Raw genomic sequence first — 62795 nt, 5'->3', positions numbered from 1 at the left:
AATTGTTATTGTTTACGAACTATCGATGAACCAAGCTTGTGCTCCACATATTAAGTTCGAATATTAAATGCATAGGGGAAAGTGGGGCAAAACCGACCGGTTAACCTTTTTTCATTTAAAACTTGACCTTCTGTTGCTAATATATCTTTAAATGTGGTTAATAGTAACAATTATATGTATAGGGTGTAGAATATTAATATAAATGCATTTTATGATAGTGAGTTCATACATTTATGATTTTTTTCAAACATTGACAAAATGACCATAGGTGGGGCAAAACAAACACCCATTACATTTGCATTCACAAAACTTTTATTGTACAATTTTGAAAGATTTTTTTTACAAACACACTTTATATACGTGTGTGATATTTCTCAACATGTAATAGTAAATTAACAATATGTGAGGTTGGATATGAACTTACGTACAGAAATCACAATTTTAATTATCATCTTCTTCTTCACGATTTGAACACGCGTGAGCTCACCCTTTGCAGTTCAAACATTGTATCCAACTCACTTAATTCTTGGAACTGGAATACAACTCATTGCAAAATTTGCAAGCCTCCTTGTCTCATTCGTCACATTCATTCCTATCTTTAAGTGTATCCAACCTCTGTCGGTCCTGCTCCACTCTCCAGAGACGGTTTTGCCCTTCGACACACAGCATCAGAAATATGGCAATACACGCGTGTCCATGATCAACTACTCGGCTACACGGACTTAAAACACAACTAAAAACACCAAATCATCATATTAACTTACCGTTAGAAAATTAAATCGGCATAACAGCTGCCAGATCCAAAACAAACCTAATAAAAATCCTTAAGAAAACTGTCTAATACCTGAAAATTTCACAGAAACTAAACGGCGGCCACTACGCAAACAAAAACCAGCTCAAATCTGCTGTGGCGACCACTTCAACTAGTTTATGATGTTGCAGCTTTGAAGCAACAACTACCGGTGATTTTAAAGGGGTCAGTTTGACCCGCCCAGTCCGTTTTGCCCCACTCTCCCCTACACTATTCGCTTCACTAGTTACATATTCATCACGTATGCTGCGATAGTTTAGTTAAAATAAAGCAGATTTCATTTTATTTTTAGCTATTATTATTCCATTTTTCAATACGTGATTAGGTTGCTTCAACCTCAGAAAAAACAGTTTAACATCTCATTTTACGGGGTGTAATACCGAATAGCCCGAATCGGGAGACGGTGTAATAATAACGGAATTGCACCCCTACCGGGTGCGATTCGACGTTCATAATACAGAATTGCACCGGCACCAGAACAATTTTGAGAATTGCCCCTTCCGGTGTTATAAAAATAAGGATTACACCCGTTCACAATAACGCATTGCACCAGGGGTGTAATACGCAATATTATTACACCTACTGGTGCAATATCGGCGAATAGCACGGTGTAATTCCATCCAGAATAGCTGCCTTGGATTCCTTGCCACTCTTGAAGTACCTTGAAGTTCATAATTATTAATGCGGTTGAAAATTTATTGTTCGTTCGACTGCGCCATGTAGTATTTCTTATTTAATTGGAAACAAATTAATAGACTTCTTTCATTAAAAATGTAGGCCAACCAACAACGTAGTTTATTAATAAACATCGTAGCAACATTCATATTCATAACAACATATCGATGGCTAAGTTCTAACAACACGTACATGTATCTCAAAAATAGCTACTTTTCACGAGAGCAAAAAAACTATTATTTTTTTACTTGTACACTGAAATTAAAAACCAAAAGTTCATAAAACTGAAAATGAAGCATTCATTTACAAACAAAGAGTTGTTTTTTGCTTGTATTTTATTTTTTTAATTTTATTACACTTTGTTTAAGTCTCAAACCAGTCTCAAACCGGCCTAATTTGATATACGTGTTGTTAGACCTTAACCAACGATGTACATGATGTGCGATTTTGCAGGCCTCATGTGTGTTAGATCTTAAGATGGATTTATCTTAAATAATAAAAATATCTTAAGATCTAATACACATGAGGCCTGAAAGTGTTAGGTCTTCAAGACTTAATTAAGCGAGAGGTCTTTAAGACCTCATTCATGCGACCTCATGAAGCTTCATGAAGTGTGAGGCCTTTAAGACCTCTTCATGTCTGTTAATGTTTAAGACCTCTGTCTTCATGGAGTCTCAAAGGAGTCATACCTAAAGGAGTTCATATAAGACCTCACTACGAATCAAGCATTGACAGGGCTGGTTTCCGAAGAACCGACACTTAGCGTGACTGACACCATGTGCATTCCAAGTTCGATTCTTTTTTACAAACTAAATAACGAACTACCATTGTATTTCACAAAATAAAAAAATATTTTTTACATTATCAGGGCACGTGCACGTAGTCTGGAAGTATATCCAGTTAAGATAAAAGGGTTACTAAGGGAAATTAATTGCCATACTTAATAATCAACACGTCATCATAAAAAAGCACAGAAAGTGAAGTTATATTTTATTCCACATTCAAATAAAGATGAAATAAACAAAATATATGCGAAAGAATTTTGGGCAGTATTGACTTAAATAAAAATATACAAAAAAACAAAAAATTGTTATCATCTTGACAAAAAAACTGCTCAATCCAATGATGATCCCATATTTCTCATCCCATAAGTAGATCCCATCTGTTGATTCTATATACTGGTAGCCTATTAACTGTAGCCCTTGATGCATACATTCAATGACCTAATCATTATATTGACCTAATAATTATTATAATCTCGCTGATCAGCAAGTAGAAAGGTCTCTTGTATGTGCATATATCGGAAACTCTCAATGCTTGAGTGGACAAAATAGGTGGATACATAATAAGTATTATGAATGAAAAACTCAACATTCTATCCTCCACCTCCTCTCCCTATTAACTGAATCTGGAATGTAACTACCAGACCATCCAAATACAAAGCGTCTATCAGAATCCTTTTTATTATAGTCAGCATACAAGTAATTATCATGACTGCGACTCCTAATCAAAAAATTTTCACCTTCCGGTTCAAGAATCCAATCAGTGTCAGTAAAATCCCGGTTAGTTCCAGTCCTTAGATAACGCCTTTCTGAATTGAATTTCTCCTCAGGGGAAAATAAAAATCTATTATAGTGTGTATTTTTAATTTCAAAATATTTACCTTCCATTTGCATATTTAATTGCCAAACAGAACTTGTAACTTCAACACCCTCGACCCAAGTATATGCTGCATAGTTAAAGTAATCATTCGCATTATACAGATACTCCCTATAGTAAACATTAAATATTGTACATATATTTCTATTGCTCCAAATTAACTCTTTTACGGAATTAGGCAGATTAATTTTCAGAGTATTGAACATATCTTTATGACCCTTCCATAGGTTAGAATAATTAGGCATCTCCATATACTCCTTAACTCTAGAAGCAAGCATCAGTGTCTGATAGCTGTCCACATGCCCATTGGATCGCATCTTATCAAATAATGAGGAGTAACCAATAGCGGCATCCGCAATGTAAGTCAGATGACTTACAAACATTATTATATTTTCTACATTGCTTATCTCATTCGCATAAGCTTTTTCAATAAGGTCAGGCAAGTTAGCCCTGAATGCATTCCCATGATTCCTAGCAAAGTCTATGATATGTGCGTTATCATTGTTAATACGTACTTTATGAGCCCATGCCTCAATGACATCTCTGACATAAGGTTTCATGAAAGTCTCTCCCATACAAATCATTGCTGCGGTATGAACAATCAACACATTGGGGCTACTTAAGTGATTATTTTTATGCATCTCATCAAATAAAATTGGATATGCTATTCTATCTGGAGCACAACAAGAGAGTTTTAAAATAAATTTTACTATATTATCAATTTGACTCAAATTTCCATATTCACTATAAACAGACCTAATAATTTTAGATAGTACAGAGATATCATTTAATGAGTTAAAATCTCGTACGGCACTTTCAATTTTTCCACTACTTACTTCTGAAATGCAAGATTTAATTTTTTGTTCCTTTAGTGAAGAAATCCAGACATTCAACAAGTTTTTCTGTTCTTGCAGCTCTGTTTCCAGTTTGGTTTTCATCATATTATATTCCTGTGAATGAGATCTCTTTATACTATCAAGTAAAATCATATATTTTTCGCTAAATTCTGTAAACTTATTTTTCATGTTAATGGCCTCACTCATATTTTTTCTAACAGCTAGAATAAACCCATTTCTGAGGTGAGTATAACCACATAGCACCAATTTTATTAATTCTTCACACCTATCAGAGTCAAAATTAAGCTGACACGTATTGCTACCCCCCTTCATTAGACGACTCCAAAGTAGCTTGTAGCTCATCTCTCAAATTAATTAGTGTATCTTGTTCTATTTCACACAAAACTGATTCATGTACAGGTAAAGACCTAACAGTACGTGATAAAGTAGTCAGATAAGATATTTCTTCTGGAGGCCTGTTGGTAACCTTGTTTGTAATTAAAAAGTTTACAAGTTCTTGTAGGTAATTGATAATGGTATCTGATTGATGCAATATTTTTTGCATTAGTTCTTCACTTATGCTCGCATACTGATTGATTTCGGAAAGATAAGAAATGTTCTTTGGCACCATATTGAACGATGCTTCATTTGTGGCAAGTATAGGAGTAATGGAAAAACTGTTAGTCGCATTTCCTTCTGGCACAAGATCTACATGTGTGGTGTTATGAAATGGTTGTACAGCAGCCACTTGAGTAATTAATACAAACATCATTAGTTTATCTGAATTTTCCCACACAAATTTTCCAAAATTAAGCTCACTGTTGATGGAAAATTTTTGTTTACCTTCCCTACCTGACAATTCTTGTGCTGTAGTTGATCTATCGATATGCTTGCTCACATATGTAGAGCGAAATAGAAATTTTTTATCATTAGATTGTCCCATCCAGGTCTTATATGTAGCGTATGATTTATGCTTCACCAATGGCTTCTTGTTGCTCAATAATTTGTTTACTGGAACTGGTGTCAATGATCTTCCAGTTGATTGTTTACATATGTATAGTAGGTCACCCTTTAAACATTTTCTTACAATCCCTTGTTCTGCTTTTATCTTTGATGGAAATAAGGCTCTTACTGGTTCAACATGACTGGTATTTTGTATGGCATCATTTTGTACATCCGACCCATCTTCACAGTCCTGTGGAGAAATAAGTGGGGGAGGCAGTAAGAATAATGGTGGACGACTCCTCAATGGCCAATCCAATAACTGCCTCATTAAATACATATAATCAGCCCTAAACTTCATTTTGCATGACAAGATACTGAAGCACTTGCAATGATTAATTTTAAATAGCCTTAAGGATCAGTAATACAAATTTTCTCCACTTTTAGCATTTGAATACTTCTCAAATTCAGATGACTAAAATTGAGTGAAACAGTTGCTCTCAAGAAATAGAGTTACCATTTAAAAATAGCTGTGATTTACCCAAAAATATGGACATTAAAAGTCCTTCTCCAAGTTCAGAGCTATTTTTATTATCACGCAGAGTAAACTTTAGTCTTACGTCCCAATTACATGCTGTGAAAACTTCATTCTTTACCCTCACCTCTCCTTTGACTCCTTTCAAAATCCCAATATTCCCACCAGGGATCCTTTGCTTTTGCTGAAAACAGATCCTCAATTATATTAACATGACACTGACATGGTGCGCATGTCTTTTCCATGCAAGATCAAATAATAATTATCATGTTAAAATAATGTGAGACAAAATTAGAATCAGAGTTGTACCCCACAATTTAGCCTACTAACAGTGCAGAAAAAATGTGCAGCCATGTTCGGTTATAATTAACAAAGTAAAAGAAAACTGTGTGACAAAAAACCAATCACATCGATATTTTTCTTGATTGTCTTGACGTTTTACTTCCAAACTGCTGTAGTGAATTTTATAAGGAATAACCCCAAGGATTCAGAGCGACTCGGTCTTCGAAATTTTTGCAGGAATGCAACAACTGAGATTAAGATGCGTATAGTTAGACTTCACCGCATTTTTCTCTTTATGTGATTCAGGATTATTTCATGCAAACCAAGCGCTATTTCATTTGCTGGCAAAAACATTACGCTGCCCTCAGTATAAATGTTAAATTATTTATAATAAATATGTTCATAAAATGTTTTGAAAAGCGATCTTACTGCAACACTAGGATGATGACGATATCATCGCCACCAAGAAAAAGATTCAACACCATCCCACTTCTTAAATGCTAGACTTTATATACCAATGACCAAAGTCATAGCTTGGCTAAAAATCCGGATAAAAATTATTATTGCGGCAATCCGTAGACGAAGTATTTGCGCAACTGAACTAGCTCCGGCAGTTAGTCCGGAAAAATAAAAAAATAAATAGGTTCCACTATCTTACTTCTGTTTTTTTATTCTCAACCATTAGTTAAAAGTAACTCTCAACAAAGTAAGTCTACAAAACCCTGGCTACCAAAGAACAGCGTAATTTTTCCGGTGATAAAAAACGGCATTGTCCGCAAAGATACGAAATTACGAATTTCATAGAAATCTTAACAAATCCAGTAACTGTTGGTATGAAACCTGAGTTAAAAGTAAAAAATGCATTAATGAAATTTAAAATTCAAATAAAGTTATGCAAAATTAAATAAGAAAGATATTGTTGTGATTTGTTTTTCGTGCACGCCATTTTGTCACTTCGTTTTCGTTGCCAAACTTGATTGCACACAATTTCTGCAATGGCAGTAGAACTACCCATAGAAAGTTTCAAAGGTAGTTAGTAATCTGAGGAAGTATTATAGGTTCATACTTCTGTACAATGGCTGAGTTAATACATGAGTTGAATACGATAACTTACAAAATATCTGAGAATTGAAAAATATTATCCAACTAACCTCTTCATGAAGGGATCCATAAAGGTGATCATAGCCTTCAGGAGATTCCACAGACATTCCTTTCAAAAATGCAGCATAACATATGGAAGCAAAATATCTGACCAACTGGAGCAGATGCATCTTCTGAGTAAGCTCGTCGTGGAACTCAATTTGTATGGTTTGAAACTTCAGTTCGGTCAAAAATTCAGCCAGCCACCTATTTACCTGAGGAATTTAACAAAATATATCATCTATATACATCAATTTATCTTTTCAATCTTAGTATTTAATTAGTTAATTTCACTGGCTTAATATGGATGTATTTCTTAGCGTAAAAGCTCATTCCATCTTAGTATGAGTAACCCACATGTAGTCCAGGGATTAACTTTGGTTCCTTTAAACCACCAACGAAGTTCACAACGTTACACGCCACAGAAGTTAAACTGCGTTCCCAAGAGAATTTATATGTAAATCATCATTTTCAACCATTCAAAATAATTTAAAACTACTAAATTAAATTTTAAAAATAAAAGGGTATAGAAAATACATTTTATGCCATTCATTCCCAGATCAACATATTCAGCAGTTTTTATAGATGAGGATGAAGAATTGGGCATAAAAGTTATGCAATCAATTTACATTTACTTGATGACTGACTCTTGAATATTGGAATAAATTGGTAAACGCCCTGGCGATCCCCGCCCCCAATACTGAGAAAAGATTGTCCCTTTTCTCAAAGAGGCAAGAATTAACAGCCTAACAGTAATATCTAAATTATCTCGCATCTCAACCCCCATAGCCCTCATTTCTACATCCTACCAAAAATCCAAAAAGTTAATCGATTAAGTCCTTGGCCTCATAAAAAAATCTTTTCTCTCCTCATACCCAATCCTACCCACCCTCTGGGTTTGATACATTGATGACATTCTTTCTGTGGGCCCACAGAAAGATCGCGCATTGCTTTTCATTCGTTTGTACGCTTACAAGTTCTGTTAAGCCTGAATCACACGATCATTTTTTTTCGTCGCGAAAGTGATCACTATCGCGAGCTCTGCGCAAAATGATCGTCGGCGGCAATTGTTTTTCGCGATCGCGATCGCGATGTGGATTCCCATCGCTATTTTTCATCACTCGTACGGTCGCTTTTTCCGTCGCTAAAACCGTCACTAAGGGTGCGATTCATAGACGACACTGAAATTGCTCACTTTACAAAGTCTCTCTTTACGGTAAAGTGAGACTTTAGCTAAAGTTCGATGCAGAGTCGTTTCAAGGATCTTACTTTATAAAGTGGCACTTTAGCTCCTAAAGTCTCGATCATGCATTGAAATTTTGAGTGTTGGCAATGAACGCTGCGAAAAAGTGAAGAAAAAGATGACACACGATATTAAATGCGTACTTGTTTACATGTTTCTGGCGACTGGGTTTTCGTGTGGTATTTTGCTAAGATTTTATTAAGTTGCATTTTCTCGTTTTCTCATATTATGTGCGAATGTATAAATGAATACTGCATCATTGAAAGCTTTTCCCCACTACCTTTTTTGTACGTTAATGACTGAGTTGGCTGAATAAAAGCTCACTTTTAATTAGCTTCGTGCAATGCCCTTCGATGTTTCCAGCGAAGTAAATATTCAAATGATGATATTTTCACGACATTTTATATGATTAACTGCAAACGGTTGTTTGGACTACATGTTAGTCGAAGTTTGATGGTGTACTTTCATTGAAGGTGGGTGAAATAGTGAAATTCTCTCGCGTTAACTTGAAACTGTATCAATTATTTGAAGATTTACCGATCAGTGGTTGTCTCAGTTGGACGCATATTTTGAATGAGGTATGGGTGTTCGCTGAATTCTTTTGTGCTTACCAATATTTTAATTCTTAGAAATTTGACCTAAGGGGTTATATACTATACTAGAGAAATGGACATTCAAGAAACACTATATCATCAAAACCAATGAATGAATGGCCACACAATGAAACATTTTGAATGTTTGATTTATATCAATAAATATCTCTTTGTCTACTTCAAATGATGCCTCGACATATGTGAATACCTAATCCGAGTATCCATTCACGAATTTTGTAGTAAAAACGTCAGTCTGTGATGCTGTGTAAATGACATTTTATAACAATCCTACATCCTCGAGAAAACATTGCTTTGCTGCAGATAATATGATTATGAAGGAAAGTATTTTTTAATTTTTTTGCTGCCTTTCATGACGAGATCTTATATCATCATTATAAACATTCAAATGCATAGTCGAAAAACGAAACAAACTCGACTCTGTATAGTTTCAAAATCACAGAAACATGTTAAACGCGATATGGAGGCATACGGCAAGAGTACATTAAGCAAATATTGAATGAAAACGCTTAAAATGCAATGCAAGGTAAATAAGCTAGCATTTTGCTGACCAAACGACATGAAAATCAAGTCTTTGCGTACGAAGGCTATTGAGGCCAATGTAAACAGAATTTTGCTATCATATTCAAGTATCTTAAGGAAAATTATGAAACATAAACGCATAAATAACCTAAGTACTTAACAATTAGCATGTGTACAAATGCAACATAAATTATGCTAATCTGTCCAACCACTTACTGTGTTGTAATTATCACACGACCGATAGAGTTAAACTTCAAAACATAAGTAATGGGTCATCTCCATCAATACCGACTCGATATACTTTCAGGGAAAAGACATATATTACGTGTCTGGTTATTTCTTGAAACACGCCACTCTGCTGCTGTGTTCTCACCAAAAAATTAGTTCCTATTCATTTCCGTAACCCAAATATCTTCGTATTTCAACTTCAATAACAGCCGGTGCCGCCATATTTATTTATCCGTAAAGGACACTTTAGCCCTAAAGTGAGCTCCGGTTGGGCACTTTACGGTAAAGTGACGATTCGGCCATTTTTCTTCTAAAGTGGCGTTTATGAAACGGAAAAAGCAGACTTTAGCCCGGCTAAAGTATACTTTAGCCTAAAGTGCCGTCTATGAATCGCACCCTAAAACCCCATATCAGCCAATCGGAACGCATGACCGTATGGTCAGAGTCCTCTATATTGCCATATAATAACTACGAAGTTGAGTCGTCGCAGTCTGCCATCTTCACTCTCATCATTAATGGCGGTCTGTGTTGTAGCATAGGCGTAACGTCGAGTTGGTGCAGTTTTTTACATTTTTGTAATTGATAAATAAGAGAGATGGGCGGTTCTTCTGCACCAAACTGTACCATTAGTTGTAGGGATGTGTTCCGCGCTTTTGTTTTTCCTTGTAATCCTCAGGTAAGGGCTAAATGGCTACAAATGTGGGGGATGGATGAGTGGCAATCATAGCCGTCTTCCACTATTTGTGAGGTGAGTTAGAAGTTGATGTAATTCAATGTATTGGGTAAGTATTCATATGAAGATCAAGTTCTTACTTAGTTTCGGCATAATTTGATGAAAGGCTGTGATTTACTTCAAAGATTAATACCTTTGCCAATCAGTTTTACGTTGTATACGTAATGTAAACAGAAAAGAGTGCATAATAATTCCTGCTATTGTTGAGAGTTTTTCATGTATAGGTTTAGGGCCATATTCCAGAACGTCACTCGAGTGTTGATTTCCCTCACTCGTCACTCCAACTGCACTCGGTCGCTACTTTGGTATTCCAAGATGTCACTCGAGTGACGTTGCTCCCTCGGACTGCCCTCGGAAACGAGTGACCTGTGTTGGACACTCCGAGTGATCACTCAAATGGAGTGAGCAAAATTCAAGATGTCTGCCGTTAGCACCTCGCATATTTAAAGCGGAATATTGGGAGTAAAACGATATCCACCAACAAAATTTAATTCCAGTGATTTAAATAAAGCATGATTAAACAAATATAATTTAGTTTAGAGGCGTCAGCCGTTTTAATTAAGTTCAACTAACGTTCCTTCCGATACCCCATGGTGTCCACGGGTCCGTGATTTGGCATAATTTATAATCAGAGAATAATTACTGATTTTATGAATGGAAATCTATATGATGTAGGATATATCAAAATCAAGATATATTTATTTTCATTTGTGCATCGTTTTACTTATATTATCGGCTATTATTCAAAATAATACTAAAACATTACGGGGACCTTACTGACTGGCTTTGACTCGGCTTGGGTTGCGATTTTTAAATCAACTTACAATGACCATATAGACCAATGTTAATAAATTATGATGAAATTAAAGTAATATAAAAGTGTTTTGACCCCCTACATGACATGTAATGCATCATTAATATTCCCCGAAGAAATATGTTTTCAATTAACTTCTCGCGTCGAGGTTCAAATTTACCGCTCTTCACTGCCGCGAGTCTTCTATTAAAGTTTTGCTATTGTTTTCGTCAAGTAAACAGATATCGCCGAACAGCCCAAGAAGAATCACATTTATCTTAAAATAGGTTTACATCGGGTAAAGTATTCTCAAAGGCTTTCAATTTTAAGGAATGTATTAAAATGTTACAGGTAATCATGAACTAAACTTTGCCAGTGTAAAATGAGCAGGTAATATGCATTCGTTCCAAATTGGCGTTTCTGCCTTAGGAAGTTATCTTGTCGACGAATTTTGAGTTCTCAATTCACTATTTTAAGTTATATAAGTGCATAGAGAAGGACTGTTTGCAGTTTAATCAACAGTGTTTGTGGTAATGTGATCGTGTGTTACTGAATATATTTTTGTGCAATGAAGCAATAGTTACAAAGTTATTGTGTACTTGTGGCTAAGATTTTCAAGTATTGGACTAGTTTTAGGTTTCACGTTACTTTCTTTCATGTCATCAAGGTTTCAAAATGTAGTGATTATGATTACTGCTGTTGTAACATACTGTGTGTAGCATTTGTCAGTGGACCTTCGAATATGTATTCCTATTCTGATAGGATTATCGTTTTATAATACTCATGAATTTGTTTATAAACTTAAATAAATCATCGATGTGATGAGAAGATATTTGATGATCCAGGATAGTGTTTCTTTTACTTGTTCCTTGCTCCTATTGGATCATAAAGGTATACAATTTGTGTACGGTAGCATACAACGAAGAAACCTTATTACTTTTCAATGTCCATTAGGTACATGTGAACCAAAGTTGGATGGGTAAAAAGTTGGTTGGATCTCCACGATTTCGACGATTATTTGCAAGTTAATGGTAACGAAGCTCTTCCTCTTGAAAGTAGGCGAATAAGGGATCTTAATAACGCTATGCAAATGTTCCACGACAGAGAAGTCTGCGCAAGATTTAGATTTCCTAAAAAAATTGTCAGAGATTTCATCATCCCCATAGCTTCGACCCCACACTTTAGCATTCTTTAACTGCCAGTGCCAGTAGCAATTCAGGCATTAGTGTTTCTAAGATTTGTTGCCATTTGTTGTTTTTAAGTTGGTAAAGTTATTGATTGCTGGATACCACATAATGTTTGGTGGTGAATATGGCGTTAAAAATCTGGAAGAATTTTTATTTCACTTCACATGTCTTGTCCAAGGTTGTTTGTGGTGATTTATTCAGAATTATTCTATCAAAAATATCAAAGTTTGTTAAGGTTAGCTTTTTAATGGGTACCTATTTAACTGCACAGGATATTTTCACTTATTAAGTAAACTTGAATCTATTGTGATATAATATAACCAGGTTATAGCATGCAGCTCACCCACCCTCTCATCCACTGGGTAGGTATGCCAGTTTTTTATGAGAGAGAGCAATTGACATTTACACAAATTTCACATTTTCCTAAGTATGTACTTAATGTTCAGGAAAGCATTTAGTGTACCATTTTCTCTTTCACACCTTTTTTTGTTTATTTGAAACCTACATCGCCATCTATGACGCTCCCTATAGTTCATATGAATTTGAAAATAATGTGCTCCAATTTATGTGTGTGTTACACTCACCAGTCTAAAATAATTTGTAAAACTTCCTGCTAGTAAGTATTGAGCGTAGTAATACACCTATGATATTGCCTACCTTTACTTTCAGATGATCTGCTGAATAGAAATGTTTAATTTTTAAGTGTTCAGGGATTTTAACAGAGAAAAACATAGGAACGCCAGAAATGAGTCAGAATTGGAATATAAAACCACTCCTTTTATCAAGTTATATTACTGACAGGAAATATATGACCTATTTTTGAACTAACTTCTTAATATGGATATTCCACTTTGTTCTATTGCAGGAAAACACAAGAGTCCATTAGGAAATAAACTTTTAATTCTGGGCTATGCACGATACAACGCATGGCGTAGTCCCGCCAACAACTGCCGGGCGTGCCCCGTCCTCACATGTCTTATCCTTGGGACAGGGCTACCACCCTGGATACAACAACTCCCCTCCACTAAAATAACCCTTTACAAACATGAAAATTAAATACATGAAAACATAAGATACATTACATAAGAAAATCATTCAAATATTTTGGTGGCTGCCTTTTTCGTGATGGGCGACTCAAGGGAGTAGAACAAGGCTTAGCCAATACAGGGCTTCTAGGCAAGGGTTCATGAGTATTCTCATGGGTAGCAGATCCTGGACTGTCTGACTCGGAAATATCATTTTGGGGAAGTGGGATTTTAGCAACCTCCTCGGTATTGACATTAGCAGGTGGGGTAAACTCATTTCTCTTATCTTCACAGGACACAATTCTTGGACGAAGGAATTGAAGGGAGACATTTTTTTTTAGTTTCCCATCACACAAGACATCAAAGGACTTGGCACTCACTTGCTTTACTATTGTCGCAGGTTTCCATTGTTTTACATTGTGTTTAACACCCTGTGTCCACACCGTATCACCCTCTTTCAATTCCGGTAATTTAGTGCTATGTTTGGAGGCCACCTTCTCATTACAGGAAGTCACCCGGTCTTCCACAATGCTCATTGGATTTAATAGGGACAACTTTGTTCTAAGCTTCCTCCCCAGGAATAACTCTGCAGGTTCTATCTTAGTTACAGTGTGTGGCGTCGTACGATAAGCCATTAGGAATTTGTTAATCCTACGCTGCAAGGACAATACTTCACATGATTTATCAAGCACCGATTTCTTTAGAGCCTGTTTTACATGCTGCACAGTTTTCTCTGCCTGACCATTTGCTCTTGGTAAGTATGGGGGAGAAAACAGATGTTTGGCACCCATACTAGTAAGAAACTCACTAATTTCTTGGGACTGAAAAGGTGGGCCATTATCGGAGACAAACACTTTAAACAACCCATATGCAGCTGTCATGGACTCAAGTTTTTCAATTACTGCAGAAGAACTTGTTTCCTTCATAATAACAACAATCGGCCACTTAGAATAAGCATCTACCACAATAAGCAATGTCTTATTTTCTACATAACAAAAGTCGGCATGAACTCTCTCCCACTTAGATTTTGGCCATGCCCAAGGAGAAAATGGTATTTGAGGAAGTGAGTTTTGGACCTGTTGACATGGCTCACAAGAAGCTACCATAATTTCAATGTCCTGGTCAAGAGTGGGCCAATAGACATAACCACGAGCAAGTGCTTTCATTTTACTCATTCCTGGGTGTTGATCATGCAACAAATTTAAGACATCACGTTGTAGAGCTTTTGGGATACAAACTTTCGAACCATAGGTGACACACTGGTTATTAATAGAGAGTTCTAACTGTCTCTTAAAGTAAGGTTGTAACCGCAGATCATCACATTTAGAGGGCCAGCCATGCTGGATGTACATCCGTACTTTTAATAAATCAGGATCTTTTTCTGTGGCTAGCACAATCGACTGGGCATTCAAAGGTACACCTAATGTCTTAACTAAACATATTACATTTTCAGGAGACTCCACTGGTGTATCATCTGCCAATGGAAGTCTGCTTAAAACATCAGCATGAGGGATATTTATCCCTTTTTTATACACAATCTTAAATCTGTAGCCATGCAGTAATACTGCCCAACGCTGAAGACGTGCAGCAGCGAGGGGCTTGACACCAGTCTTTGACCCAAAAATTATTGTGAGAGAACTGTGGTCAGTAACCAGTTCAAATTCTCTCCCCCAAAGAAATTTGTTAAAATGGGTGACACCAAAAATTACTGCTGCAGCCTCTCTCTCCACTTGAGCATAATTGCGTTCGGTGGAGGTAAAAGTTTTTGAGGCAAAGCCCACTGGGCGCTCTTCCCCTGAAGGGAGAATGTGAGATAGAACTGCCCCAGCCCCAACTTGAGAGGCATCACAAGTTAGTCTAATAGGTAACTTAAGGGAATAAGGAATAAGTACCTGGCTACTACTAAGGGCTGTCTTACATTTTGCAAAGGCTTCCTTTTGTTCTTTACCCCAAGACCAAGGGAAATCTTTCTTCAATAGTTTATTTAAGGGTTCCATAAAAGTAGATGCATCTGGGAGGAATTTATAATAGAATTTGACAGCTCCTAGGAAACTACTCAACTCAGACACATTTGAAGGCGCACCCATATTCACAATAGCCTTAACCTTAGATTCTTCAACATGTAACCCATGAGAATCTAGCACATGACCTAAAAATATGACTCTGTTAACAAAAAATTCACACTTAGGTACGTTAATGACAATGTTATGTTGGGCCAATCGCCCTAATACCTGTTTTAAAACAGAGGAACAGTCACACCAATTTTCAGCATAAATAAGAATATCATCAAGATACACAAATAAGTTAGGAATACCCTGTAAGATTTTTTCAACGGTTTGCTGGAAAATAGCGGGCGCAGAAGCTATCCCATACAGCATTCTCTTTACTTTAAAACAACCTACATGGGTGCTCAAAGTTAATATAGATTGTGATTCTTTACCAACGGCTAACTGTAGATATGCCTGAGAAAGATCAATTTTACAGAAACACTCACCTTTTAGTAAAGACAAATCGTCTATCAGTGGTAGTGGGTAATGATCCATACTCAGACAACGGTTTACTGAACAACTGTAATCCCCACAGATTCTCACCTCGCCATTGGATTTCGGGACCACTACAATTGGAGTACCCCACTGTGTGTTGGTCGTGGGCTCCAAAATCCCTTGTTCAACCATTTTTTTCAACTCTTTTCTTACCTTGTCTCGCAATGGAATAGGCACTTGTCTATGAGATACAAAAACTGGTACAGAATCTGGTTTCAATACAATCTGGGCGACATAACCCTTGATTAGCCCAGGCTTTCCAGAGAATACAGAAGGGAACTCTTTCTTAAGATCCTCTAACACAGTTTTACCATTGGCAACCACATTTACAGCTTTCTTTGGGAAAAGACTGTACCAATTTATAGGAAGCACTTCTAGCCACGGAAGACCCATCAAGCAATGAAACTTCCCTTTGGGCACAACCAGAGGTAACACATATTCAATTCCTTCAAACATAACATTAACCTGACATTCGCCGAGTAATGATAAGGGGGCACTGGAACAATTGTATAACATAGAGGTGGGCGTCAACTTCAAGTGGCTTAAATGTTTCTTATAAATATCTTCTCCTACACAGGATGCATCTGCGGCCGAATCTATTTGCATAGTTACAGGTGCACCATTAATCTGAACAGTCAACGTGCGCCGATTTCGTTGGGTTCCCTGCACTTGATGCAACTGCAACAACCCCACATGCCTGTGGCAGTCTTCGTCACTAGATTCCTCTGGTGTCTGTTCTAGCACGGATTTTACCATCTTTTTCATTTTGAACTTATCTTTACTCTTTTGACGGCAGAATTTCACTGAATGCCCGTCCTTGCCACAATGGGTACACTTCAAAGGCTTGTCACATGAGTTAGCATAGTGAGGCCCTCCACAATTAAAACATTTCACAATGTTCTTTGGTGACAATGGCTTACAGTGAGGTTGAGATCTCTTATTAATTACCGAAACTGAGGCAGGACTATCCCCAGTGCTTTTGGCGTATTCCGCAGATCCTTCCATATAGCACGCTTTGGCCACGAATCTCTTAAAAGGAACATTTTCGCCAGCCAATTTAGTGGTTATTTCTTCACTATTAAGACCATACAGAAATTGGTCAATTAATCTATCTTCCATACTGTTCCCAAAATCACAGGTGGCAGCCAACTTCTTTAACGCCAGGGCATACTCCGAAAAACTTTCATTGGGTTCACGAACACGACGTTGAAAGATCAGCCTCTCAGCACGAAAGAAGCGCACCGGTGTAAATATGGTCTTAAGCTCCTCCACTAATTGTTCGTAAGTCAGCTGGTCCGGTGTGAGAGGGTGAAGATTCACAGCTAGCTTCTCCAATGCTGCCCCTCCTATGTGACCAATTAAGAAATCCTTCTTGCCGAGATCCTCAACAGGAGGACGTAATGTCCTCATATAGCTGTTTAGGCGCAGAAGGTAGGTCGAGATGCTCTCAACACTTTGATCAAAAACTCCTATACTCATATTTAGGCAATAGGTCCGTGAAGATACAGAATGGCACGTACCACAGGCGCGGTCGACCGATCAGTTTTTTTTTTCCGAAACTCACGTAAAGCCTCAACCACACGACACATAACCCACGACAGTATCGGACTCCAAATATCCCGTCCTCGTCGCCAAATTGTTCTATTGCAGGAAAACACAAGAGTCCATTAGGAAATAAACTTTTAATTCTGGGCTATGCACGATACAACGCATGGCGTAGTCCCGCCAACAACTGCCGGGCGTGCCCCGTCCTCACATGTCTTATCCTTGGGACAGGGCTACCACCCTGGATACAACACACTTCAATAATTCTTCAATTATTAAGCCTGCAAACATGTCATGTATTTATTCCATTTGAATATCTTTAAAATAAAGGTTATGTACAAGGAATTTCTCTTTTTTTTATATGGATAGTAGGGTATTAGCTCATTGATTAATCGTATTATGGTTAGATTATTGTGCCAGAAGCTGTTAAGATTTGCTTAGATTATTTTATAAGAATTGGTATCTTATGGCCCATTGATAACAATGTATAAATGTATGTAATACAATGTTTTCATTTTTCAAAGCTGTTGAGGTAATCACTCATCTACACAAGAAATGTGAATGGACCTAGGTTGCTTTTTGAGGATTGCCATATCCATGAAATTCTTTTTGAAAATTGTGGACTGAAGTACTTGTGATTGTCAGTGACCTTTGGAAAAATATTTCTTCAATCCTCGATTAAACTTAAGCTGATTGCATAATTTTAATAGATGAGATAGGCCACGAATCATTAATCTATGCAGTTGATCAAAATTTTATAGCAAAATTATGTATATTATGTTTATTGGTTCATTTGAAGAAATATTTTATAGTGAATAAAAAAATTAAAGAATTCAGTTAACCATGTTACTTCCATTGTACTAATGATTGCTCCATTAAATATGACTGCATCAATATATTTTGTCCTCCTTATTGAGCAATGATAGCTGTTACTAAGCAGAGTCGTCTGCTGCCCTGCTTAAAATTCAAAGAGATTATAAAGGATTAACATTGAGGAAGATGGTATAAGAGTGGGTAGGATGAACAAAAATAGTACATGGTTAGCAATTTATGGGTCCATTTTGTTGGATTACATGTGTGACTGTACTAGCATGGGCAAAAGTGCACTTCAAGTATTATGGTAGCTAAAGAATGTATGATATGTACTTAGATTTCTAACACATGGTTATGTTTAAGCCTCAAATCTTAGTCATAGTTCATAGTTGTTGAATTAATATTTACTCAGCTAACTCAAATTACTCATGAGTCTTTCGACAATCAATAATGATCATGCCTATCTTTCATAATGCTAATTTTCTGCATGGCTTATTTCTTTACTGTGCTTTTAACATTTAAACTGCTTGGTCAATTATAATTATCACTTTAAATAGGACATGAGTAGTATGCTAACAAGAATGCCATTAGTTTGGTCTCCATAATTGGAGGGGCTGGCTGTGCATTTTTGTAAATCATAGACAAGATTAATGATTCAATAAGTAGTTTGGAAAATCAAGTGATTTTTATTTATTTAAACTAGATGTTGCAATCAACATATTGAATATAATCATCGGTATTGAATTGAAATAACATACATAAACAAATCTAAAAGAGTATAAAATTATAATGAGGCAAAATGAACATTTCTTAAGTGAGACAATTTATTTTAAAATATCAGATATTGTTTTTATATAATACATTTTTTTGGCTGAGGTCGTGGAAGGTGGTAAATCATGTTCTGACTTTTTTTCCTGGATAGCCTGTGAGGAAAAATTCATAGCTATTGGTGATTTCCTTGTGTCTGTTGAATTTTTCCGCTTCTAATTAAGTTCTATTTTTTAATTTTTGTTTCCAATAGAGCTGCCTCTTTCCTTGTGTTCAAAATTTCTTCTTAACCTTATATATTATTTTGCATCTTTTTGTCCTGACATTGTATTCATCATTAACTATGGCTCTTTTTGTGGGTGGGTGGATGGAGGTAATGGTGGGTGGGTAGTGTTCAGAGTTTATAGCTTTGGCTAGTGGCTGAAGTGGAGTGCAGGGTGGCAGTGATGCTATGGTAAGAGTACCGATGAAAGTGTATCAGTATTTTGTTAGCTATAGACGATGTTGATGAATTGAGAATGGTAGTTGTGGTATTTGAAAGGGATGGAGCTCCTTCTTTGTTGATGCCAGCCATTGTATGAAAGTCAGCACACAAGTGAAGGCAATGCTAAATATTAATCAAATAAAATAATTAAAAACTTTTGAGAAAAGAACTTTAAGACTAAAAATATGATACTGCAATTTGAGTTTTGTATCTCACTACTACTATCATTATGTACAACAGCAGGGGCGGATCCAGGATTTCTTTCTGGGGGGGGGCACAACAAGGCCGTATCCAGGATTTTGTTCTGTGGGGGGGGGACACAAGGATACCTCGCAAAACAAAACGAACGCAATGATAATGGGACCGTATTAAAATCTTCCTTATTTTTTAAGGGGGGGAGCGAGCCCCCGTCCCTACAACCACCTATGTATATCAACTATATATATAATAATATTATCACTATCCCCTGTATTTGGGATGTGGAATGAAATGCATGGCACTGTAATTTCCAGCAAGGGATCAGTAGTCGGGGGATTGGAGTAAGGCCCTCCACAAGTGCCCATTCTCTCCTGCGTCTACTTTGCTAAGGTGGCTTTCCTTCGAGCTGTTATATTCTCCCATGCTTATATTTTGGCTGTCAGACATCACGCTAAGGCAAAAACGAAAATCAATCCAATGGATATTCTTGTTATAATGCATTTAGTACCATACAATAAGAATTGGAATTAAGGAAAACGAATGTTTCATATATCATTATTTACACCCCATCGCCTGTATATTAACTTAAGTGAGTGTTCAGTATGCTTTATTCATCAATATAATAATGTTTAACTGATCGTAACGTAGCTCATCCATCCGCTTTTCATAATTACATCTCAAAGACTTAATTTATATTTTTTCTTTTCGTCTCGGCTATCGGAATCGATTATAAAAGCATTAACAAACATACCCCATGAACGAAACTGTGTGCATTAAATTTCTCTGCTAGCTTCATCCAGCTTTTAATTTTTGCTGCTGATGTTTGCGTGTCAGTTATGTTATTTTCTAACGTTGATTTATATTTGAAACCCAAAGAAATGACGAAAATGTAGCCCTGTTGGACATTTTTATTTACAATCAGATTTGCCGCTGATTATTATCGCTCGTCATTTTTTTGGTGTAAATACGTCATAGTAACTGGCAATCCCCAGTTACTTGTATCGATACTGGCCCTCAAATGAGTGGAGTGTGAGTGTGTTCTTGGAATACCGATCAACAATCACACTCATTTCGAGAATGAGTGGTCACTCGAATGAGTACGAGTGATCACTCGGAGTGAGTGACGTTCTGGAATATGGCCCTTAAGGTTATTTGTGTCAATGGTTTTTAAACTTTGATAGTGTCGTAATACTGATACAATTAACCCGTGCTACATTTAATTAATTAATGTAAACAATAAACTAGAATACGCAACTTATTCACACAATGGAATGTGGTAAGTTATTATTTCGTCGCGTGAAAGTTATACTTGTAAGTGTCCTTGAAAGTTATACCTGTAACATATAAGTGCTTTCACGTTTGAAATATCGTGAGGAACTTTACGTGTGATACAATCAATGATACCAGTTTTCATTAAAGACATACTGAAATCATGTAATATTCATGTCCCTTTTGGAACTATGTGTTGTTGGTAACGAATGTTTGTAGGTAATTGCATTCGAATCCATTTTGGATTTTACACCTTGTAATTACATGCGATTTATATAAGCCGCGAAACCTTCCTTAATTAATATTATAGTCAACATATATTACATGCATGTATTTATTTAGCCATTTAATCATTATGAAAACATTTTCCTGCGAGTTTTCCTTGCCACAGGTGCACTTATACGAATCAAAATTTGAATCCGCTCGGAAGAGAGGCTGAAAAATATTAAAAGCCCAATGATGTTCCGACGATTTTCGGCGTCGCGAATCGTCTGAAGCCTATTACACCATGAGGAGACCTCTAATATTCGATTGCCGGTCTTGAATTGAAAGTCTTTTCCTTTGCTGAAGTTGAAGAGCCATCGAGTGTGGTATGTACGTATTAAGGTTGTTCTGTTATTCATACTATTGGCATTTGCTGAGAGAGTGTGTTTATGATGTTATCAGTGTCAGTGCATTGTGATGAACGGTATTATTATTGGTGATAACGAAGTATTGTGGCACCGTTCAATTGGGTTATTGTCTATCAGTCATCTGGTTGTTGGGCTTTGTTTTCTTTTGTTCATCTTGAGTAGCATTTTCAATTCCATCGTCCTTTGCTGTAACCCACATACCTACGCTCAACAGATAGCACAAGTTTCACTGCCCACTTATCTCTTCTTATGACGATTAACTTATGAAATTATTCAAAAGTAGCGCGAACGGCTGTCCTGTTTAGATTATTAACCAGCCTGAGAGACAATTACCTATTAGCTCTAGGCTGTAAAAATATGATTGTACAAGTACTATCGATCCCTTTATAAATGGGTTCATTGGAAATGTTTCTTACAAACAACTGGTGGATTGATAGTGATGCCAGGGCATTTATTAGGGATCAATGGCATCAACAAAGCATTTATGTATCCTCATCGTCCATTCAATAGTTTAGGTTCTCGGTGTCAGGCGCTGCCTGAAGTATTATTATTAAAAGGAAGTGGTAATTAAACATACTCTTTAATTATTGGTTCAAGTTTGTACAAAGTAAGAAGTGGCAAGCATGCACAAGCAAGTGATATCTCTACTTTCCCTTCATAGCTTCATTGTATTCTTGGGGTCTGTGAACTAATTTACAAATCAAAAACATTGCTGATATTGACAATTCAAATGATTTTGAAACTACCTTCATTTTGTGATACCATATTTGAACTTACTGCGGCTAAAGGAAGAAAATAAAGAGGACTTTTTAGTAATTAATTAAGAAGTACCTCATTGCTATTTTCATTGTTAAAGTCCTATTTGTTTACTTCTTTGATAGAGTACTTCAATGCTATATTAAAATGTGAAATGATGCAAATTTTTTGTTTGAAACCAAAATCATTGACCAGTGGTTTCTCGATAGTTTTCCTTGGAAAAAATCACCTGTGTGTAATTCATGTTTGGCATAGTCGAAGGCTGGATGAATCCAAGGTCTTGTTTCTAGGATAGGTTAAGTGTTTTTTGAAGACTACATGCAGTCTTATGGGCTGGAGATATTGAGCATGTCTTTATTTGTGTGTTTATTCATGTCATAAGCACCTATATTACCCTGAGTCATGGACTTCTAAAATCTCTTGTACATAGTTTTTCTGTTTCTATTATGCCTCATTTTATTGTCTTTAGGTGGTGTAAGTCAATTCTTTCCTATCTTCCATACATTTCACCTGGACTTGGTATTTTGCTGAAATATGACTACATGTGTATATTTTTAAATGACGTATTTGTTAACATTCTCATTCATCTATTACATTTTGAGAAATCAGCACATTTGTTGTAAAATAAGCATGCAGTCTTTGCTAATGCTTATCATCTATCAAATAAGGTAGCTTCTCAAATTGACAAGTTTTCTTGAATGTAAGATTAAACTATATCTATTGCAAGTTCTTTTATTTCACATTGCCTTTGCTTATTTTCTGACAATTTTTCAGTTATAATTTTTCATTACTTCCATAGCATCCAAATTGCTTCTTTACATTGAAAAAGTGTTTTCAAAATACTTCTGGAGTAATTAAATGGAGTCACTGGTTGCTCTTATGTTAAGCTGTTTTGGTGACTGTCTGATTTGAGAACTACCATCGTGTTTGCTAAAGTCATTCTGACACTTTGAAATTCAGTATCGTTTCTTGATTAATATACTTTGGATGCTATTATAATTATGCTTCTATTGCATTAAACTTGAGTGTCTTATTCAATAATGTGCATAAATGTTTCTTCATATCTGGGCTCATCATCTTGTTGCATCATTTAGAGGAACAGGGTGGGCAATATCTTGAATTCAGATCCTCCTAAATGGAGTGCTTAAGAATATTTTGGTACTGAATTTAGCCCATAATATTGTATGGATTAGCTTTTTTTATTTTCTAAGTGGATAGTCCTCTTACCAAGGTGTTCTGCAGTGCATATATTGTGCATTAAATTGAAATTCATGTTATGTGAATACCAGTGGTGATTTGTTTTATTCTTATATGTTACTCAAGTTCACTCAGTTGATGTCACCAAGATTATTCCTTTGTTCCAGATTCAATGCTGCCTGTTGTATCATGTTTGGAATTGATGGCTATATAATGGAACGACTTCTACAATGATAAGATACAATTACTGCATTTCATGTCCAAATAACCTAAGCAGAAGAAGCATGTGCAGCGTTATATTCACAGCAATCATCTTCTGCATTGGCATTGTGGTGTCACCATGTATTTTGCTGAATGAGAGAATATATCTGGAGTAGCAAAATGTATTTTTTCATAAATTTTCTAACTTGTTGTTTGTTTTTTCTATATTCAAGTTCAACGCTCAGTCTAAATCATATTGAACTTCTATTATGTTAAAACTGATTCCATGGGGTGTCATCTGTATTATTTATTTATGAGCAAGTGTTTGATGTTGCTCCACATAGCTAGTTATTAGAGCATCACCTCTGTCAGTGTTTACCTGGCCTTGATGTATTTTATACAAGAGTAATTTTTTATATGATTACCTCTTAACTACCTGTTCCATTGCTTTACTCTGGTAATTCACATAAGTGGTTACATTTTTGAGTTCTTTACATCAAATTTGAAGATGAGTTGCTGATATGGAATTATCAATCTATTCAATAGCATGGAAGCACCTTTATTCTAATGCTCTGACATAGGTATATTTGGCCTGGTTAAGTGGTTTTTCCCTCTTTGTTTGTTGTGTGTTGATACGATGACTAATCAGTTCTTATTGCATATATCCCTCTTTGGCATATACACATTTTATCATTACCAATATGTATAATGTTTATACCATGAATACTTGGTTATCTACCAGCTGAGTCGTGGTTAATGTGGATTGTTGACGGCTTTACACATTCTAGTGAAACATGTTTGCATTAAGTTGTCTTATATAGAGATATAAAATCAACTGTTATATCTAATATTTCATTATTTTGGCATAAAAAGAGCAAAGTTTATTATAATTTACCACCTAGTATCAGAGCTTTCTGGTTTAAATATCCTTAGAAGTCCTTAATTTGCAGGAATGATTTCCAAGAACACTTCTTACCTAAGATTTTAATGAATTTTCAAGTGAGAGAAAGATTCTTACATCACTTCTAAAAGGTGCATGGTTCGGTCTTTAAAAAATTTATTTACCTTTGCTTAACATATTGTCAAGATTAAGAGCCATTTTTCACATTTATTCCCATACAGTACTACTACTAGTCCACTTGTTTAGAGAGAACACATGAGATCACATCAATGGACTCATGAATAAACTTAGGTGATTCATGCATGTTAAATTTTTGTAACTATTATGCAGACGTATGGAAATCATTCTATAATTATGTTAATTATCCTAAGCATATGATGAGGATGTAAAAAATGACTACTAAGATATGGATGTCATTCACATTAATCTCCAATTTAAGGATATTGATACCTAAGTGTATGGAAATTGTATTTTATTCCATGGCATATTTCAGTTAGGCTAACAGAGATGTCCTGTTGTAAATCTTTCACGGAATTGAATTGAGACAAGAGTGGACTAAATGAGGAGCCTGCTGTTGACAAAAGTCATCAATCTAGCTGACTTGAAGCTAACTAAGAAGGAAGACTTATTTCCATATCTTATCATATACTTTTGAGTGTTTTGTTACAAAATGCATGGGCATGCCATTACAGGAGTTGTGTCCTGGTCATAAAAGACTTCAGTAATCTTTTTTGGATTAATAGCAAAATAGTTCATGTCATATATAGATTGAATTTTATTCCTACATTAGTGCCCCGGTATATATTAGGCATTTTGGCCTTAATATGAGCACTTTGGTTCTTCTTTATTTATCTTATGTTTCACTTCATTTCACCTTAAGCAGAGATGGGAATTGCTTATAATCACGAATATATTATCTGGGATTGGGATATTATGGGAGAAATGATCTCTATTTCAGTCATAAATAAATTTTTTACCAAATGCGTCTGCTTGGAACTTGAAAGTTAGTACCCTTGTGTCAACTCAGATTGTAGAAGTTAATTTTATATGTCTAGTTAAGTATTACCTACTGCTGTTATTAATCACAATTAACTGTTCACGGAGCTATGTTGTGTTATTAGGCGTTCATTCATTGTATCCCACAAATTTTTTATGTTGATTAAATTGCAAGAGTGCATCTTAGTGTACGTACTAGGTTTTTTGAGAATGGTCTGACATGATCCCCTGTTAGATTTTGTTCTACTTTCACTTTTCAAGGAATTGTATGGATGTTCATTTTAGAATTGTTTTCTTTTGCTATGTGTTCTCTATTCCAAGGACTTATTTCCCAGGAAAAGACCCCAGTGGTTCACCTATGCTTGTAGTTATTAAATTTTTTTTCAATTAGTGATGCAGTAAACAGTGGAAGGGCTTGCATAGGGATGATAATAAGCAAGTTGTTAAACCGTGATTCAAGTTTGTTTTTTCTAGGTTGCTGCAAGCCTGATTCCGGCTTGCATTGCTATTTGGGTACAAGGGTGTACTGGCCAGGTTGGCAATCTGAGTCACCCAAGCTTAGGGGGGCCCTGCTCCATCTTGAGGGGATATTAAAGGTGTAATTAAAAAAAGATATTCATTACTTAGGTTACTTGCACCAATATTTTTTGTAATTATAAAAAGTTTTGTGTTCATTGGTTGCTTTCTTTACTGCATACTCATTGTAAATTAAATGAAGTGAGTTAGGTGTCCAGAAGGTAAAAAAAAACTGCAAGTGCTTATTTGGAATGGTTATTTGGAAAGATTGTATTTAGTTTCTTTTTTTTAGATTTCAGTGCTGTTTCTGGGACAAATTCATTAAAGAGATATCAGCTCCATAATAAATTATTAATTTTCTCAATTTTCATAGTATTTTTTTATTAACTTTATCTACTATTTAAGAGCGAGAAAATTGTCAAAATCCATTTTTGGGCATGCAGTTCCCTAAAATTTTCCAAGGAAGACCTCCGAATTCCCCCCATCAGGACCCCAGACCGCTGGATACTACTATCATTGGAACAGATATGCCCTCTGTCTGTTTCTATCATTGGCATTTGGTATTGAGCACATCCATCCATGTGAGTACCCTGCAGGGGCCCAGGTAGTACTTAAGACTGGGGGTGTGGGTTTAGGTGCAACTAATACCAGGGTGTGTGGGGGAACGGAATACCCTCCAGGATAAGCGGTCGGTGCGAGATTAGTAAATTGGCGAATTTTAAGATAAATGGTGAGTTTTATGGCTTTCTGAGGGATATTTTATTAGTCCTTACACTATTCTATTTGTAATATTAATCCAATTAAGTAAAATGGATTAAAATTAAAAATTTCTCTGATCTCTGGGGGAGGAATTTATCCCCCATAACCCCCCTCGATGATCCATTGGTACCCAGGATCAAAGCAAGGAGGACATGTCGTGGTCTTTCAAGTAGTAACATTTTTGCAAAGAACGAAGAAGCCAAAATTGTAAGTAAATTATGACAGCGTTTCATTGGTCTATACAATGAAGAGAATGACTTAAATTTGTTACATGTCTTATGCGAAAATAATTTCTTTAAAATTTTCGTTACGAGCTTAATTTCTTTTCGCTTCTAAGGGGGGGGGGGGAGGGCGTAGCCAGGAATTTCGTTCGGGTTAATGATCGAAAAAACTATTTGTCAAAGAAATCTTTTGTAAACTCGTCATTTCTCAATATTTTGTTTTTTAAATTAATCAAAGTAACTGTGTTTTCATATTGTCCGGGGGACAGGGGGGTCCTATCCCACCGCACTACGCCGCTGAAAGGCCGTCTCCAGCAGGTTACGCCCATCTACCCGCTGTCCTACTATCAGATTCCAGTCATTAAACTCGCGGCGGAATTGCTTGTGTCAGTACATATTTTGCAAAGAGCCTTTTAATTGAGGGTAAGAGTTTCCGTTAATAGTATTTTCAGTGATTATTTAGCGCAATTGGGAGTCAACCCATTAAAACAAGGGTTCGATCAGGTCGTAATACGTTTAGCCTTTGCCCTGGTTTTACCTTTATTTTCGCCGTTTCCATTGTTGTCATGCCTAGAAAATTTGTACTTATGTTACTGAAGGTTTCGAAAATCAATATCACCTATCCGAAAATTACCAACATTCTTCGCTTACCAAAAAAACGAAGAAATTTTACCACATCTCCTTATGGGAAAACGGAGTATTTACACTGAAAATGGCGGACGTCGTGGTTGCCATAGTGGAAGCCTATGCGACGACTCGACATGATGAGAGAGTAGTGTTGAGAGAGCAATCTAGAGGACTCTGCGTATGGTGTGATTGCAGCGCCACGTTTGACAAATGTGGGAACGGCATAAATAAACAAACACGCTATATAATTTCGTGATGAGGGTCCTATGACAACGAGCTGTGATATTGGAAATGATGCGAAAAGCGACGGCGGGAGTGACCGTGTGATTCAGAAAAATGATCACAAGAGCGATTGCTTTTCGCGACGGGAAAAGTGATGGCGATAGTGATTACTTTCGCGACGAAAAAAAATGATCGTGTGATTTAGGCTTTAGATTATATTATTTATTCTGGTCACTTCATCGTCAGGCAGTGAGCTATCACCAGTGTTTAAATTTCACGCATTATGTTGCGCTGTTGTTTTTGTTTTGTTTACGATACGAGTGATAGTGAAATTGGAAGTTTGTTGATGTAGAATAACTGGTTAAGAAATTTTTGTCAGCCTATTCATTTCATTGTCTACGTAATGGTAATGTGAAATAAAATGAACTGATTCTAAATCGTAAGTGACGAGTGGGAAGTGAGATGTGAAGAATCCTTTCGAACTTCAAGGAGTGCAAATTCTTTTAGTGTGAGCAGAAGATTGGAAAACTGATTATCTTGCTTTATTAGTGTTACGTTATAGTGTTTTAAATTAATTATGAGCCAAGTTTTTCTTTGAATCAGTTGATACGGAATGTACTGATTACAAGTATCATGAAGACTCTGTTTTTTACATTAACCTCCTCTAGTAAACTTTATGCCTTATGTTTCCGCACTTTTACGCTGCCAATATTTGAAAATTTTAAATATGGCGTGCCAGATTGTTGTTTCCTTAACTATAACCTTTTAGGAGTTGCAAACATATGTTAATAATTGCTCGCACGTAGGTATTTGTAACGCAATAAATGTGTATCATTCACACATTTACTTTAATGTTATTTTCTTAACGATTCATTTTTGCATTGTAATTTTTTTCTTTTCTACTCCAACATTGAGGTTCATTTCTGCTTTTCGGATATAAATGTGTATAATATCGTATCTCCATACTCATAACGCATGCACTAGTGAAAAAAAATATCGGAAGTGCAAAAAAATATGCAATATATATCAATGAATACACGGCCGTTTGTACAAGATTTACTACATCTCAAAAATACAATTGCATCGGTAGTACTCATAAATGTATCCTTTCCCATTAGTGTGGCATAATTTGTGTGTACAGCAATTAAACAATTAATCTGCGATGCGATATCACATCGAATTATCCATTATGAAGTGGAATTTTCGATGCACTTTGCTGAATCAATTTGTTTTGTATGATGGTTATACGAATTTTCCGTGCCGCGGAGGAGTCGGATGCAGTGTGTTGTCAAGCGTAGCCAAGCGGGTTGAACCATAGCCACCTAGAGAGAAGGCCCGATCACAAGCGACGGCTGTGGCTCTAACGTCACCACGAGAAGTGCTGTGTTGTTCCGGCTGCCATTGGAGACCACTTCTTTACGAGTGTATTTACGTAACGTTTTACCACATTTTAGGGATTTTTGAGGTGTTAGTCGGAGAAAATTAAAGTTTCTGAGGATAGTTATGTTTCCTTTATTCATGAATTTCATTCGCTGGCTTCATAAGCGTGTATTTGTTAGGTATTTATGTTAAAAGTTCCTTTCGCGTATGTAGTGCCGGGATGCGAAGAATGCTCCAGGAGTGGACCCGAAGTTCAAGGCTGCTATTCTGGATAAGCGTTGCAATAAATAGCATGTGCTATTCTGCGGGTCATTATTGCAATGACTCCGTATTCTGAATGAAGAGTAGTAATAATTTTGTTCGGAATAGCATCATGCAATTTCTTGCGCGAGCTATTTGGAAGCTCCGCCTCTTCCCGTATGAAAAACTTTCTGAACAGTTTTCTTTATTCATTAAGCTCGAATGTTGATTTCTGCCCAATTCACTTAACTAGTTAAATATTCATCACTTATGCTACGATTATTTAATTAAAATAAAGCTGATAACATTTAATTTTTGGCTATTACTCCATTTTTCAATGCTTGATTAGGTTACTTTAACCTCAGAAAAACAATTCGGCATCGCAATGCGCACGTTTTCTGGGTTGCAATACCGAATAGTTCGGCCTCGAAGACCGTATAATATTATTGCAACCCTACCGGTTGCAATTCGCCGTTCAGAATAGTGAATAGCAACGGAGCTATGCTATTGTGAGAATTACGTCTTCCGGTGTAGTAAAAACACGAATTGCAACCGTTCTGAATACCGTAATTGAAGCACAAGCTTGCTTCATCGGCAGTACGAAAACTAACAATTAATGCAAAGAATTACTACTATTAGCCCAAAATTTCCGTGTTTTATTCCTACTTACAATTCAAAATTTTATTTCAACACTGGACGTGCGACGAAAACATCCTCAATGCAGGCTAGCTGGTCGATTCTTAAAAAATTTCAAGCTTGTGTTGACACACTAACTCGCCAAACATAAAATAGTTAGCTTTCAATGAAAACCAGATATATATAAATAATACCATATATTTTGACCAGCCGTTCATTTCCTCAATTGGACAGTGTATACAAATGCATGCAACGAGTTGAAATTATTTTCCACACTATTCGCTACCTTCTACAATTAAAACTTAAAATTTACTAAATTATAACACGGGCAGTCGACTTGAATTACTTGCTTGAAAACAAAGGATTTCTCCGAACACCAATAAAGTTTCCGAACAAATATGATTCACCACAAACGTTTAATGGAATATCCATGCACTACATCATTAATGCAATATATCATGTGGAATTCAATACAAATTGTTTCCTCCATAGGCAAATAAGTTATTCACTCAATTAAGATTCAGTATATCGGCGCAGTTCAGCGCCCTGATTATGTAACTGTGAGAAGGGTGAGAGCGATGTCGTTGCCAGGGACAACGCGATTCCCACGACGGAAGGTGATAGCAGCGATTATGAAACCGTGATCGCTCCCTTTATCACGCTGCGAGCGTCATCGCCCTATCACGTTTGAAACCCATGGTGACAAGCATATGCTGACATAAAAACGAGCACTAAATGCATATATTAGCAAAAAATTATTGTTTATTTAATTTAAAAATGCCCTATAATCGATTAAAAACCAATATAATTCTTAATTATTTCAACTGGAGTGCTCTATTGACTTTATAGTTGTCCACGTTGTTCAATTGTTATATGCGCATTGTGGTGAATTCAATTGAGCAGCATTATTTTCACACAGCAAATTGGAAAGTACTGCTAATTGAAGTATATCCGTGATTCAAACGTCAATTACTTTATATCGAAGTTAAATTATCAACATTTGCCAAGTACGTTCTCCAACATATCAACATCGTTAAACTCCTTTTCAATTTTTAATCATCATAAATCAACTATTAACTAACTATTCAAATCGCTAGCGTGATTACACTTCCATTATCATTTCAACATTAATTAGTTTCAATCCAAGGTCACGACTTTTCGACCATTCTCTACGATGTAGCAAATAATTTGCAGCATCTCCCGGCGAGCATTAGCATAATAGATTACGTTATCACACATCTAAAAGTAATACTCCACTTTCCCCATAACTTTACCATAATACGAGTACTTAATTATAATATTATCTATTGGCGAAGCGAAGTACTTAGCTTTGAACTGCCTCCATTTTATGTTTTAGTTGTTTATTATTGTTATTTCAAACTCTCCGCAGACGACGTATTCTCGGACAGAGATGTGTCGAAGGATTTCATTGGCTCTTCAGATTTCTCAATGATACCAACCTCACGCGCTCGTACCTGTATGATACGCGCGATGACGGTGGCTTACATGAACGCGTGATACAGCGGAACGTGATAGGAGAACGTGATGGTCATCTCTCGCCGTCGTCGCTGTCACATTTACATAATCGAGGTGCAGGATCTATCAAAAATTTCAATGAGCACATTAAAATCAGCTGATACGAAATCAATAATAAGTGAAACAGCAACACTTTCCACAAGATTCACTATTGTTAGATTCACTTTTTCACGGCTGTTCCATCGATCCTCAAATTCACCATCACCTCCCTCTTCCTCCTTCACATATGCTGCTGAAATATCGATACAATTCCATCATAATACATGAAAGCACAGATGTGACGTTGCCACCTACTTCATTTCCTAAACAGAGAATGAATACTGAAATTAGGGAGTCATATAATATATAGCTAGCATTAGAAACGAAAGCTTCTAGTTCATACAGTAAAACGATATCGTCACGAGCAATACAATAAAAGTTGATACACATTTATTTTGACATGCAACAAACAAACAGACTTCGAAGCCTAACACAATTACGAAGAAAATCAAACATATGTAGCTTTCAATGATTATTTCGCATAGCATATATCTCACGATAAAGGACTGATCGGATATAGGTAAATCATTCAATATTTATGCCCGATAAATCATCATCCAGTTCACCAAAGATGAACGCAGTAGACAGAAGTGGCTGAAGAATATCCCTCGGAAGGATTTGAATCCTTCTTCAAGCGCAGTGGTTTGCGTCATGCATTTTTCTGAGCGGGATATCTTACGCCGTGTAACTTACACGGAAAAGAACGGTGAAGTGAAAAGTTTTGTGATAGATCGCCCAAAGTAAACCACATCATTTTTTTCTCTCCTGGTGCTACTCCCACATTGTAACCCTTCCTTCTTCTTAAAACTTGTTATTATGATCAGTGAACCATGAAAATCTGTGAACATAAGCGGATGAGTTGTACTCCTAAGAAATGAGATCAGCAGCTCGATTCTGTAAATGTCATACCTGTGCTTCGCGTGGTTCGAACCACAGTGGAGTTCTCACGCCTCTCACCGTGAAAGACGTTCAAGCGATTCTGCAAGCCTGTGTCGTGAGATGTTTGACGGATTGCGAACGATCACTTCAGTTTCTTATGTTGGTAGCTGTGCGGACGCGAGGAACGAATCAGAATCTCCGACACAAACTTACTTCAGCGGCCAACTGCAACTTCAGTTACCATAGAGAAACATATACAATGCCGTGGAATATTCACTCCCAAAGTAAATAATACTTCTTTACTCAATTTTGAGTGAGGTCTTTTCTTTTAAAAGTGCCTATTAATGATAAGTTACGGTTGCTTAACTAGTTAATAGCTATAAACTGTATATTACCTCTTTTATATGTTGTCAAGTGCTGCGTATCAAAGTCAGTTATCACGTAGCGGGCTCGTAATTGCACAATTAGCTCTAATTTCCTCATGATATGGAGCTAATGCTTACGCGGAATGAGAACAAGTGTTATTTTATTATTTAATAACGGTTCACTCTCGTATGTGTTTGAGCTGTTCTCATCATTTCAGTACATAATTTTAAATGCGCTGTGGTGCGTATACATATATGTCTGATTGTGCAAGCACATGCCACTATTCACGATTTATACTGATGAAAATGTTTCTGGCGCGAATACGAGTAGATTATTAACAGTTTCTGCTAGAGGACGAGATGTTTACATGTCTTAGTATTTCTATTATGTCAACAGAAAAACGAATCATGTTGGTCGTGTTACTGAACGGCAGCAATAATGCATGGACGAGATGGAATAGGTGATCAATGTTTATCTTAACGTACTAAAGTATGCCCCGGCAAGCCATCTAAACGTCTACGAATTAATCGTGGTGTGAACTCAGTGATCCATCGCCAATCTCGCGTCTCGAAGGGAATGTTGATATCGCGTATCTGCCGTCGAAGTATGTGCATCTATTGCCTCCGTCGACATTGATGCTCATGCAAAAGTAGCGGAGGTATGTAAAGAGCCTCCATTCTCGTTAATAAAAACAAATCGAAGGCTTGAACTTACGAAATAAATATTAAATAAATCTGTTAACATTCAATACCGCACAATACTTTTACCGTTGGTTCTACTCCAAATTATTATGAAAATTAAGTTGTCAGTATTTTAATTGTACATTCTAGAAGATGCACAAATATAAGATAATTGTCAAACCCTCAGCGCAAGGTTTAACTTCCCACCAACTTCAATCGCAATGAACGCCAATCAATTTAAATAGGACGCGAATGTAAATTTAACTTAATGCATTTCTTTTATTTGTTTTTAATACATATTACTTATGCGAAGTGACAATATGAAATAGCCACCATCGTAATTAATGAATAATGTGCTATTAATTATCAATCACAGCGTAAATTCATAATGAAAAATTAGAGCGCATTGCCGCGACGAAGCTACCACTGCTACCACGGGCCCTCTTGGGCGTGAATACTTTCACGGACGCGGCTGTGAGAGTGACGTCACTAAAAAGTTTCAGAATCGCTCCAGCGTCAAAGCCGTGAATACATTGACGAAATCCGCTTGTGACGGCCATATCACATTTACAGAATCGAGCTGCTGGAAATATTGTATGAATCAGTGGGACGTGAAAGAACTGCTGATGAAATGACAATATATGTCATTATTCCCGAAAGACATGCCAATTTGACATCTGGCCGCCTTCAAATACTGAAGGTTTATTGGAAAATCAATTGCTACTAATGATATGGAATATATAAGTGGTATTTTGAACTAATTCAACTTTCCCTTGCAGGTAAAACTTCTTATTGTGATCAGTGAACTATGAAAACCTGTGAACATAAGTAGATATGATGTAAATCTTGGTAATGAGATCAAAAAATATTGTATGAATCAGTGGAACATGAAAGAACATCTGATGAAATGTCAATGTTTGTTCTCATATTAATAAGGCTACCTTAATTGACATTTATCCGCCTTGCAATACTATAGGTATATTGAAAATCCAAGGTTACTGAGTGATATCAAATCTCTGCGTGGTATTTTTGAACAAATCCATCTTTCACTTGCAGGTAAAACTTCTTGTTGTGATAGGTGAAGCATGAAAAGCAGTGGGAATACTTAATGATGAATTATTTCTTGGAAATGAACTAATATTGTATGAATTAGTGGAACATGAAATAACTACTGAGGAAATGAAGATATAAGAATTCTCATATTGGAAAGACTTTTTAAATTGACGTCTGGCCACCTTCCAATATAGTGGGTATATTGGAAAATCCATGAGTTCTGAGTGAAATCATATCTATATGTGGTATTTGAACAATATAATAATTTTCTCTGCAGCTAAAATTTCTTTTTGAGTGAGCTTTTGTTAGATAACCTTAAAAATTTGGTCATGTAATGAATTATGAAGTACCTTGCGTGGCTACTATTATCAAGATTAATTCCATAATTTCCTCTGGTTTGTAAAATTTGACTTTCTTTCAATCAGTCTTGAGGTATTGTGTAATGATATTTGTTGAGACATTTCTCCAATTTGGAAGTCATTATTATTTCATTGTACTGATCTTGGTGTTATAAAAGGTGGTGCTTATGGCTTCATATTTTTTAAACGTAGTTGTCTAATGCATAGAATGTTAAAACTACTTTTTGTAATATCTCATAAAGTTTTCTTATAAGCCCTTACAATTGCACAAATCATGCCTTTTTTCCATAAGACAATGTGGTTCCTATGAAACTGATAGCTGTCGCTGGTGACGGGTCTTCGGTGAACTTCAAATGGCAAGATCAGTGGAGGTTGTTTCCGGCTGAAATTGAAATTAGGAACCTGTGGCAGCTTTTATTTATTCCAATTTCTGGAGCAATATTTATGCTTTGATGGTCATGTCTAGTAACATTGTGAAGTTGTTTGATATATGTTATGTGGAATTTGACCTCTTCAATATGAAATGTTTACCGGAAAATGTTTATATCTGATTTTATTTTAAATAAGTGTTCTTAAACCACATCATTTTTTTCTCTCCTGAAATATCGCGGCGAAAGGTGCTAGAAAATAACGCAATACTTTTTAACATGCAAATTTTTTAGATTTTTCACAGAAGCGCATTCAGGGAGGTGAAACGATGTTTATTTTAAAGCCGCTCTTTATTTATCAGTCAATAAATTTAATAGGGTGCTCTTCTATACAAATAACCAATGGCTTAAGTAGTAAACTAAACAGTACTTACTTGGATCATTATTATTTATAGGATTAGTGTTAGGATTAATGAAATATCCCTCAGTGAGCCGTAAAACGTCATTTTGAACCATTATTTTTAAAAATCTTCTGGAGGAGAGCCCCCGACCTTCCTGCTTCACCTGGTAGGTATGCAATACCACCACACCCGTAAGTATTTGTTGCGCCTAAAACTCCCCTAGCCTTAATTCTTAGCTGCGCCCCTGATGTCAACAGCTGAGAAGCCGATCCACCGGACCCCCGGCTGCCCAGGCGGTGTGTAGTATGTCCCCTGACGTTTCGTTAAGCGCTGTCGCCAAATTACTATTGCTAGGATAACTACCACAAAATTATTTAAACAATATTAAGATACTACTTCGATAAAATAATTAAATCTAAGGCAGCTAATAATAGATTCTATTTAACGACCATATCACCAGATTAGTAAATGGCGCAGCGGCACACAATACAGATAACATGCAAGTAGCAATGCAATAAATAATACAAAAGGGAACAGAAAAAGTTGAGATATACATGAGCTTTCTACTTATCACTAAAAGCAGATATTCGATAATCACACGGCTTAGGAATTGGGATCACGGGAAATCAGGAGATTCACGCTCTCGCACACACAAAACCCACACTAACTAACAATTAACGTTGCACCCCTATATTAAAACAAGGACTAATTTAAATATCTTATGCTAGTAAAAACAAATAAGCTACGTCAAGTTTATGTCACTACACTAGATTGCACAAGCAACAAGACTCAAGCAAGAAGCATCGAACGCAGGTAGCAATAGCAGGTAATCGGAGAGGGCAGGTGGCCCTGGTGAGCGCACGAGGAGGCGTCCGTTCCGGTCGGGAGCAGGAGCGTATGACTTGTATTTGCCAGTAAACCTTACTTATGATATACCAATATGAAGTTTGATCGATATGTTTTATTTTATCCTATACTATTCATCGTAGCAGTCCAAAAGTTTTACAGTATAGCGTGATTGGTAGTGTGAGTATTACTTTAGCCTTAAGTTCCCATGCCAAACTTGGTTTCCATATTACGTCCACATCTATTTTCAATGTATAGTAAAGGGAAATGCATCTCATTTCCCATTTCATACGATTCCATATGAATGAGATCAATGAAATTACTAGGCTATACCTAATCCTTATCAAGAATGTAGCATGTGACCATGATCAACAGTTCACTTGATCAATTTTTCTGCGAATTATATCAAATCGACTTTCCTTGGAGTTGACTTTTCGCTAATAATTTTTTCATTGGATGTGATATACCTAACGCTTAAAATCACATTGTAAGTTAATATTAGACTACCCAATCAAATAAATGGTAAAGCCAAAATATCCAGGTAATGGAACGGAAGTTATGATCGATAAAATTATACATTCGATAGATGAACGCAGCAGCTTTAGTATTGTTGCTGCGGAAGTTAAATTTATGGTGTGTACTTGGGCAACATATCATCCATACTGTATATCATTTATAATTATCCATATTACTTTAGAGTGAAGATATATTGATACCATCAAATTTCTCCGATTGTATTAAAGTCACGAATCCTAAATTAAGAGATTATTATTGGGCTGTCATAAATGATCGTCCATAGCGCTGTGGGCCCTTTTATGTATTCGTATAATAACGATATCTAGTTTCAATGTAAACTAAATGGAAATAACGCTGCAATCATATTACGAAATATTTCATTCACATTTTCCGAGAGATTTCTAAGGAGAAAAAGATTTAACCTTGTTATTGCCGATGTCTGGTTGGCCAACTCTAATGTACTTAAACGAAACTAATTCATTATTTTGGAATTATTTAAGTATACCGGGACTAGCCATAACTTTTACGGAGTCACCCGCAATGCATAACTAGTGCGAAAAATCCACAGAGGAAAAATCATTCGCCTTGACCGGGATTCGAACCCGGATACCTCGATTTCCGGCCGAGTGCATTAGCCAGTTAAGCTAGCGAGTCGTTATTCTCCCCTGTGGTAATTATTGTGTGAATTCCTTGTAATCAAAGGGGAAAATTACAGAAGATATTACAAGGTATAAAAAGAAATTTTTACAGGGTAGAATTATGTCTTGGTAACTTAACTGTATAAAGCATTCGGCCGGAAATCGAGGGATCCGGGTTCGAATCCCGGTCAAGGCGAATGAATTTTCCTCTGTGGATTTTTCGCATTATTTTGGTGTAAGTATCGACTTCTATTTTTACTCTCAGCGACACTCAGAGGGCTATAACCTAGAAAAGTTGGCCAAAACCTCAAAAACTTCGGAAGTAGAAACTTCGCATACATATTCTCAAGTAAATTGTGCATAACTTTCCAGATTATTTATTTCCGTAAAATAAATAATCTGGAAGGGGAAATAAAACCGTAAGAGCCAAGGTCCATAAGGACTTTACCTGACGGTAATACTATACGACAATTTTACAAACATTTAATTAACTACGACAATCATGCAATATTTACCTTTAGATTGACTTTTCATCCGTTCAGAATGATTCGTCTTTCCTGAAGCTGACTTTTAGCAGCTCCTCCTCCAGGGCAATACTCCTCGTCGTCTTGCAACCGATTCCAGATTGCGGCTCCTTATGGAAAAAAATGCTGTGCTTATATTCTTCAGAGCGATATCGCCTTCTATCGGCGCGTTACGCCACGGATTTTCTTATATAGAGCAATGCTCCCCTTCTGCTCAACCTCACATCACCCTCCTCCTCTGCTTAAGCCTTCGTTCATCCCTTCCAATTCGTGGCCATCCTTCTGCAAGGGGAGAGGACGAATACATCAGTATTTTTAACCTTTTCCGCCAAGCAATGCCGCGCAACTTTGTCTGCTCCTCGACGGCCGTTTTCCCGGTTCGATAACGCGGGGCAAAGTTCAAACAAAACGTGCAGTATAACGGCTAAAAAAATTACTTTCGACCATTTCGTTATTTTTGATCGGAGCACTTCGTGTTTTATATAATTCTTCTTAGCTTTTTTGTACTTTACGAATATGATATTTAGATTGAGACATCATGAGGGAGTAAGAAAGTTAATAATTCTATTAGAGGATCTAGTTGCCTTCGTCGGTGAGAGGAAAGGGACGGGCGAACGGACCCGCCAGCTACCTGTGTCTGTCGGTCCCAAAACAGTTTTTTTTTGTCGGTCCTTTCCTCCCCTCCTTTGCTCGCGGCTCAGGTACTTCTCGGACCCGTGCGCCAACTTACGGTACACACACTATAAGTATTCCTTGCATTACCCATGCTGTCAAAAGATGCGTTAAAGAGGTCACCTAAACTTTGTTGGCAGCAGCAAAGAACGAGGAATGGCACTAGCATGAGAAATACAGAAAAGATTGGAAAGCATAGTAAAAATGCCGACCTTCGAAACCTGGTATCGGTTCATGCTCCAAAGCTGTAGGTTGTGTAACTTTTAAATTCATCTGCTTGGCTTAAATAATAGGAAAATAGGATTTTTTTCTTTTTTAAAATAGGAAACTTTGATATGGCGATAGAAATCGTTCGCTAAGATTATGTTATTTTACTTTCAACCAATCGCCACTAAAATATTAACATTGAAAATATGAATATTTTTGACAAGGTATTTAAACCTAATAGGGGCAATGCTTTACAAATGGGTGCATGGGTGGGGAAGCTCCAAGTGCAAGCACGTCCAAGCGGAGAGCTCTGATATCTATTTTTGCATTATTTCGCTTATCGGAGAGTGAATGGTGAAAATAAACTATTGCTCTTTCCTCTTGTATGAAAATATATTCTTAAGCAGAGAGGTTCGCTACGTTTAGTTTCGACAATAGTTAGTCGATTTTGTCCATGTATCAATAGCTATAAAAATATTATCTTGAATTTCGGCTAGTAACGAGACTTTTCCAAGATAATATGTATCTAATCCAGTTGCCGGTGGATCGTTTGAATTGAAAAGTGTTGAATTGAAACTTGCAGGAAACGCATATTATAATTTTTTCCGTACTAGTCAATTTTAATTTGCTCTCAACTCAGTTTAAACGTTGCTATTTTTGTTTATATATCTTTTGGACGAAAGATATGGAATTTTGCAAGGTACAAATCTATCGCCTGCTAACTTTCGTATCTTACTATATAGGTCCATATATGCCGCGTATGAAATTTGAAGAAAAATCTGAATGTATTTTTAGTGAAAAAATTGGTGAAAATTTATCTTGAGTGCGAGAGGAGGAATGAATTTTTGATTTTTCCAAATATTTTTTCCGCGCCATTATTTCAGCCGCTTGCTATTTTGCGGTAGTTTTCCGTGGATTTTTCATTCGACTATCGACTAACCTTTTACAACACCATCCTAAAACTGTATGGAAAGTTTTTGATGCGTCATTTCTTATGTAGGCAAACCTTTTTATGTTCTTAGCTGAGTTTCGACGCTGCTATATTCAGTTAAGTATCTTTGGGCCTAATTCCCTATTTTTGTATGGTGGGAAGCAGTCGCCAACTAATTGTAATATCATACGATATATGTCCATATATGCTGCGTATGAAATTTGGTTAAAACTATAAAACCAGATTGGGGCCCATGCGATCCCACTCCACGTGACGTCACAGGGACCTAGTTTCTATACGAGTAGATAGGAGTTTTCCATCGTCTGAGATTACCAATGCATGCATGAGGCACAGAGCTCAGGGAAACATGTCTTAATAATCTCCTATTAAAACTGCCTTAGGTTGGAAAGTTTCCTTCGTTCCATAAGGTATTAATAATCCTTATTTAAGACAAGTGCTTCCAGCTAGCAATGATCTCTGCTCCCTGCTAGCATCTTGCATCGTATCAGCGCTCAAAGCCTCGACCCAAGGTCACCTCACTTGCGGCAGCGGGAACCAGAACGACGTCACACGGGGTTACCCAGCATTCATACTTAACCGTCGCGTTTTCGCGCGCATGAAATTTTTCACTTTTCATTTAATCGCGAAAAATAGATATAACGCCGATTAAAATTCTAAAAGCGTGAAATGCGTATTCCAGGAGTAATAACACAGGTCTGCGACGTAAAAATTGTTTCAAATTTAACAAGTGATTTTTATAGCGTTTTCAAAGCTGATTTCGGGAAAAATAAAGAAAAAATTCCATCACGCACGCTTATTTCACAAACTGCATTTCTAGTTTTAGCGGTTTTTATATTTTTATAAATATTTCAGCACGATAGTGAGTTTGAATTTCGGTTTTTAGGATCCCCATAAACTTTTATTTAGCCGTTTTTATACTAGATATACGTAAAATAAAGAGTTATTAGGAGAAACTAGCAGTATTTTCATGTCAGCACTTGTCCTCACCGTCCCCCTCCCCCATGCACTTACTGGCTAACTTGCTGAAAAAGTAAATTTCACCTACTTTGGTATAAAGTTAGGCGATCAAAATAACCCTTGGGCCCCACACAAATTTTGTGCAGAGCGTGTTGAAGAAATGAAGCAGTGATTTCAACGTAAAAAGCGGTCCTTACGTATTGGAACGCCAATGGTTTGTAGGGAGCCCAAAAATCATAGCGATGACTGCTATTTTTATTCTTGCTACGTATGAAGTTTCAATTTGAGAAACAAAAAGGGTATTTCTTATCCTAACATTCAATCAGCCATTCGCCCTGTTCCTCGTGGACCTGAGATATCAATACCCTCTCCTCTAGATTTTTTGGATGATATGCGAGATGGTTACGAGCAATTGGCTGAGCTAGGTTATAGTGAAGAAGACATTGATTGCTACGATATCTATTACGATAACGTACGAACCAAAATTACGATATCTATCTTTCGCGATTAAATGAAAAGTGCAAAATTTCAAGCGCACGAAGGCGCAACGACTAAGTATAAATGCTGGGAAAAGCCCGTGCGACGTATTCCGCGAGTGGTTCCCGCCGCCGCCTTGTGAGGTGACCTTGGGGCAAGGAAATGTGTACCGCTGCGATGTAGGCTGCTAGCAGGTAGCGCTTGGCTTAAATAATGATTATTAATACCCTATCAAACGAAGGAAACGTTCCGACCATAGGTAGTTTTAATAGGTGATTATTATGAGATGTTTCCTGAGCTCTGTGCCTCATGCATGCCTTGGTAATCTCAGGCGATGTAAAACTCCTATCTACTAGTATAGAAACTAGGTCCCCGTGACGTCACGTGGAGTTGCATCGCATGGGCGCCAATCTGGCCTTTTTTAAAGTGCGGTTAAAATTAACCATTGCCATTCGTCTAAACTAGGATTTCTAAAACAAAATAATTTTTATATTGTAAATACAGTAATGGTGGGTAACGAATCGCAATCAATGCCTTTCGTTTTCTTTGATAAAGGAAACTACCCTATTGACGTAAATAATTTTTTTTTTAATCCATTTAGTCACAGACATTATCGAAAGAGAAGCGCGTCTTGAAAGTTCCCACACCATTCTAGTCTCTCGAGTGGCCAATACATAGACTGTTAGTCTGCGTTTTCCATTATATAAAAGTATCGCACAACAATACCAAAACATTTCATCACTTAGTTGGTAACAAGGATTTTCTTCAAACGCCGACGAGATGAAGTCCTCACTGCACATTCTTTTTTGAAGGATTCCTCCAAGGACCTTGGTCTCTTGCGATGCGATGGAGCGCGATCTTGGCTTGCCCCGCCCTATCGATCCGGGTTATCGGCCGACGAGGAGGAAACGGGAAATCGCGAAATTGCTAGGCGGAAAAGTTTAAAAAAGATCTTAAATTTCAACCAGACACTTTTGAGTACGTCATTCGATTATCGGCCAAGCAGTTACTGACACACCCACACAGCACACGGACACCTTTCGGACATCCGGTGATTGTCCGCCAAGTGGCCTATGGACATCCTACGGACAGCCGAATTCATACAAAATGATGTCCGCTGCAAGTCCGCATGTCAGTAAAAAAGGTGGCCTATGGACGACCTGAAATTGTCCGCTCTGGACACCTTGAGGACACGTTTAGGTTAGGATTGCATTTTGTTCGATACAAATAAATAATAGGTCCAGACAAGAATTTAAATAAATAAGGCATCAATTCCATGCACAATATTTATTTGGCTTCTTAAAATAATACAATGCAAGAAACTACATACATATTATTAAATTTTCTTCTTCCCCTGCAACCGCTCCTTGGCGTGCCTTAGCCAGTTTTGGATGGCAACCTCCACATCTTTTTCAGCGGTCATGCTCTCCTGCACTGCTCCTGTAATAATGAAGTATATAAACATTTCATTGTAGCAAGAAATTGTATCTTGTACGTAACAAGCAGATTACATAAGACAGGACGCTATAGTCTTATTAGTCACGTGTTTAACATTCTTAAGGTTTCAAAATTAGGAAACCTGTCCATTAGAGGCTGAATACATTTTACAAACTTTTCTTTAACTTTTTCTTGTTCTTAAATAAGAAAAGATGTTGAGTAAAAATATTAATATGTTAGTAATGTATACATTATGATTAAGAACATTTTTCATAGAACAATTGTTGAACTAGATTTTAATCCCAAATATGAGAAGACTGTTTGCCTGTTAGACCCTGGTGCACCATCTAGAAAAAAATTCTTTGATCCATCCTTGCCAGACAGCTAAGTAGAGGTCTCGAAAAAGATATTGGAAAAAGCATTCAAATGGAGGATAATATTTCTGAACAATTGGTCTCTGCTTGAAGATTATGACTACACTAGAGTGAATTGTGTTACATAAGCTGGAGCTAAGGAAGACTAATGCAGAGGAGCTGAATATGATATAGGAGTAAAGGAAACTAGAAAATTTAAAGGAGGAAGTTTAAGTGGACTAGATCTCTTGGGATTAGTGTGAAAACAGCCACACTGATTTGGCACACAAACCACTTAGCTGCATTGGCCGAGATGCAACTTAAAAAAATAGAAACTTTGAAAAACTAGCAAAAACTTGCTGTAGTTAAGGCCATTCCATGATTTAGATCTCCGAATTCTTCCAATCTTAATAATTAAAATAGATCTTCTAATGTAGTCTGGTATCAAGGCAAAAGTGAAAACCTAGCTCACTGGCAATATTCACATTTCGACAGAGACATAACAGGTGAATAGCAGCTAAAGCCTGCTGTGAGCTACTGAAATTTCTATAGCTCCTACAACAACACCTACTTCAAAACATCTTAGTTAGCTAGAGCTACTAGAAAATAGTAGCTTCTGTAGTACTGTGCAACTACCATCCCTGTTGAATAAGTTATCCCATTCTTAAGTTCTACAGGTGTTATACATCGAACTTTTATAGAGCATGAGATCCTTTTCAACCATGTTTTTGGTAATTATACCTCCCATATGCAGAACAAAAATTGTTTTCAAATGTTTGAATTACTTGGTAGTGGAATCTGCATCTGAAAATAATACATAACAATACTATTTTCTCTACCTTTAGCATGGAAGGGTGAACCTTGTATTACAAGATGTTCAATAATTATTTAAATTTACTTTATATGAGCTCCCTTAACAGGAGCAACTTGCGAAAAAAGTATCCAGACCAAAATTATTCCTCCTTGCCCAAACCTATATAATAATCAAACGAATACTTACACCTCTCTCTCATGCCTTGCTTTAGCATGTTCCAGCCAACTCTTCACTGTAACTTCCACACTAGAATTGGTGGCTGTATCGTCCTGGTTCAGAGCAACATCTGTAAAGAATGAAGACAAATAAGTATACAGACAATTATAAGAAGAGAGACATACAAACTTATAAATAGAAATAGGAACTAAATAAAATACAGATAAGGTATTTTTATTCAACTCCACTACATGAAAGCTATAGTCAGTAAATGCCTCCAGGTAAATATATCAGGTTCACGATACTCTACACCAAAATGTGTACCGATGGCTGTACGAAAAGATGCACAAGTTCTATTTTCTGGGTATAAGATTTCATGCAGCAGTTTGAGCAAATAAATGAACCATGTAACATAGCCGTAAGGTTTGTTTACACAATATATCACTTATAATTAGACCTTGTTTAGATTCATCCCAAGTTTCTTACAGTCGTCCTATAGTTTCCACTAAATTAAATGCATGGATGACTAATAGCACAGTTACTTAGTTTGTAGTTAAATTAGTTTATAATTTAGTAGGTTAGCAAAGTTGGGCAGAAAAAATATATTAAACGCTATAAAAGTTACGTCGGCATTGTAATTTTTTAATCCCTAAGCCTTATCTTTACTGACATAATAGATCATTTATTTATTTAGGACCTAAAATCTTTAATTATTAACCTAGTTCCATCAAACAGATAAAGAGTATAAAAACTTTTTGTAAAAAGGCTAAACATTGGTGGTTATCCTATCATAACCTTAATCGCCATATCCTATCATAACCCTTCGACCTGAAGACGCTGGCAGGATAGCCAGCGAAACTGTTGTCAACCAACAATCTGACGCGGAAGAAAACCCTGGAGAAATGCAGAGATCAAACCATCGCCGCGGAAACCTACGCTCTAACATCCTATCATAACATTAATGTTCTTTTTCGATGCGTGCGTGAATATACATATCAAAAGAAATCACACGGTGTACTCCGATTTCAAAGAATTAATAATTTACGTGAAACCTATTAATCATATATGCGTGTTGCAAAATCCCCCGGTTACACGTAAGTACAATTCCTAGTTATATATATATTTTAATATCACGAGATGTGGGTCAATTCCTAGTTATATTTATTGCCAAGAACCCTACTTGATTTGATTTAGGAACGGAACCAAACGGACCGTTCGGACAACAAATTCAGCCGTAGCCTACGTTATCAAAACAACAGGTTCTATTTTATACGCTAGCACTTACATTATTTCCTATACGTTCTCGCGTACAGAGACTATAGTACAAGAACTTCCACTTTAAATTATATCATGTAAACAAGGAACAAAAGCGAAAATTTCACCATGAACAACGGAAAAAGACGCTACCTTTAGTTGCCAAGTAACGGTTTTACCGAGACGGTCATGTTGTTCCAAGCAGAGCCATATTTTTCCTCGAGATGTTACAGGCTGAGTTATAAGAAATATAAGGAGCATGCGGAAACACTATACTGCCGACAGTGAACGCCAAGAAAAAATTATTTGGATGTCACATCAAACTTACTTGGAATACATGTAGCTGCATCTTTGTAACCGCCAAACCACCATGCTGTCTCCGGTGTTCCATTCCGGTTCCTCTGTTGGAAAGGAGGAACGGAGGAATGTGGAGAACCATGGGAAAATCTGTATCGCGGAGTAGCGGTAGATTCAAAATTCGTTCGCCACCAAAAAATCTAGAATTTCAATATAAAGTAAAGGTACGGCAGTACTTACCTTCTATTGCCTATCCTTAAATTGGACAATTACAATGTCTAATCTGGGAATGAGGCCATCGATGCCGTGATAATTTTAGGAGAATTCTTACCATTAAAAATTAAAATGAATTTAAAGCGTTGTTTCATTAAAATACTTTCCAATCAATCGCCTCTGAGATTTTTTAATCCCTAGAGAGTAAATATTAATTAATCAATAAGTTGAAAGAGTTCATTTAACCTGCAGGAATGGAATGTCCCCGAGACGGCTACGCGACGTCGGCAGGACATTGGTACATAATATAAAATTTCAGTAAAAATCGATAAATTCCATTATTCCTGTTGTTAATTTTTGTAAAAGTTGCTAAATTTAAGTAATTTTTATAATCATGAAAGAGTACGGGTTTATTGTTCATCCAACGCTTCTCAACCGTACAACATGCGGAAATTTTTAATTTTTTGAAAATTGCTAAAATTGTTGCTAAATTTGTTAAAACTAAAAATTGTTATAAATAATGTAGAGAGTCATAAGTTCGTTCAATTGTTGTTGTTTAACCCGTAAGGCATGTAGAAATTTTTAACGCTCGTAAATGTTACTTAAATTGTTGCTAACTTTGTTTAAACTTAATTAATTGTTATAAACAATGTAAAACTTAAAAATAGCGTACATTTGTTGTTCTTAAACTATAGAAGCGGTAAAAATGTCAAATTTTTTTTTCGTTAAATAGTTTATAATTTCCTCCCAGAGTCCACACTCCAACAAGAGGATTACACTTGGTTACCTAAAATAATCCTCAAAATAACTCTTCCTCCACGAAAAATTTCCTCTTCCTCGATCGGGAGGAAGTATTCTGGCTTCAGAAACGAGAGAGAGTTTTTTTTCTTTCTCCCTTCTCCTATACTCCCTACTCGGAGGAGGATCTCGAGACTTTCTCTCGGAGTTCCTCCTTGAGGAGGTGAGTGTTTTAAGAGGAAACCAAAACTCCGAAACCCTGCATAATGGGACACTAGCTGGACGTCCGCTGGACATCCAAGATAGGACAGTGTGCGGACGGATGGCCAGGACAGCCGGCGGATGTCCTCTGGCTGTCCTGAAAATCCGCGGACACTGAGAGGACGCGACGGACGCGCAGCGGACGTCCTCTGGCAACGATGTGCTGTGTGGGCAAATATGTCAAATGAAAGCAGCAGGAGGCCCATAGATGCCGATTATTAACTTCTTATTGCGCCATGTTATTCAGGGAGACCAGATAGTTACAGGGACGTAATGTTAACCTACCTGCCATTTTCAAAAGGTGACGGTCATTTATATTGACATCTGAAAGATTTCCTAAATAATAACCAACGTGTGTGTAATTATTTCAGTTCTGAATGTCAGAAATTTGTCGAATTCTTGGTTATTTATGGTTATATTATTCGAGAGAAAATAAAAACACCTTATTTCAATGTGTTAAACAGTGTAACAATCAACCTTATATTTTTATCAACTGAAAACTAAACATGTCTCCATGTAAACATTCACATGCCAACCACAATAACACTATGAAAACTGTCTAAGGGCCATATTCCAGAACGTCACTCGAGTGTTGATTTCCCTCACTCGTCACTCCAACTGCACTCGGTCGCTACTTTGGTATTCCAAGATGTCACTCGAGTGACGTTGCTCCCTCGGACTGCCCTCGGAAACGAGTGACCTGTGTTGGACACTCCGAGTGATCACTCAAATGGAGTGAGCAAAATTCAAGATGTCTGCCGTTAGCACCTCGCATATTTAAAGCGGAATATTGGGAGTAAAACGATATCCACCAACAAAATTTCATTCCAGTGATTTAAATAAAGCATGATTAAACAAATATAATTTAGTTTAGAGGCGTCAGCCGTTTTAATTAAGTTCAACTAACGTTCCTTCCGAAACCCCATGGTGTCCACGGGTCCGTGATTTGGCATAATTTATAATCAGATAATAACTACCGATTTTATGAATGGAAATCTATGTGATATAGTAAATATATAATCCGGAAATACTAATCCAAATTTTGATACCATTTTTCTTATGTTATCGGCTCATATTCGAAATAAATCGGAAAAATTACGGAGACCTTACTGACTGGTTTTGATTCGGCTTGGGTTGCGATTTTTAAATCAACTTACAATGACCATATAAACCTCTGTTAATAAAGTATGATGATATTAAAGTAATATAAAAGTATTTTGACCCCCTGCATGACATGTAATGCATCATTAATATTCCCCGAAGAAATATATTTTCAATTAACTTCTCGCGTCGAGGTTCAAATTTACCGCTCTTCACTGCCGCGAGTCTTCTATTAAAGTTTTGCTATTGTTTTCGTCAAGTAAACAGATCGTCGAACAGCCCAAGAGGAATCACATTTATCTTAAAATAGGTTTACATAAAGTATCCTCAAAGACTTTCAGCTTTAAGGAATGTATTAAAATGTTACAGGTAATCATGAACTAAACTTTGTCAGTGTGAAATGAGCAGGTAATATGAATTCGTTCCAAATTGGCGTTTCTGTCATAGGAAGTTAGCTTGTCGACAAATTTTGAGTTCTCAATTCACTATTTCAAGTAATATAAGTGTATACAGAACGACTGATTGCAGCTTAATCAACAGTGTTTGTGGTAATGTGATCGTGTGTTACTGAATATATTTTTGTGCAATGAAGCAATAGTTACTAAGTTATTGTGTACTATGGCTAAGATTTTCAAGTATTGGACAAGTTTTCGGTTTCACGTTACTTTCTTTCATGTCATCAAGGTTTCAAAATGTAGTGATTATGATTACTGCTATTGTAACATACTGTGTGTAGCATTTGTCAGTGGACCTTCGAATATGTATTCCTTTTCTGATAGGATTTATCGTTTACTCACGTTACTTACGTTTATACTCATGAATTTGTTTATAAATTGAAATAAATCATCGATGTGAAGAGAAGATATTTGATGTTACAGGTTAGTGTTTCTTTTCCTTGTTCCTTGCTCCTATTGGATCATAAAGGTATACAATTTGTGTATCGTAGCATACAACGAGGAAACCTTATTAATTTTCAATGTCCATTAGGTACCTACATGTGAACGAAAGTTGGATGGGTAAAAATTTGGTTGGATCTCCACGAGTCGACGATTATTTGCAAGTTAATGGTAACGAAGCTCTTCCTCTTGAAAGTAGGCGAATAAGGGATCTTAATAACCCTACGCAAATGTTCAACGACAGAGAAGTCTGTGCAAGATTTAGATTTCCTAAAAAAATTGTCAGAGATTTCATCATCCCCATAGCTTCGACCCCACACCTTAGCATTCTTTAACTGCCAGTGCCAGTAGCAATTCAGACATTAGTGTTTCTAAGATTTGTAGCCATTTGTTGTTTTTAAGTTGGTAAAATTATTAATTGCTGGATACCACATAATGTTTGATGGTGCATATGGCGTTAAAAATCTAGAAGAATTTTTATTTCACTTCCAATGTCTTGTCCTAGGTGTTTGTGGTGATTTATTCAGAATTATTCTATCAAAAATATCAAAGTTTGTTAAGGTTAGTTTTTTTAATGGATACCTATTTAACTACACAGGATATTTTCACTTATTCAGTAAACTTGAATCTATTGTGATATAATATAACCAGGTTATAGCATGCAGCTCATCCACTGGGTAGGTATGCCAGTTGATTATGAGAGAGTGCAATTGACATTTACACAAATTTCACATTTTCCTAAGTATGTACTTAATGTTTTGGAAAGCATTTAGTGTACCATTTTCTCTTTCACACCTTTTTTTGATTATTTGAAACCTACATCACTGTCTATGACGCTCCCTATAGTTCATATGAATTTGAAAATAATGTGCTCCAATTTATGTGTGTGTTACACTCACCAGTCTAAAATAATTTGTTAAACTTCCTGCTAGTAAGTATTGAGCGTAGTAATACACCTATGATATTGCCTACCTTTACTTTCAGATGATCTGCTGAATAGAAATGTTTAATTTTTAAGTGTTCAGGGATTTTAACAGAGAAAAACATAGGGAAGCCAGAAATGAGTCAGAATTGGAATATAAAACCACTCACTTTATCAAGTTATATTACTGAAAGGAAATATATGACCTATTTTTGCAATATTTGAACTAACTTCTTAATATGGATATTCGACTTCAATAATTCTTCAATTATTAAGCCTGCAAACTTCATGTCATGTATTTATTCCATTAGAATATCTTTAAAATAAAGGTTATGTACATGGAACTTCTCTTTTTTTAATATGGATAGTAGGGTATTAGCTCATTAATTGATCGTATAATGGTTATATTATTGTGCCAGAAGCTCTAAAGATTTGCTTAGATTATTTTATAAGAATTGGTATCTTATGGCCCATTGATAACAATGTATATAATACAATGTTTTCATTTTTCAAAGCTGTTGAGGAAATCACTCATCTACAAAAGAAATGTGAATGGACCTAGGTTGCTTTTTGAGGATTGCCATATCCATGAAATTCTTTTTGAAAATTGCAGACTGAAGTACATGTGATTGTCAGTGACCTTTGGAAAAATATTTCTTCAATCCTCGATTAAACTTAAGCTGATCGCATAATTTTAATAGATGAGATAGGCCACGAATCATTAATCTATGCAGTTGATCAACATTTTATAGCACAATTATATATATTTTGTTTATTGGTTCCTTTGAAGAAATATTTTATAGAGAATAATAGCCATTTTAACATCCACCCTGATGGTTCACTATCTCCAATTTAGAAAAAAATTAAAGAATTCAATTAACCATGTTTCTTCCATTGTACTAATGATTGCTCCATTAATTATGACTGCATCAATATATTTTGTCCTCCTTATTGAGCATAGATAGCTGATACTAAGCAGATTCGTCTGCTGCCCTGGTTAAAAGTCAAAGAGATTATAAAGGATTAATGTTGAGGAAGATGGTATAGGAGTGGCTAGGATGAATAAAAATAGTACATGGTTAGCAATTTATAGGTCCATTTTGTTGGATTACATGTGTGAATGTACTAGCATGAGCAAAAGTGCACTTCAAGTATTATGGTAGCTAAAGAATGTATGATATGTACTTAGATTTCTAACACATGGGTTTTTATAAGCCTCAAATCTTAGTCATAGCTCATAGTTGTTGAATTAATATTTACTCAGCTAACTCAAATTACCCATGAGTCTTTTGACAATCAATAATGATCATACCTATCTTTAATAATGCTAATTTTCTGCATGGCTTATTTCTTTTATGTGCTTTTAGCATTTAAACTGCTTGGTAAATTATAATTATCACTTTAAATAGAACATGAGTATTATGCTCACAAGAGTGCGGTTAGTTTGGTCTCCATAATTGGAGGGGCTGGCTGTGCATTTTTGTAAATCATAGACAAGATTTCTGATTCAATAAGTAGTTCAGAAAATCAAGTGATTTTTATTTATTTAAAATAGATGTTGCAATCAACATTTTGAATATAATCATCGGTATTGAATTGAAATAACATGCATAAACAAATCTAAAAGGGTATAAAATTATAACTGGAGGCAAAGAACATTTCTTAAGAGAGACAATTTATTTTAAAATATCAGATATTGTTTTTATATAATACATTTTTTTGGCTGAGGTATTACCGGTCGTGGAAAGTGGTAAATCATGTTCTGACCTTTTTTCCCCCGAATAGCCTGTGATGAAAAATTCATAGCTATTGGTGATTTCCTTGTGTCTGTTGAATTTTTCCGCTTCTAATTAATTTTAATTTTCCCACATGATTGAGAGCGTACTCCTCCATTTGGTTGTTCAATTAAATTTCAATTTTTTAAATTCAAGTTTTCAATTACCTTTTCAAGTTCTATTTTTTAAATTTTGTTTCCAATAGAGCTGCCTCTTTCCTTGTGTTCAAAATTTCTTCTTCACCTTATATATTATTTTGCATCTTTTTGTCTTGACATTGTATTCATCATTAACTATGGCTCTTTTTGTGGGTGGGTGGATGGAGGTAATGGTTGGTGGGTGGTATTCAGAGTTTTATAGCTTTGGCTTGTGGCTGAAGGGAAGTGCAGGGTGGCAGTGATGCTGGTAAGAGTACCGATGAAGGTGTATCAGTATTTTGTTAGCTATAGACGATGTTGATAAGTTGAGAATGGTAGTTGTGGTATTTTAAAGGGATGGAGCTCCTTCTTTGTTGATGCCAGCCATTGTATGAAAGTCAGCACACAAGTGAAGGCAATGCAAAATATTAATCAAATAAAGTAATTAACAACTTTTGAGAAAAGAACTTTAAGACCAAAAATATGATAATGCAATTTGAGTATTGTATCTCACTACTTCTATCATTATGTACTACATCAACAGGGGCGGATCCAGGATTTCTTTCTGGGGGGGGGGGGGCACAAGGATACCTCGCTAAACAAAACGAACGCAATGATAATGGGACCGTATTAAAATCTTCCTTATTTTTTAAGGGCCTGGGGGGGGGGGGGGGGGGGGCGCGAGCCCCCGTCCCTACATCCACCTATGTATATCAACTATATTATCACTATCCCCTGTATTTGGGATGTGGTATGAAATGCATGGCACTGTAATCTCCAGCAAGGGATCAGTAGTCGGGGGATTGGAGTAAGGCCCTCCACAAGTGCCCATTCTCTCCTGCGTCTACTTTGCTAATGTGGCCTTCCTTCGAGCTGTTATATTCTCCCATGCTTTTATTTTGGCTGGCAACCATCACGCTAAGGCAAGAACGAAAATCAATCCCATGGACATTCTTGTTATAATGCATTTAGTACCATACAATAAGAATTGGAATTAAGGAAAACGAATGTTTCATATATCATTATTTACACCCCATCACTTGCATATTAACTTAAATTAAAGTGAGTGTCATCAATATAATAATGTTTAACTGATCGTAACGTAGTTCATCCATCCGCTTTTCATAATTACATCTCAAAGACTTAATTCATATTTTTTATTTTCGTCTCGGCTATTGGAATCGATTATAAAAGCATTGACAAACATACCCCATGAACGAAACTGTGCGCATTAAATTCCTCTGCTAGCTTCATCCAGCTTTTCTTTTTTGCTGCTGATGTTTGCGTGTCAGTTTTGTTATTTTCTAACGTTGATTTATATTTGAAAACCAAAGAAATGATGAAAACCTAGCCCTGTTGGACATTTTTATTTACTATCAGATTTGCCGCTGATTATTATCGCTCGTCATTTTTTTGGTGTAAATACGTCATAGTAACTAGCAATCCCCAGTTACTTGTACCGATACTGACCCTCAAATGAGTGGAGTGTGAGTGTGTTCTTGGAATACCGATCAACAATCACACTCATTTCGAGAATGAGTGGTCACTCGAATGAGTACGAGTGATCACTCGGAGTGAGTGACGTTCTGGAATATGGGCCTAAGTTTAATATCTTCTTCCAACACTACCCCGTAAACGTAGGAAAGTTTTTTTAAATTTTAATTAATACAATTATATTTATATTGAAATAAAAAAAATTCAGTCATAAAATAGCAATTCTCTTGCACATTTTTCAAAATTAGTAGAAAGCAACGGTTTCGTTAAAATATCACTGACATTATACTCAGTTGGTACATATTTGATATGAAATAAACCTTTTAAAATTCATCTTTAACAAAAAAGTATTTATTTAAATATGACGGCTTGTTTTTATTCTTCCAGCTTTAATTAATTTTATAGTACTTTGGTTATCAATTTATATTGTACTTTTGACTATTTTCCCTATTATTTCTTTTAATAACTCTTCCAAATACTTCAATTCTTTAGAGCATTCACATGCAGCGATAAGTTCGGCCTCGGTTGTAGATTGAGCGACTACAGATTTTCGTCGTGAACACCACGAGATTGGGCTATTGTTACACATTATAATAAAACCTGATGTACTCCTTCGTTGTATATCTTTTCTTGTATCTGTTTCCCTTATTCTTGTGTCTCCATCATAATCAGAATCACAATACGCAACTAACTCAAAATGTTCCTCACAGTTACTTTCCCTACCATAAAATATGCCTGCATCAGCTGTTCCTTTCAAATACCTAAGAGTTCTTTTAATATTTACATAGTCCTGCTTCTGTGGGTTTTCCATTGATCTGCTCTCAAAGTTTACTGCAAAACTGAGATCTGGACGCGTCTTACAAGATAAGTATAAAAGACTCCAACAGCTTCTCGATAGTTGAATTTAATTTCTTTTTCAGGATATTTAGCATATTCATCCAGTTTGTTGTCAGTTACAATAGGGTCTTTGTTGGTTTCGAATTTTCTATGCCATATCTCTTCAATACCAATTGTTCATAGTTTTTCTGGGATATCCTGATTCCTTCTTCTGTTTTTCTTATGCTCATCCCAATGTATGATTTTGGTTCTGAATCAATTGTTACTTCAAAAATTTTCCTTAGTTTATCTAACAATTTCTTAATCTTTTCTTTCTCTTTTCCAATAATTATTCCATCGTCAACATGCATCGCGAGAAACATATCTCCCGCTAGTGATTTGAATATGCACGTGTCTGTCTTAAGCTGAATCATGTTAAGTTCTTTCAAGGTTGTAGTGAACTTCATGTTCCATTGACTAGATGCTCGTCTCAGTCCGTTGTGAAGGAGGCAGATTTTTCCTGGCTGATCAAAACCTTCTGGTACTCTCATATAAATTGGTTCTTCTAATTCTCCGTTGAGAAATGCTGTTTTCACATCTAGTGTTTGAATTTCCCAGTTTCTCTTGCCTGCAATGGCAAACAACAATCTCAAAGAGGTTGTCTCAACCACTGGACTAAAAATATGTTGGTAATCTATATTTTTTTTCCTGAGAACATCCTCTTGCTACTAATCTGGCTTTTAATTTTCCATTAAGTTTTACTTTAAAAACCTATCGGATAGTGAGAATCTGTTTTCCTCGTGCTTCATTTTCATCTACATACGTCCAAGTTTTATTATTCATCAATGAGTCTACTTCATATTTTATGGCTTCATCCATTCCTGTTTATCTTCACAACTGACAGTCTCGTTATAGGTCAGTAGTGCTTCATATTCACTGGTATTAAAATCCAATATAAAATCTTCGTACGTTTTTCTCTCTAATCGGTCTCCTGTCCTAACCAATATCTTCTTCTCTTCGGTTTTTGGCAAATGTTAATTGTGGGACTCAGGGTAGCCTTATGAGAAGATTTAGTTCTCAGTTTTCCGCTGAGGTCATTCACGTTGTTGCATACGTCTCCTCGCACAGGTGGACTTACTGCTTCTAGTCATTGGAGGACACGGAGATTGTCCTCAGTGCGCAAAAGAAGTTGTTCTTTCCCAATATCGACCCTAGCGAATATTTTGCCCCCTCTAATCCATAGGAACTTCAGTTTTCCACTATTATTAAGCTCTCTTGCTTTTGCATACACTTTACGGTTACCATTAGTGAGAGACACGTTCACATAAATCAACTTTTCAACTGAATCGCTCCATCCAAGGTCTTTAATGGACAAATTCCTTTTCACCCTACGAGCCTCGAGTATTTTCTGCACTAGAAATACTGGAGATACTTGCCCTCATCACACACACATATGCGTGTGATGCGGGCAAGTATCACAAGTTTTACATGATACTTAGAAAATTTTAATTTTCAAATTTTAAGAAATGTAGGATTAGTTTTGGAATGAAGAGTGAAAACATGTACCCAGAATTCAAACTCATAGGGCTATATCGTTAAAGTAATTTAAAAAAAATACAAATTTTTGCGAAAAGGTAGGTCGCCGAGCATTTTCTCTGAAAAAAACTGTGATCACGGAATGAGTTAATTCCCTGATTGGCATGGTGATTACCGGACCGCGACGACAGGAGCGACGCACAGTGGCCCAAAATCGGGAAATAGCCGATCAAAATTACAAAATGGCGAAAAATTATGGAAAAAAAACAATTGAACTGGATTCAGACACGGATCCCATAATATCCGCTCGAATGTTGCGCATTGTGGGTGACTCTGTAAAGTTATCACTGTTATCACCTGGTGCTACTATCTATGGCTACTGTCGGCGTCAAAATGAATTGCCACTGTACGTTACAAATTTATGTCTGGGCTTGTGAGCATGTGAAATAAAAGAAATTCGTTCAAGTTCCTCATTACATCCTGTGAACCTTATATAATACAATATGAAAATTGTTTGTAACAGAATTTTAAAAACTACAAAAAAAAAATTATTCAAAATATTTGCTGCATTGTCGACGATAGGGATATAATTTCTATATATCTGCCTTAATCCTGGGATTTAGATACCTGACTAGCGAATTGGGACAGAGCTTGTCATAATTTTTAGAAATTTCATGAAGCTTTTAGGCTTGTATCCTGAACTACTAGCTGCACTGCTTTACACAAATGAGTGTATGAGTTGCATACTTTTTTCCATCTTTACTTTCCGTAGCCTACGTTATATAACGTAGACTACGTACTTTCTCAGCCTTTTTTTACTCTCGTACTTCTCTATATGGATATAACTAACCCCTTAACTGGGGAGAGCGACTATAGTCGCAAGCGGACTCCGCTCCCCATGTGGGGAGCGCGACTATAGTCGCGCGTGCCGTCGCGTCGCAATGTTATGCGGAGAAGGCACGAATATTCATTCTTTATGCATCATTGCATGTTTTTTGCTTTGTCAGAGGTTCTATACCAATATATTTTATGTATATTGCTATTTTTGTGCAATAGCTTTACTATAAATTTTTTTTCGAAAACGGCATCTCCGAAAATCGGTGGATTTGCTCCCCACCAGGTGAAAGATAAGGAAATTTCTGTCCCCAACCAAGGGGCTAATATTGCACCCCCAAAAATGTAACGGGCACATTTCATTACATAATTTCGCTAGGGATAAGTGAAAATTGAAGTTTTAAATAGAAACTATGTTTATAATACATAATAACCCTTACAATATGTATAGATATTTCCCGGTTAAAAGATAGCGTAGATTCTGGCGTCCACCATTACCAATTATTTTCGGCGTACCCTGAAGGGGTAAACGTGCAACCGGTTGGGAACCGCTGTCTAACATTACATCAACCTCAATCTCTTAAAAAATGGAGGGATTTTTTTAAACATTCAGTATTTTATACTTCCATACCGTGTACTAAAAGTCTTAAAATTGTCGAAGTCTATCTAACAGAATATCAGCCTCAAATCCGCACTATCGTCAAAAATGGAGGGATTTTTTTTAACGCTTAAGCTGCGGGAGATCATGATTTCTGCTTGCAGCCTGAGCTGGAGAGAACTAAGGAATATTCTTCCCTTAGGCCTGGCTGAGTGTCTCTCAAGAAGTGAAATCCATGTCAACCCTTCTTTCATTCTTACCAACGGATGAGCCTGCATTTAGGCACTTGCCATAGACATAGTAACAGAGTGAAGCGGAAAGTATAGCAATACGAAATGGGCATATGATGGGAAATGGACGTATGATAGGAAATGTTTGGACCCCCCCCCCCCCCCGGCCGTGAAGGTTCGCTGGAGAGAGTTAAGCCATATTAAGTTAAGCGATCCCTACAGTGAGGGAAACAACACTTGAGCCCTACCCTGGTAGCAATAAAACTTTTTGGGATACTTTTGAAGGTCGTCGAGCAATGGCGAAATACATTTAAAAACTTTTTTCCCGCAGTCAGGGCAAAAGACAATTGAAAACGCTCTCGCAGTCTAACGGTTAATATTCGGTATTTTTAGCTTTTGTCTCTTCCTTGTCTTGACCTCTATTTTTTAATTATCATAAGTATGTCGGAGTTTAGGTCAAAATGATGCAAAACCATTATGCCAACGTGTGTATTTTTTTACTTATATAACGTGCATAAAAAATAATCGACCTATTACCCTTTTTCTGCAGCAAATATGCTACTAGTCTGTGGAAAACATTTTAAGAGGGCAACAACACTGAGAGTCAGAAAAATATAAAAACAAGTGTAATCCACTTCAAAAAACTCTCTCGATTTTCTGCTTGGTGGGGCCATTAAGCTTGTTTTCTCAATTGGGTGGTTCTTAAAATCGGTGGCTTATGAATACTTGTGTGGTGTAGGTAATTGAACGATCTACGGCCGTTTAACAGTTGAAAGAAAATAAACTCTCCAAGGCCGTACTCTTTGTTGTTCAAAAAAGGTGGGGTGTTTGGGATGTTAGAAGGATGAAAGTGAGGTGATACGCAGCAATTTAAACTGATACACAACAAAATAAACAATTTCGCAAGCTCACTCATTCACCTAGCAGATTTGCCAAGGGGTATAAATTCCGTGTGGGTCTCAATCACACATCCACTCAGGTTTACGAAGCTGCCGCTTACGCCAGTGACCCACTCATAGCAATGAAATGTACTTTTTCTTTGGTTGCCCATTTCTGAAATTTGCTTCGAAATTCATTGAAATCCAGCATAACGGCACACGAGCGAAAGTAGAAACTGGATTTTTACGAGAATTCCGACGCAAATATTTTTATTCCTTTTGCTCATTTTCAGCGACTTCCGATGATTTTCTGGATAAACCAAATATTTAAATAGTCATTGTTCCTCGATTTTCAAAACATATGCCAATAGACTGTCCCAATTTTTTCTTTCCAAAATAATTGTGAAAATTTAGGGTTTTTTCAAGTTTCTTTTTTTAATTTCCGCCCACTGTGCGACGGGGGACGGTTTCCTGGGAAGGCCTATGGTGCCTCTGCAGGATTAGCATTGGCGGCAGTTGACGCGGAGGATTATCCGGAGGCCAAATTCGTTGGCAGCACCCTTCAGACGGTGTCAATGATCATCCGTAATCGTAGTTCAATCGGTGCGTATGTCGTTGCCGTAAGAAGCAAATGTAACCAGGCGAAACAGAAATTTCAGATGTAAATTAAGCGAAGACCAGTTAACCCCTGCGACAATTTCGCAGATTTATGTACATTTCGGACTATTTTCATTTTTCGATGTCAATTCCCGTTGGTAATAGGTAATTCTTGAATACTTTCAACGTGATGTATTTATTTATGTTAAACGTTGTCTAAAAGAGACGGGGGTGTCTCTTTTAGTGAACGGTTAACGTTAGTCATACTTTCTACATTTTATTTTTAATATATTACCAGCCTACGTTATATTTTATTGCTTTAGGTATGGGTTTAATGGGTTCTTATACCTTTTTATGAAGTTTAGAATAAATAAAAATGTGTTTGAAGTCGATATAACTCCCAACGAGTAGGTAATCGACATGGAAAAATCAAAAATTCAAAGTCAAATTAAGGGGTAAATAGTGATATTTGAGATCTAGATAGTGGTATTTTTCGCCAGAAGCCGGTGATTAAATGTTTAAAATGATACCTCATCTATAACTGTTGGTGCTGTGTCAACGGAGCGTATACGGAAACACAGAAAAAAAACCTTTCTTTAATAATTAAACGGAGAATTTTAAACTGTGCGTCGAGTAGATTCATTGTTGTTTCGTGGTAACCAGTTTTTCGTGAATGTAATTACACAACACGAGTGTTTTCAGGTGCTGCGTGGGTGCGTTCTTGGATCATTCAGTGTTCATTTTTCAGTGATATTCCTTCGTTCCGAATTTCTCCTTGTAAATCCAATATTATGAATTCATAGATCCGATGGAAAACCACAAAAAGAAGGCCTTTTCGAGGATTTCATGAAGATCTAAAAAACCACGACATTCAAAAACACTTTTGAAAAAGGTATTCATTTTTAAAAAAAAATCGCTAAAATCGTCATTAATACCAAAAATGCAGTACAAATTATTAAAAAGAAACCATTTTTCGTGACTGCCGGAGGATATAACAACATTGAATTTTTTGCTACTAGTATTGGCGTATAAAAGCTTTTCTAAATAAAAATAGTGATTTCTCCATATAAAAATCGATGTCAAAAATATCCTTTTCCTGAAGAACATGACAAAAGGATTGAATAAAATCTCACATATTTTTTGGATTATATTTTCAACTAGCCCTGAATAATGCATTCAAAAAGTACTTAAATTTCAATTATCTACCATTCATCTCTCGAGAGGCGAATGTCTTTATCAAGGCAAATGATTTATTCTTTGGAATTTTTCGCACTAAGGTACTCTCGAGGGAAACTTCGTAAAGGTAAAGACATCAATATCCCCGCTGCATTAAAAATATAATTCACTGAGTGTTTCAAATTCCGATTCCATCGGTTGGTTCATGCAACTGTCGGTCTTTTCTCATTCAATACCAAGTAATGAGAATTTTCATACTGGTTTATTTTATCACTTTGGTGTGACTAAGATTATGTAACTTTGAGAATGAATATGAGTGATTAAAAGTATTTAAATATCTAATTGTTCCAAAAAAATTTCAAAATTATTTTAAAATGTAGTAAAAATAATTTTAAATTATATTGAAATATTATTGATATAGTATTTCTCTATGAGATTAAAAAAGAGAACTTTAGAAAGAAGAAAAGAAAAAAGAACTCGTGCAAAAAATATACCATTAGTTCCTGCATGTCCATTTTTAAATGTGGTGACAAAAATGAGAGTACATGGCAATGGACTTAAATAGAGCAATGCCTTATACATTATTTTAAAATCTTTAACCATTTTGATTCTGTGAAGTACATTTACATCCTGCGTGACACACGTTCAGTGCTTTCGCCGCATGTGAAGGGTAGATTTCCCGATGGCAGGCCGCAGCGGAAGGTATAAAAAGTCACGATTTTAGTCACTTTTGATATTTTGATTTTAAAATTATATGGAGTAATTTTAAAATTAATTGTCAATATTGTTTTGCTACTTGGAATCTCATACTCACGATTCAAAGCGTTGTAGGCTTCTTTGTGATGAAATCAGAAGAAACGTGGCACGGTTGCGGACGAGGTAAGTATTTTGTTTTTGAGTAGTGTTGATATTTTTAGACTCCTAGTGGTTACACTGTTCTGCAAAATAATGTTCAAAAATGCCCGGCTACAATTTACGGAGTTTCTGGCTAATTTTGGGTCCCTGAATCCAACAAATGACCTCCGTTTTTATCTATCACTCTCCATTTTTATGCAACCCCTGAATTGGGGGATACTTTATGTTATCTCCATGAAAACTTTTCCATTAGTTTCCATTAGAATAGACATAGCGGTGTTTCGAAACGACAGGAGCATATTGATCGCATCATGCGCTAAGTACGAAATCAAAAAGTGCCACTGAATTCGCAAATTACTCCCATGCAAAATAGACTTCATAGTAGTCACCACTTCTGTTTCGTGTTGCCACCGATGTATAAAATATTCATCGATGTTTTAATTATAAAGACCTCAAAATTGCATGTAAGCGACTATTTCTTCTTTACATCTACGTGGTATGCCGGTTAAAAAAGAATTTTTTTCTAGGACTAGTGGCATTATGGTCGTCCCCGGCGGCGGCGGGATAAAGTTCTCGCCTGCAAAACAAGAGGACGCGGTTCGAATCCCGCCTGGGTAAGTTTACTCGATCCAGGGCATGGTTGTTTAATTGTTATACTTGTTGAACACCCCGGTGTAAAATGGCCAATAAGAGCTGTAAACGGTGGTTTGAAAATAAAATAAATAGATAAATAAATAAAAATAAATATCCATATGCGGTTTTTTTAATTGATGACATTAAACTGTTACGTTACTGTTACTGTAATATTTTTACGTTTACTGAAATATAAAAGTGTTATAGCAAATTAAATAATGAACTACGTAAGAACCAATGCATCGGCCACACCAAAAGGGTAAAAAATACCAAACTAGAAAGTACACTGATAAAGAAAAATGAGAAATTTTTTTAAAAATTTCTTCCAAAGACCTTTGAAACCCATTATGACCTTCGGAGGTAAATAAAATCGATAAAATGGATCTATGAACTGCAAATTGACTTGGGCACCCTTTAAAACCTATGGTTCAACACGTTGGTTGTCATAAAGGCTCGACGTTTAACTCTATGACCTTTGACCCCCAATATGACTCTCACAGGTCAACAAAATCAACAATACGGATCTGCGAACTACCTAACCGACTTCAGCACCCTTTAAAACCTATGTTTCGATACGTTGGCCGGAAGATTACCTCTATGACCTTTGACCTCCGTATTAACCTTGGAGTGAAATTAGTGAATAATACGGGTATTTGGACAATACCACTGACTTGGGCACCCCATAAATCCCATGGATCGACACCTTTGTTGGTATGCTATTTTTTGCCACCATTATGACCTTGACGGTGACCTTACTGGGTCAACGATTTGAATTTTCGTAAATAATAGTGTTATTTTCGGTTTCCTCATGTCCAAAAATCTAAGAATCGATATCATGGTCAATGAAATTCAGACTTTTTCTGTCTCGATTTTGTTAGCATTGAAACCCCGTAAGGCAAATTCAAATTTTTGGTGTGTACCCACATTTTGAGGTCATAAGGTCAAAATTGTAAAATTTTGCTTATGATCAACAAAACTTGGGACATTTCCCAATCAGTGTTCATTCTGATCATGATTCATTTCCTATTCTTCGTTCAGGTCATCACTTCCAATTATTTCAATCATTACTGTTGTATGAAATAGTATTCCTATTTAAAAACTCTACATTGGCCTGGTTGATGTGTTCTTCCGCTTCGGTACGTGCGTTACACCTTCACTCGACGCCACCATTTCTTTTATTTTTTTCCTCCAGTTCTTT

General features: G+C 36.4%; 1 protein-coding gene across 1 annotated transcript; it reads right to left on the bottom strand.

Moving 5' to 3' along the window:
* Positions 1 to 2463: 2463 nt before the first annotated feature.
* On the bottom strand, positions 2464 to 38557 carry LOC124169499. Its single transcript, XM_046548135.1, has 3 exons — positions 38323 to 38557; positions 6892 to 7095; positions 2464 to 5176 (listed from the first exon to the last, which is right to left on the bottom strand). Exons 2-3 carry the CDS (start codon positions 7009 to 7011, stop codon positions 4301 to 4303), a joined length of 996 nt encoding a protein of 331 aa, XP_046404091.1. The 5' UTR covers positions 7012 to 7095; positions 38323 to 38557; the 3' UTR covers positions 2464 to 4300.
* Positions 38558 to 62795: the final 24238 nt, after the last annotated feature.

The sequence above is a fragment of the Ischnura elegans genome, chromosome 12 (genome assembly GCF_921293095.1).
Source record: "Ischnura elegans chromosome 12, ioIscEleg1.1, whole genome shotgun sequence".
NCBI lineage: Eukaryota > Metazoa > Arthropoda > Insecta > Odonata > Coenagrionidae > Ischnura > Ischnura elegans.
Note: the sequence above shows the minus strand (reverse complement) of the source record. Positions and strands in the feature narration are given on the sequence as shown.

Bases quoted from the DNA above. Each gene is read 5' to 3' on its own strand.
- LOC124169499 (XM_046548135.1), bottom strand. From the start codon at position 7,011: ATGCATCTGCTCCAGTTGGTCAGATATTTTGCTTCCATATGTTATGCT. The intron at 5,177-6,891 runs GTTAGTTGGATA...ATTTCTCCACAG, and splicing joins ATGGATCCCTTCATGAAGAG to GACTGTGAAGATGGGTCGGA.